Below are 72,089 nucleotides of genomic sequence, written 5' to 3' on the forward strand. Positions count from 1 at the left end.
GCCCTTCAGAGCAGGCAGCAGTTGGAGAATCGGAGGAGGACAATTACATGCATCTCTCCAAAAATGAGGTGAGCCTTGACGATGAATAATTTATCATGCCCGAGGATCCCGTCGAGCAGAAGCGCTTCAAGCGCCGGCTTATGGCCACAGCAAATAGCCTGAAGAAAAAGCAACAACAGCTTCAAGCTGATCAAGACTTGCTAGCGGACAGATGGACCAAAGTCCTTGCGGCCAAGGAATACGAACTCGAGCGCCCCTCCAAGAGTTACCCAAAGCGCAGGTTGCTACCTCACCTCGAGGAGGAAGCATTGAATCCTCCATCACAGTGTACGATGCGGCTGACCGGCCACCGCGTGGCCGAGCCAGAGAGGCGTTTCAGCCTGAAGTTCAGCCTGCACCCCGCCGCCACTCAATCAAAAATACCAAGGACCGTGGCAACACAAGGGACCTGCGAGACGTATTGGAAAACAAGGCAAAACATGCAAGATCGATCTACGGATCACGGGGGCGCGCACCAATACGCAACGATGATCGTCACGCCAGATGCACTAAAAGCAAATCCGGCCAAGCCGGACACGGCAGGCAAGACTAGTATGAACCGCGTCGCGATATAGCCCGGCATAGAGGCGCCGCACACCCCTTATGCTTCACTGATGAAGTAATGGATCATGAATTCCCAGAAGGGTTTAAAACCGTAAACATCGAATCATACGATGGTACTACAGACCCCGTGGTATGGATAGAAGACTTCTTCCTCCACATTCACATGTCCCGCAAGGATGACCTACATGCCACCAAGTATCTCCCGCTCAAACTCAAAGGGCCGGCTCAGCATTGGCTCAATAGCTTGCCGGCAAACTCCATCGGAAGTTGGGAGAACCTGGCAGAGGCATTTCTGGACAATTTCCAGGGCACTTATGTGCGACTGCCGGACGCTGACAATTTAAGTCATAACTCAGCAGCCAGGGGAATCGGCCAGGAAATTCTGGACCTGGTTCCTAACCAAGAAGAACCAAATTGTCGACTGTCCGGATGCAGAGGCCTTAGCGGCATTTAAGCATAATATCCGTGACGAGTGGCTCACCCGGCACCTCGGCCAAGAGAAGCCAAAATCCATGGCAGCCCTCACGACACTTATGACCCACTTTTGTGCGGGCGAAGATAGCTGGTTGGCTAGCAGTACCAATACAGCAAGCAAACTTGGCATATGGGAAGCCAGGGATAGCAACGACAAACCACGACGCAACAAACACAAGCGCCGCAAATATGGTGAAAACGCCAAAAATACGACAGGTAATGCCGGGTTCAGGGGCTCAAAGTCCGGTCAGCAGAAAGGGCCACCTAAAAATACAAATCCAGGTCCATCCAGTCTGGACCGCATACTCGCTCGCCGACACCAAATTCATGGCACCCCAGAAACGCCAGCCACCCATACCAACAGAGAATGCTGGGTCTTCAAACAAGCCGGCAAGGCAGGCGCCAAAAACGAAGAGGGGTCTAAAAGCGACGATAGCGATGAAGAGCCCAGATCGCCGAACACAGGAGGGTAAAAGAAACTTCCTCCCCATATTCAATCGGTGAATGTGGTAAATACCACCCAAATTGCCAACTTGGACCAAATATGCACCCCTAGGGATGGCGGCTCAACGAAACCAGCCGTCCCACAATATAAGCTAGGGCCGGTCACCTTCAACCGCACGGATCGTCCGGTTAACGCCAATCAGGGCAATCCAGCCGCACTAATCCTCGACCCAATAGTAGACGGGTTCCACCTCACTCGAGTCCTTATGGACGGAGGTAGCAGTTTAAATCTGCTTTACCAGGACACAGTGCGCAAGATGGGCATCGATCACTCAGCGATAAAGCCCACTAAAGCCACTTTTAGAGGAATCATACCAGGTATGGAGGTTAGCTGTACAGGCTCCATTGCCCTTAAGGTAATCTTCAGATCACCAGAAAATTACCGTATCGAAGATTTAATCTTCGAAATCGCCCCTTTCCGCAGTGACTATCAAGCACTACTCGGGCGAACCGCGTTCGCTCGATTCAATGCGGTGCCACATTATGCCTACCGTAAGCTCAAAATGCCCGGTCCACACGGCGTCATCACGGTTCATGGCAAGGCCGAACCTTCCTTAGGCACCAACAAATACATCACTGCCTTAGCAGCAGGAACAACGAGCAGCACCATGCAGCCGAACCTCGAGTCGATGCCCAGGCTCCCGGACACCGTCAAGGGGCTCCGAACCACTTCGCAGAAGGATACCTCGGCTCGTCCAGAGATCAACTAAACACTCCGGCGAAGGCCATGACAGGCCGAACTCAACGGTTCAACCGCCCTCCGGCACACAAACATTTCTTATATTTCCTTCGCAGGTTCACCTTTGCACCAACTAGGACGGACTCCACAGAGGCAGCTCGAATGCATCAGGGGATCCTTAGACATTCCCCGCATCGAACGTTCGGCTACAATATGGATCCGCACTCAACCTCTTCCCCCTGGTCACAGCAGGTTCTGCTATCACAACTCCTTTTTTTTATCACATTACCTGTACCCATACGCATAGATGTATTATTCAAATACAACATGTGGATTTATATGACGTTTACCTGCTGATTATTTCTTATCGAAATTATTTCGTCAAATGGCATCCGTACATAGAGATATGCCTTAAATATGCCAGGGGCTTCATTTTCCCCGTAACACGACAATAAAAGTCCGAACACCTTCATGGAAGTTCGGCACCCCGAACTTATAGTTGATCTCTGGGTCAATAGTTGGGTTTGCCCGGCTCCCATGTTTTGGTACCTTACGTTCCGCTATATCGGCTAAGGTAGCACTGGGAGAACTACTGCGATTGTGTCCCGGTTCTTCGGGATGAGCACCTCAGTAGAGAAAGCTGAAAACTGACTGTCATGATACAACGAGAGCTGGTCAGCTGTTCGAGCGGTCACAAAATCTTTAAGGATTTATCCCGCATAATGCCATAACCAATGCAGCGTGCGATGGATCGGCTTTTTCTCCGATCAGGCGCTTATAGAGCCCCTAGTACGGTCTTCCGAACACAAGGGGCTGCGCTGACCATACTAAAGCTCCTATGGCTAAGTGAGAGTGATAAAGCCCTATAGTCCGATTGCCTGGTTCGTTGTGCTGAGCACCTCCTTTGGAGGACCCAAAACTGGGATAAAGAGTGCTCAGGTTTATCCCGAACACCCCCGTACTTCTTACGTGGGGGCAGAAGCCGACGACTGGCCAACTCTCAGCCTTAACATACAAACGGCCGCACAGGAGGGTAAACTTTTATATAACAGGCGACATATAAAAGACCTTGTTCAAACATTACAAAGGACAACATGATCGGCATTCATGGAAATATAATGTCCTTGGTACATAGCTCCGTTGCAAGGTAGGATCCTTTTAGGACACTCTTATAATACAATTCGGGCTTGCGGTGCTCCTTCCCCTCTGGCGGTCCCTCGGTGACTAGCTTTTCGGCATCCATCTTCCCCCAGTGCACCTTTGCGAGGGAGAAGGCCATTTGCGCTCCTTCTGTACAAACTGACCGCTTGATGACGTCAAGTCGAGGGCAAGAGCTTACAAGCCGCCTCACGAGCCCGAAGTAGCTGCTTGGAATCGGCTCGGCATGCCATAGCCAGATAACCATATCTTTCATGGCTAGTTCCGCCGCCTTATGCAGTTCAATCAGCTGTTTCAGTTGATCGGCAAAAGGCACCGGATAATTCGGTGCCAAATACTGCGACCAAAAGAGCTTATCGACAGTGTTCCTTCCTTCGGCTCGGTAGAAGTGAGCGGCATCTGATATACTGTGAGGTAGCTCGGCAAATACACCTAAGAAGTCCGGATTCACAATCAGAAACATAGTTTTCCCTTCAAATACTTGCTTTACATGGGAAAAGCCTTACCCGCCATGATCTTCCTCGCCTCTTGGATCCCCTGCAGGGCGCTTTGGGTTCCCCCCCGGGCGTCGCTCGTGGCTTGACGCGCCTTGGTGAGTTCGGACTCTTTCTCCGTTAAACTCTGCTCCAAGGCCTCGCATTTACTTACGGCCTCTTGCAGCTCCTGCTCAGCTTTAATAACTCTGGCTTCGTGTTTCTCACGAAGAGTCCTCTCCGTGGCCGCCTTTTTCTCGGCCTCGGTAACGACCCTTTTGAGGGCCTCGACTTGGGTCGTAACCCCTAGCACAAATTATGCGGCTTATTTCATACTGAACATTTATTTCACAATAAATGCGCGCAATGCTTGTGCATACCTTGTGTATCCCTCAACTGCATTTTTAATTGGCCAATTTCTTCTATGGCTCGCTCCAGACTTTGATTCAGTCCGGAGATCTCCGCAGTACGAGAGGCAGCAGCCGCTACAGGTATCTGCTTGGAACAGAAGAGAAATCAATATCACTCAATGAGTCCTCCTGTGATCATCAATGCGATCCCCTGTCCGGTTCCTTCTTTCACCGAACAGGGTATCAGGGGCTACTATCTATACTATGACACTCTTCGGCAACTTATAAAACATACCTCAAAGCCTCTTATAAGGCTGATACAGGCTTCGTTCATTCCACTCTCGGTTGACTGAATCTTCTCAATCACCGCACCCATAAGGGCACGGTGTTCGTCAACAATGGAGGCATGTCGTAATGCCACCAACAAAGCATCCGACACCTCTGGACGGACAGAGGTCGCCGGCGGAACAGGCACGCCCCCTCCAGCCGCCTTCTAGATTCTGGAGCTGTGTAAACCTCTGGAATCGCATCCGATGAGGAGCCGAACTTAGGGTTGCCCCCGCCGTCACACCCTATGGGAACCTTTTCCCCCACGTGTCCGGCCCCTGCGGGTTGAGCTCCAGGCGCCGCCTTCACAGTTTCTTCCTTTCCTCCTTGGCCGGGGTCCTTCTGGGACGAAGCCTCGGTGTTATGCACCTGTTTGGAGGAAGGGGCCTTTTGGGGCGTCCCACTCTCCATAGCATTCGAGCTTAGCAGGTCCTCTGGTGAGGATTGTTTGGTACGGGACCTCACCGGACTACCAAAAAATATGGCTTAAGGTTAAAATACTAAGCCACGATGAGTCCGGACGCTTAAACGTACTCGGATTTTATATACTTACGAGTTGACCAGGGGCTGGGCCCTGGGATCCCATGCCAGGCCGCTGTCGGCAGCGGCAGTGGACTCCTCCGGAAGAGAAGCCCTTCCTCTTTTGGGCAGTTCGGCCTCCAAGGGTGCGGAGCCTGTCCTCTTCCTCCTTCCCCCCGCAGGGGATTCATCTTCCTCCTCCTTTTTATCCTCTTCGGAGGTGAAATGGGCATCAGAGCCTTCGGGTATTGTGTCTGAAGTGCCGCGACGACGAAGGCCGCCCCGAGTCTTTTTGGCCTCCTTTTCGACCGCCTTCTTCGGCACCTTGTAGGGCACCGGGACTAGCATCTTCGTCCGAAGTGGGATGGCCGGGTCTTCAGGCAACGGGGCCGGACAATGGATCCGCTCTGCCTTCTTCGTCCAGCTCTGGGGGAGTTGAATAAACATGCGTTAAGCGCTTCCTTTGGGTCATGCGAATAGAAAAGTTTGACAAACTCACCGAACTTGCGGGGCGGGATAGTTGGTACCTGCGGTCTTTGGTGGAGTCCGGCCATGATTTGTTTGACTTGAAAAGCACCTTCCAAATGTCCTCGTGCGAGGAGCCGAAGAACCTTCGCAAAGTTTGGTGCCTGGCCGGATCGAAATCCCATAGATTGCAAGTCCGGTGTTGACAAGGCAGTATCCGGCGGACTAACATCACCTGGACTACGTTGACAAGTTCAATGTTCTTATCTCCCATATATTTAACGCGCGTCTGAAGCACCAATAGTTCATCGGACGAGGACCAGTCTAGGCCTTTCTTGACCCAGGATGTAAGCCGCAGAGGGGCGCCAGGTCGAAACTCAGGAAAGGCGGCCCATTCCTTGCCGCACGGCTTAGTGATGTAAAACCACTGTTGTTTCCACTCCTTGACAGAATCATTAAAGGTTCCCGTTGGCCATACGACATTGGGCATCTTGCTCACCATAGCGCCTCCACACTCGGCGTGCTCGTCGCCCACCACCTTGGGCTTCACATTTAAAACCTTCAGCCATAAACCGAAGTGCGGCGGAATACGGAGAAAAGCCTTGCACACGACAATGAATATCGATATGTTGAGGAAGGAGTTAGGGGACATATTGTGAAGATCGATCCCATAATAATACATGATGCCACAGACGAACAGGTGGAGGGGAAACCCTAGCCCGCGGATAAAGTGAGGGAGGAATACAACCCTCTCGTGGGGTTCCGGAGTAGGGACGATCTGTCCAGCCGTCGGGAGACGGTGTCTGATTTTCTTGACCAGATACCCGGCCTCCCGAAGCTTTTTGATATCCTTCTCTCGGACGGTAGAGGACATCCATTTGCCTCCTGCTCTGGATCCGGACATCTTTGTTAGACCTTTTTTGGTAGAAAAGGTGAACGCTTGGGCGCTGGAGCCTGAGCAGAATGGAATGAATCGGGAAGAAGGCGTGGGTGAAAAGAGTGAATCCTAATCCCTTTATAAGGGCAGAAGAGGCGATGCGCCTCCCCACTCGCCTGATAAAATCTCTTATTCCCCAAGCGCCATAATTGATGGCACGGTTGGGTTACCCGCATTCGTATTGATGAGAATCTCGTGATAAGGGGACACGATCTCTGCTTCGACAAGACATGCCAAGGAAACCACCTCGCAATGTGTGCAGTGGCGGGTTGAGAAAAACGGTTCGAATAATGACCGGGCCATGACATGATGTCATGCTATCAAAACGTGTCAGCCGATTAGATTTGTGGAAATATTATTGTCTCTACGGTGGTATGTGGAAACTTATTTTGCAGAGCCGGACACTATCCTTGTGTTCAAAATCTTCCATGGAGTATTCAGAGGAGGAACCCGCCTTGCAATGCCGAAGACGAAACTGCATGCCGGACTCATCGTCATTGAAGCTTGGTTCAGGGGCTACTGAGGGAGTCCTGGATTAGGGGGTCTCTGGATAGCCGGACTATATCCTTTGGCCGGACTGTTGGACTATGAAGATACAAGATTAAAGACTTCGTCCCGTGTCCGGATGGGAGTTTCCTTGGCGTGGAAGGCAAGCTTGGCAATACGGATATGTAGATCTCCTCCCTTGTAACCGACTCTGTGTAACCCTAGCCCCCTCCGGTGTCTATATAAACCGGAGGGTTTAGTCCGTAGAACAACAATCATACCATAGGCTAGCTTCTAGGGTTTAGCCTCTATGATCTCGTGGTACATCAACTCTTGTAATACTCATATCATCAAAGAACAATCAAGCAGGACATAGGGTATTACCTCCATCAAGAGGGCCCAAACCCGGGTAAACATCGTGTCCCCTGCCTCCTGTTATCATCCGCCTTAGACGCACAGTTCGGGACCCCCTACCCGAGATCCGCCGGTTTTGACACCGAAACCCATCATGATGTGGATTTTGAAGTAAATCTGCACAATTCTCAGAGCGTAACCCATTTTGGTTGGCAAAATTGGGAAGCACTTTGCAAGAAGTATGGTTTTTATGAGGATATGATTGTCACCATGGATCTTGGTGATCCTGACATCGAGCAAAACAATATGGACATTTGGGTCCTTGTTGACACGCTTTCAATTCTACCGGTATGTGAGTTTCTCAAACATAGTTATTAACTAATTTATATTATTTATTTCAAAATAGTTGACAACTTATTTCCATTGACAACTTATTTTGATTCTTCAAACAATGTGCGGAACATGGTAGACAAAACCCACTGCACCGATGGCTCCGAATTAACTTATAAGGAGAAAAATCATCTGATCGCATTTTGTACTGAACTCGAGAATTACAATGTTTATTATGGAACTCCTCCACATTATGGTCAATACGTGCCACTAGTGCACGTGTTGAACCACGGTAACATCCATGGATATGCCATGGTAAGATGTTTTACTATTACGACATCTGTGCATCTTTTGCATACTTCTAAACTGAACTACATTGCTAACTACAAAGTTATTACTATGTTTTTCAACAGAAAATCCCGAAGGATTGTGTGCCTCATCTGATGTATCAGAATGGTCGCCTTGATGTTTTGAATATACGGCCAGGTCATCCTATGAATCTCACCTGTCTATATCAGATATCTAAACCAGTGAAGACATGAAAATCAAAGAATGGAAAAAATGTATGGACAGTCGTAAGGAGGTACTTGGAAGCAACATTGTGCGAATGGCACAAATTGGAGACATGATAATCTCCATTCTCCATAATGGAGAGTCAGGGGCTATCTTGTTTTATGCTATTTTACCTAAGAGAACATAGTAGGTCTTAAGAGAATGTAGTAGGTCCTATGAGGTATAATGTTTATTATGTGGTACAATGTGTTAGAGTTGATGATGAGGAGTAGTTGTGATTATGACTAGTGACCAACTTGCTATGTGATGTCTCATTGATGAAAACGATGATCATGAGGAGGTGTTATATGAAAATGATGTATTATGATGATAACTTGTTAATGATATGATGATGATATTTATTATATCATTGGGTGAAAGAACCACGGATTAGTTTCAAGTGGATGTCCATCCACTTGAAACTAGACTACGGTTCTTTCACCCCGTGATGTAATGACTCATTATGATGTAAAAACAACCTCTAAGTTGCTTCTGTATGAAAACTTGTATAAAGGTGTATGAATACAACATGAAATAAAAAAGAAATAAAATACAGAATAATAGTAGTAGCGTGGGCTGGTAGAAGCGCTACTATTAATTACCAGTAGCGCTGCTTGGGGAAAGCGCTACTACTAAGTCGATATAGCAGTAGTGTGGGTTGACCCACACTACTGCTAACCTTTAGCTGTAGCGCCGTACTAGTAGCGCTTCCCACCTGCGCTACTGATAGGCCTAAAACCTGCGCTGCTGCTAGGCTTTTCCCTAGTAGTGTATCCTTAAGTTATTTCCGTTCTCATTAAAGGGTGATGCTAAAACATGGTTTAATTCTCTTGCTCCTAGTTGTGTGCATAGTCCCCAGGATATGATTTGTTACTTCTCTGCTAAATATTTCCCCGCTCATAGGAAACAAGCTGCCTTAAGGGAAATATATAATTTTGTGCAAATTGAAGAAGAGAGTCTCCCACAAGCTTGGGGGAGGCTTCTCCAATTACTTAATGCTTTGCCTGATCATCCTCTCAAGAAAAATGAAATACTTGATATCTTTTATAATGGACTAACCGATGCTTCCAAAGACCACCTGGATAGCTGTGCTGGTTGTATTTTCAGGGAAAGAACTGTTGAGAAAGCTGAATTGCTATTGAATAATATATTGAGTAATGATAATGATTGGACACTTCCTGAACCAACTCCTAAGCCAACTCCGAAGAAAAGGGGTATTCTATTTCTCAATCCTGAAGATATGCAAGAAGCAAAGAAATCTATGAAAGAAAAGGGTATTAAAGCTGAAGATGTTAAGAATTTACCACCTATTGAAGAAACACATGGTATTAATAACCCAACACAGGTAGTAAAGGTAAATTCTCTCTATAGATTTGATGAAGGTAATATTCCTCGTAATAAGTCTGCTAGCCAATGCTTGGATGAGTTTGATAATTTTATTGTTAAACAAGAAAACTTCAATGCTTATGTTGGTAGACAATTGAAATGTAATGCTTATATGATTGAACACTTGAGTGATTATATGTCTAGAGTTAAAGGTGACCTTAAACTTATTAGTAAACATGCTTCTATGGTTACCACTCAAGTAGAACAAGTGCTTAAGGCACAAGATGATTTTCTCAATGAATTAAATAATAAGAAAAATGATAATGCTGTTAGAGTTGTGACTAGAGGGGGTAAAATGACCCAGGAACCTTTGTATCTCGAGGGCCACCTTAAGAGGGTTGAGCAAGATTCTCAGAGAACTAATGCTGATGCACCTAGTCCTTTTATGAAGAAGAAAAATAAAAATGATAGGACTTTGCATGCTTCTAGTGAACCTGTTGTTGACACACCTGAGAATCCCAATGATATTTCTATTTCTGATGCTCAAATATAATCTGGTAATGAACATGAACCTAGTGATAATGTTAATGATGATGTTCATGTTGACGCTCAACCTAGCAATAACAATGATGTAGAGATTGAACCTGCTGTTGATCTTGATAACCCACAGTCAAAGAATCAACTTTATGATAAGAGAGACTTTGTTGCTAGGAAGCACGGTAAAGAAAGAGAACCATGGGTTCAGAAACCCATGCCTTTTCCTCCTAAACCATCCAAGAAAAAGGATGATGAGGATTTTGAGCGCTTTGCTGAAATGATTAGACCTATCTTTTTGCATATGCGTTTGACTGATATGCTTAAAATGAATCCTTATGCTAAGTATATGAAAGATATTGTCAAAAATAAAATAAAGATACTGGAAGCTGAAATTTCCGCCATGCTTGCCAATTATACTTTTAAAGGTGGAATACCTAAGAAACTATGATATCTTGGAGTACCAACTATACCATGGTACATTAAAAGAAACTATGTTAAAACTGCTTTATGTTATCTTGCAGCCGGTGTTAGTGTTACGCCTCTCTCTTTATATCGTAGACTTGATTTGAATAAGTTGACACCTACTGAAATATCTTTGCAAATGGCCGATAAATAAACTGCTATACCTGTCAGTATTTGTGAGGATGTGCCTGTTGTGGTTGCAAACGTTACTATTTTACGTACTTTATTATTCTTGATATTCCTGAGGACGATAGTATGTCTATTATCCTTGGTAGACCATTTTTGAATACTGCAGGGGCTGTTATTGATTTCAACAAAGGCAATGTCACTTTTCATGTTAATGGTAATGAGCATAAGGTACACTTTCTGAGGAAACAACCTCAAGTCCATAGTATTAATTCTATTGGAAAAATTTCAACGATTACTATTGGAGGGTTTGAATTCCCTCTTCCTACTGTCAAGAAGAAATATGATATTATTATTGTTGGGGACATGCATATCCCCGTTGAGGTAACCTAGTGTTATTTGAAAATTCTCTCGTTTAATGTTATTCGGAAAGAGTTTGTTAACAAGACTTGATCAACCTTGTTAGTGGATTCCTTTTGATCAGCATGAGATGGATGAAGTTAGAAAGCACAACTCTCTGTACCCTCCTTTTACTTTCTATTATCTAGATTAAATAAAGCAAAAATAGTATTTTCTGTTTGTTCTCTGAATTATCCTTGCAATAAAAATACCCCGAAAATAGAAGTTCTCCAAATGTCCTGAAAATGAAATATGATTTTTTGTAGAATATTTAAGAATTTCTGGCACTGAGAACACACCAGGGGGACCCACCATTTGGCCACGAGGGTGCAGGGCACGCCCACCCCCCTGGGGCGCGCCCCCATGCCTCGTGGACCCCATGTGGACCCCTCTACTTATTCCAGCACCCACACACTTCGTCTTCCTCCAGGAAAAATCATCCCGTAGCTCAAACCCATGTTCTAGCTCTTCTTGCTGCCATTTTCGATCTCCTTGCTCAAAGCTCCATTCACAAAACTGCTTTGGGGGATTGTTCTTTGGTATGTGACTCCTCCAATGGTCCAATTAGTTTTTGTTCTAGTTCTTTATTTATTGCAAATTTTTGCTGCTAAGGTAACCCTGTTCTTGAGCTTGCATGTCAAATTTATATGGTCAAAAGTAGTTTTAATGCATGATATAGCCTCTAGGCACTTGTGGGAGTAGTTGCTATCAATCTTGTTGAGTTTGGTTCACTTTTATTTTGAGTCACTAAAAAATTTCAGAATTTTTTCAGAGAAAGAAAAATGCATAGGTAAATGTACCAAGGTGGTTTCTCAAGGTAGCAAGGACCAAGGCTCACGATACGTCAGCCGGACGATGAACCACCGAGGGAAGCTCAAGTGCGGCCTTGTGAATGGCCGTCAGAGGAGTTTATGGTCCAGGCAGGCATCAAGGACAAATTTGGTGTGTATATGCGTAATGCTGATCTTGAGGACTTCGTGTCAGATAAGTGCCTACAGTACCACTACCTAACTGATTCCTTTGTGAGGAGGTTTAAATTTACATCCTCGCGCAATTCTCACATTGTTTTATTTGTTCTTCATGATAAATCATATACCATGGACTTAGAAGATTTTAATACTGCTTGTAAACTCCCGCAGTGGGGCAATGTTAGTGAACCTCGCAAATCTGAATATAAAGACTTTCTTGCTAGTATCACTATGGGGGAATCTAGGGAAATCACTGAAGCTACCATAGGGAGCATTCATTTCCCTTCCATACATTATTTTGCTCTCTTTATTGGTAGATGCATTAACGGTAAAGATGAGGCTTGCCACATGTGCATTCCAGATCTTAGTGTCCTCAAGAGTGCGGTATGAGGTGATAAACAGTATAACTTGGGGGCAATTGTGGCACGAAGGTTGCATCTTAACGGTATAAGTGGAGATTTGTTCAGTGGAATTTATGCAACTCGTGTAGCTAATTATCTTAATGTACCCATACATGGAAATGATATAGAGCTACCTCCTGCTTATCTAGATTATAGTGCTATGGTTCGCCATCAGTTGCTTGAGAGGAATGAACAGTTCCTCTAGTACCTACTAATCTTTGACTGACATCGCACTGTCCATGTTGCCCTCCCTGCTCTTACTTTCTTTAATTTCAGGCAAAAAGGAGAGATGTTATAACCAGGGAGGAGGCGAACAAGTATGAAAGGAGGACGGAGGCAGCTCGCCACCAAGCTGCAGCTCCTCACGCAGTAGCTGCTGCATCTCAGTATGAACCCAGCTACGACTTCGGATATCCGCCAGGCTAGCAGTGGCCATAGACCAACTTAGGCCAAAAGCCTAAGCTTGGGGAGTATATATTTCTCACTGACATTACATTCATGTTCACACACTCATTCTAGTTGTCGGTGCTCATACTTTTTCATTGTACTATCCATGCTAGTTTATTTTCTTTTCTAAGCCTTCTTCTTGTGTGTTTGAAAAACCTTAGAAAAAACAAAAAATAAATAAATTAGTTGTAGCTTTTAGCTAGTTTACTTTCCATGCCTGATGTAGTAGTAACTAAAAGAAAACCCAAAAAGATTTCTCGTTCTTCTTTTGCTTGTTGGGAGCTTTCCCGTGTAAATAGTTTTATTTCTTTTCTTATTCTTTTGGGGTCGAAAGGAGAATACCATGATGAAAATGTTGAGTGGCTCTTATATGCATTATTTTTGATTTAACCAAGAGCCCATATTACCTTGTCTTCTCCCTTGTATTAAATGCTTGAAGATTCCATCTTAGTCCAATGCACATGCACTATTATTATTATCGACACCGTTCGGTCGTGCGAGTGAAAGGCAATAATGACGATATATGATGGACTGATTGAGACGAGAGAAGCTGGTATGAACTCGACCTATCTTGTTTTTGTAAATATGATTAGTTCATCGTTCCTGATTCAGCCTATTATGAATGAAACATGTTTGCAATGAGAATTAGAGATTATAGTTGCCCATGCCATGCTTAATTTGCTAGGAGTTTATAATGGTTTACCTTGCGTGCCAACATGCTATTAAAATGGTTGTGATGTGGTATGATAGGGTGGTATCCTCCTTTGAACGATTCGAGTGGCTTGACTTGGCACATGTTCACGCATGTAGTTGAAACAAAATCAACATAGCCTCCATGATATTTATGTTCATGGTGATTTATATCCTACTCATGCTTGCACTCATTGTTGATTAATCTTAATGCATGTACATGACTGTTGTCGCTCTCTAATTGGTTGCTTCCCAGTCTCTTTCTAGCCTTCACTTGTACTAAGCGGGAATACTGCTTGTGCATCCACTTCCATAAACCCCAAAGTTATTCCATATGAATCCACCATACCTTCCTATATGCAGTATTTACCTGCCGTTCCAAGTAAATTTGTATGTGCCAAACTCTAAACCTTCAAATGAAATTCCATTTTGTATGCTTGAATAGCTCATGTATCAACTAGGGCTATCTATATCTTCCATGCTAGGTGGGTTATTCTCACGATGAGTGGACTCCGCTCATCACTCACGAGAAAATGGCCGGTAACCGGGATGCCCAGTCCCATGCTCAAATCGAAATAATTGCAAACAAAACTCCCCCGGGATTGTTGTTAGTTGGAGGCACCCGTTGTTTTGGACAAGCCATGGATTGATGTTTGTTGGTGGTGGGGGAGTATAAACTTTACCATTCTGTTTGGGAACCGCCTATAATGTGTGTAGCATGGAAGATATCGAGATATCTTGGTTGTTATGTTGACAATGAAAGTATGCTACTCAAAATATTATTTATCTCTGTTTCAAAATTCGAGCTCTGGCACCTCTGCAAATCCCTGCTTCCCTCTGTGAAGGGCCTATCTATTTACTTTTATGTTGAGTCATCATCCTCTTATTAAAACGCAGCAGTTGGAGAGCACCGCTGTCATTCGCATGCATTACTATTATTTTACATTGAGTATGACCGTGACTGGATCTCTTTTACCATGAATTACAATGTCCAGTTAGTCCTTGATCTTCAGGGGTGCTCTGCATTTATGTTTTGCGGTCTTAGAAAGGGCTAGCGAGATACCATCTTGTTATATCATATTATGATTGTTTTGAGAAAGTGTTGTCATCCAAGATTTATTGTAATTTCTCGCTAGTTGATTATGCCATTGATATGAGACCTAAATGTTATTGTGAATATGGTTAGTTCTAATCTTTGCTGAAAACTTGAATGCTGGCTTTACATATTTGCAACAATAAGATCAAATAGAGTTTGTAATTTTTTTCTTTATCACTTTCAGTTTGTCAACTGAATTTCTTGAGGACAAGCAAAGGTTTAAGCTTGGGGGAGTTGATACGTCTCCAACGTATCTACTTTTCCAAACACTTTTGCCCTTGTTTTGGACTCTAACTTGCATGATTTGAATGGAACTAACCCGGAGTGACGCTGTTTTTAGCAGAATTGCCATGGTGTTATTTATGTGCACAAATAAAAGTTCTCGGAATGACCTGAAAATCCACCGAGACACATTTTGGAATTAATAAAAAATACTGGCGAAATAATCAGCATCAGGGGGCCCACACCCTGTCCACGAGGGTGCAGGGCGCCCCCCCTTGGGCACGCCCCCGGCCTCGTGGGCCCCCTGAGACTCCACCGACCTCAAATTCAACTCTATATATTCATGTTCGGGGAGAAAAATATCAAAGAGAAGGGTTCATCATGTTTTACGATACGGAGCCGCCGCCAAGCCCTAATCTTCATCGGGAGGGCTGATCTGGAGTCCGTTCGGGGCTCCGAAGAGGGGAATCCATCGCCATCATATCATCAACCTTCCTCCATCACCAATTTCATGATGCTCACCACCGTGCGTGAGTAATTCCATCGTAGGCTTGATGGGCGGTGATGGGTTGGATGAGATTTACCATGTAATCGAGTTAGTTTTGTTATGGTTTGATCCCTAGTATCCATTATGTTCTAAGATTGATGTTGCTATGACTTTACTATGCTTAATGCTTGTCACTAGGGCCCGAGTGCCATGATTTCAGATCTGAACCTATTATGTTTTCATGAATATATGTGAGTTCTTAATCCTATTTTGCAAGTCAATAGTCACCTACTATGTGTTATGATCCGGCAACCCCGAAGTGACAATAATCGGGACCACTCCCGGTGATGACCGTAGTTTGAGGAGTACATGTATTAACTAAGTATTAATGCTTTGGTCCGGTACTCTATTAAAAGGAGGCCTTAATATCCCTTAGTTTCCAATAGGACCCCACTACCTAGGACAAAAGATGTCATGCAAGTTCTTTCCATAAGCACGTATGACTATATTTGGAATACATGCCTACATTACATTGATGAACTAGAGCTGGTTTTGTGTCACCCTATGTTATAACTGTTGCATGAGGAATCGCACCCGACATAATTATCCATCATTGGTCCATTTCCTACGAGCTTTTCACATATTGATATTTGCTTAGTTACTTTTCCATTGCCACTGTTATGATTGCTATAGAAACTGCCACTGTTACTTTTGCCACCGTTACCGTTACTTCCATACTACTTTGCTACTAAATACTTTGCTGCAGATATTAAGTCTTTCAGGTGTGGTTGAATTGACAACTCAACTGCTAATACTTGAGAATATTCTTTGGCTCCCCTTGTGTCGAATCAATAAATTCAGGTTGAATACTCTACCCTCGAAAACTATTGTGATCCCCTATACTTGTGGGTTATCAGGGGGCATCATGGAATTGGCAATGGAGAAGGGTTGGTGACGACGAAGAACGAAGATACCCCTCTCCAGATGTAACACCCCGGATGTAACTTTCCATATTTGTAACTCCGACTCTTGCCATTTTCGGCTTTGTGATATGATATTCCCTCCGTGGTTGGCTTTTGTTTTTGTTTTGCATTTTGTTCATGTCATGCATTTCATATCATGTCATCATGTGCATCTCATTTTCATTCATGTTCGTCTCACGCATACGAGCATTTTCCCTGTTGTCCGTTTCGCAATCCAACACTCCCACATGTACTCGCTGCACCCCTCTAATCTTGTTTCGTGAGCGGGAGAAAAACATTCTCGGAATGGGTCGAGATTTGTCGAGTGGCCTTGGTACATCACTGGTAGGCCGCCTATCAAATTTTGTTCCATTTGGAGGTTGTTTGATGCCCCAACGGTTAACCGGGTAACCGTAAAAGCCCATCTCTTGTTGCAGCCCAACACCCCTCCAAAATAGCCCACTAACCCATCTAAACCCCCTCCATGCTCTCCATCATTGGATCTCGATCGTGTAGGCGAAAACTGCACCTCATTTGGACACTCCTAGCTCCATCTACCTATATAAACACCTCTCCTCCCAAAATCCGCGGATGAAACCCTAGTCTACCACCTCCTCCGCGCCGCCGGACACATCCGCGCCGCGCCGGACATGTCCGTTGCTCCCCTCCACGTCGCGCGGACCGATGGCAGGCTGCCACGTCAGTTGGCCGCCGCCCTCGTCCAACCGGGCGCCGCCACGCGTCCCGGCGCCCCGCTCCCACGCCGCCTAGCCCGCTCGGGACCATCGCCGGCCCGCCCGCCCCGGTATGCATCGCCGCGTGCCCGCAACCGCGCTGCCCTAGCGCCTCCGCCCCGCCGCCTCGTCACCGGGCTTTGCTGCCCCGCCGCCTACGAGCCACGCCCCCCGCGCCCGCTCACCTCCGCCGCCGCCGCTCTAGCCCCGCACCTCCGCCGCTGCTCCATGTCGCGCCTCCCGCCGGAGTTCCCACCGTGCCGCCGCCGCGGAGCTCCAAGCTTGTCGCCCCGCCGTCTCTTCCTCGCCTCCGGCTAGTAACGACCCACCGCCGTTCGGATCCGACGGATCCCGCCATCCACCAGACCACCCCGACCTCCCCGCTCGTTGCCGGAGTCTTCAGCCACCGCCTCAGCTTCCGCGCCCTCGCCAGAGTCGCCGGAACGCTCACAGGAGCCGGATCCACCACTGGGTGGATGAGATCCACCAGCACCTCAATCCAAACGCTGCTCCTCCGTCCCGGATCCCTCCGTCCCGGGTCGTCCCTGTCCATTTTCCTGCGAGGTCTAAATTCTACTAAGTCCTGAAATCCTAACATCTTATGCACTTGTTCATCATGCTATATCTCCGTGCTCGGTGCTCCGAATCATGCATACGATATGTCAAAATGTTCGCCTCGTGATGCTCTTTAAGTTAGTGTCATTTGCATGCATGTTACAGTCCATATTGATGCCATTAGCATCGTTGCAAAAGTGCTATGTGATGTTGTCTGCTGGATCTTAGCAGAACATGGTGTTTTGTCATTTTCGTTGCATTTTGTGTGTGCATCCTATGAGCAAGATGTCTACATGTTTTATGAGATCCATCATGCCATATTTACAGAGGTGCAAGTATTCTATTTTTGAGATCTATGTCGTGACTAGCACAAGGATACAAAGTAGTCTTCATAATGTTGCTCATTTCAGACACTTTGTGATTTTGCTTTTGCAAAGTCCTTTTCCTATTACATTTTGATGCCATGTAAACTTGTTGCTACCATGAGATCCATGCACATTTTGAGATAGTTCAGTAAGCATGTTTTGTAGATGTGGTTTTTCTCTATCCATTCATGCCTCTGGTTGCAATTATGGAGCTATATAGCATGTCATTTCCTTGCTCTACTTTTGCTGAATAATATTCCTGGCATATTGTTAACATGATAATCAAGATTGCCATGGGTGTTGCTAGTGATGCATGTACCCTATGAACCTGATCTTGCCATGCTTAGCTTCTTGAATAGGTCTACTTGCTGTTGGGAACCTTGTGATGCCATGAAATGCTTTGTGGTGAGTGGCATGAGCTTGAAAATTTGCTATCATGAATCTGTTTCTGCCACGTCATGTTTTTCTTCTGTCTGAAACTGTTCATATAACTTGCCATGTTTGCATGTGTGCTACCATATTTTCCATGCATCTTTGGGTAAAGTTTAGTAAGGGAGTTTTGTTCTATGCCTTTAGCACTAGCATGCCATGCCTTTGTTTTCCATTATAAGATCCTGTAGCATGTTGTTTGCTTGCTCAAAACATTGCTTCCTGATGCTGTTTTGACATGATTAGTATTTTCTCCCAAGTCTGTGAAACTGATATCATTTGCATTTTTGCCATGCTATTTTGAGCTTGTTCTAGTGAGAACTAGCATACACTTAGTGTTCATGATTTGTAGAGCTTCACCTGTACTTTATGGTCATGTGCTTTGTTGCTATGTTGGTGTGCTGTAGTATAGTTTCTTGTTGCATTCTAAGTGCTGTTATGCTGTTAATCACAGTTTTGCATCATTCTTATTTTGCTTGTCATTTGCAAACCGTGCATCCATTTCCGGTGATCCTTATATTGATTTCGACCGAAATCACTAATACGTCTCCATCGTATCTATAATTTTTGATTGTTCCATTCCAATATTATTCAACTTTCATATACTTTTTGGCAACTTTTTATATTATTTTTGGGACTAACATATTGATCCAGTGCCCAGTGCCAGTTCCTGTCTATTGCATGTTTTTGGTTTCGCAGAATATCCATATCAAACGGAGTCCAAACGGGATAAAAATAGATGGAGCTTATTTTTGGAAAATATGGAAAATTCAGAAGGAAAATCAACGCGAACCAGTGCCCAAGGTGGTCACGAGGCAGGGGGCGCGCCCCTACCCTCGTGAGCCCACCGTAAGGCGGTTGACGCTCTTCTTTTGCCACAAGAAAGCTAATATTCGGAAAAAAATCACGGCGAAGGTTTCAGGCCAATCGGAGTTACGAATCTCCATATATATACGAAACGGTGAAACAGAGCTAGAACAGAACGCAGAAACAGAGAGACAGATCCAATCTCTGAGGGGCTCTCGCCCCTCCCGTGCCATAGAGGCCATGGACCAGAGGGGAAACCCTTCTCCCATCTAAGGAAGAGGTCAAGGAAGAAGAAGGAGGGGGGCTTTCTCCCCATCGCTTCCGGTGGCACCGGAGTGCCACCGGGGGCCATCATCATCACCGCGATCTACACCAACACCTCTGCCATCTTCACCAACATCTCCATCACCTTTCCCCCTCTATCTACAGCGGTCCACTCTCCCGCAACCCACTGTACCTTCTACTTGAACATGGTGCTTTATGCTTCATATTATTATCCAATGATGTGTTGCCATCCTATGATGTCTGAGTAGATTTTCATTGTCCTATCGGTGGTTGATGAATTGCTATGATTGATTTAATTTTCTTGTGGTTATGTTGCTGTCTGTTGGTGCCCATCATATGATTGCGCGCATGGATCACACCATAGGGTTAGTTGTATGTTGATAGGACTATGTATTGGAGGGCAAGAGTGACAGAAGCTTCAACCTAGCATAGAAATTGATGCATACGGGATTGAACGGGGACCAATATATCTTAATGCTATGGTTGGGTTTTACCTTAATGAACATTAGTAGTTGCGGATGCTTGCTAATAGTTCCAATCATAAGTGCATAGAATTCCAAGTTAGGGATGACATGCTAGCAGTGGCCTCTCCCACATAATACTTGCTATCGGTCTAGTAAAGTAGTCAATTGCTTAGGGACAATTTCGCAACTCCTACCACCACTTATCCACACTCGCTATATTTACTTTATCGTTTCTTTACCTTAACAGCCCCTAGTTTTATTTTTGTGCTCTTTACTTTCTTGCAAGCCTTTCCGGAAACACCTACAAAGTACTTCTAGTTTCATACTTGTTCTAGGTAAAGCGAACGTCAAGCGTGCGTAGAGTTGTATGGGTGGTCGATAGAACTTGAGGGAATATTTGTTCTACCTTTAGCTCCTCGTTGGGTTCGACACTCTTACTTATCGAAAAGTATTGCGATCCCCTATACTTGTGGGTTATTAAGGCCTTTTTCTGGCACCGTTGTCGGGGAGCAATAGCGTGGGGTGAATATTCTCATGTGTGCTTGTTTGCTTTATCACTAAGTAATTTTTATTTGCTGTTCTTAGTTGTTTTCTATCTTTAGTTATGGGTAGGAAACGCAAAATACCAAAAAAATTAGTTGTACCTACTGAACCAATGGTTGAATAACCAATCAAAATCTATCACACTACTGAAGCTTATTACTTGGATCATCTTCGATCCCTATGTGCTCGTGCTGAAACCCCAACTAGCTTAGTTGAGGTCAAATCTTTAGATGAGCATGCTTGTTATGTGCGACACCGTATATCTGAAAAAGAGAAATTATTATGGAGTCAAATTCAACGTTTGCAATGCTATGCTTGGAATTTATGTGAAATATATGATTTTACTTGTTGTTCTGAAAACCCTAAGAAACACCTTCCCTATCAATGTGAGTTTAGTAATAATGGAATCGTATCTTCATATGCTAAGGGTGTTTATAATTACTATGATGTTCAACAAATTGAAGAATTTGTTGCTTTTAAGGGTGCTTCTGAAATTGCTTCTTTGGTTGAAAAATATGATGATACTCTTCACAAATCTATTTTTTTCCATACTTGAATATTGTTATGAGAATTATGCTTCTAATGCTTATGTTAAACTATATATTGAGGACTACTCCACAGTCCAAGAAGAGACTAATAGTTTGCAGGAGTCTATGGAAGAAGAAATTGATGAAACTGTGAGCTCATTGGATGAAAAATATGAGGAGGACAGCGAAGAACAAAAGGAGGAAGAGCGGATTGATCACCCGTGCCCACCTTCTAATGAGAGTAACTCTTCAACTCATACATTGTTTAATTCCCCTTCGTGCTTACTGAAGGATGATTGCTATGATGACTGTTATGATCCCATTGATTCTTTTGAAATATCCCTTTTTGATGATGCTTGCTATGCTTATGGCCAAGATGCCAATATGAATTATGCTTATGGAGATGAACTTTCTATAGTTCCTTATGTTAAACATGGAATTGTTGCTATTGCACCCACGCATGATAGTCCTATTATGTTTTTGAATTCTCCCGACTACACTATATCGGAGAAGTTTGCACTTATTAAGGATTATATTGATGGGTTGCCTTTTACCGTTGCACATGATGATTTTGATAAATATAATATGCATGTGCTTGCTGCTCCTACTTGCAATTATTATGAGAGAGGAACTATATCTCCACCTCTCTATGTTTCCAACATGATAAAATTGCAAGAAACTGTTTATACTATGCATTGGCCTTTACTAGGTGTGCATGAATTGTTCTTTTATGACATGACGATGCATAGAGAGTTAGACTTCGCCATTTCTTGATATATGTTGCTTTGTTCTCACTACTAAATTACAAATCATTATTAATTAAAATTGGCTATGATATACCTTGGGATCCGGGTGGATTCACTACTTGAGCACTATATGCCTAGCTTAATGGCTTTAAAGAAAGCGCTGCCAGGGAGACAACCCGGAAGTTTTAGAGAGTCATTTATTTCCATTGAGTGCTTTCATATAGTTTAAAAACAACAAAAATAAAGAGGGGAACCCAAAACTTTTCAAAAAGAAAAGCGAAAGTGAGAAAGACAAGCATTGTTGAAGTGGGAGAGCTCCTTGAACTTTGTTCATGCTCACGACAACTTTGTGAATCTTGATTACAGAAACTTTTCAATAAAAATAATTATCCCCTTGTACAATTCCATTGTATTATAAAAATAATGTGCCAAGGTTTGCCTTTAGGATGTTTACATTTGCTTGATCGTTTGTACGGTGCAGGACAGAAACTTCGGCTTTAGTGCGCGATTTTAAATTTTTAGTTGGAACTTCAAATGGTTCTGATTCTTTTTGCACTGTCTTCCTATACAAATTGTTTATTTTTCCTAATTTTTGTAGAATTTTTCAAGTACCAGAAGTATGGTGAATGTTCAGATTATTACAGACTGTTCTGTTTTAGACAGATTCTGTTTTTGATGCATAGTTTGCTTGTTTTGATGAAACTATCAATTTATATTAGTGGATTAAGCCACGAAAAAGTTATATTACAGTAGAAACAATGCAAAAACAAAATATGAATTGGTTTGCAACAGTACTTAGAGTAGTGATTTGCTTCATTATACTAATGGATCTTACCGAGTTTTCTGTTGAAGTTTTGTGTGGATGAAGTGTCGATGATTGAGAAGGTTTCGATGCGAGAAGAAGGAAGAGAGGAAAGAGCTAAAGCTTGAGGATGCCCGAGGCACCCCAAGTAAATATTCAAGGAGACTCAAGCGTCTAAGCTTGGGGATGCTGGGGAGGCATCCCCTCTTTCTTCAACAAGTATCGGTATGTTTTCGGATTCATTTCATTCATGCGATATGTGCAAGTCTTGGAGCGTCTTTTGCATTTAGGTTTTTATTTTTCTTTTATGCACCATGCTGGCATGAGATAGTCCTTGGTTGATTTATAGAATGCTCTTTGCACTTCACTTATATCTTTTGAGTATGGCTTTATAGAATGCTTCCTGTGCTTCACTTATATCATTTGAAGTTTGGATGCATGTTTCTCTTTACATAGACATCCGCCATTTGTAGAATGCTCTTTGCTTCACTTATATTTGTTAGAGCACGGGCATATCTTTTGTAGAAAGAATTAAACTCTCTTGCTTCACTTATATCTATTTAGAGAGATGACAGGAACTGGTCATTCACATGGCTAGTCATAAAATCCTACATAAAACTTGTAGATCATTGAATATGATATGTTTGATTCCTTGCAATAGTTTTGCGATATAAAGATGGTGATATTAGAGTCATGCTAGTGGGTAGTTGTGGATTGTAGAAATACTTGTGTTGAGGTTTGTGATTCTCGTAGCATGCACGTATGGTGAACCGTTATGTAACGAAGTCGGAGCATGATTTATTGATTGATTGTCTTCCTTATGAGTGGCGGTCGGGGACGAGCGATGGTCTTCTCCTACCAATCTATCCCCCTAGGAGCATGCGCGTAGTACTTTGTTTCGATGACTAATAGATTTTTGCAATAAGTATGTGAGTTCTTTATGACTAATTGTAGGATCGAAAGTATGTCTAGAGGGGGGGGGTGATTAGACTACTTGACCAAATAAAAACTTTACCTTTTCCCAATTTTAGTTCTTGGTAGATTTTAGCTATTGTAGGACAAGTCAAGCAATCATCACACCATTCAAGCAAGCATGCAAAGAGTATATTGGTAGCGGAAAGTAAAGCATGCAACTTGCAAGAATGTAAAGGGAAGGGTTTGGAGAATTCAAACGCAATTGGAGACACGGATGTTTTTCCTGTGGTTCGGATAGGTGGTGCTATCCTACATCCACGTTGATGGAGACTTCAACCCACGAAGGGTAACGGTTGCGCGAGTCCATGGAGGGCTCCACCCACAAAGGGTCCACGAAGAAGCAACCACCCACAAAGGGTCCACGAAGAAGCAACCTTGTCTATCCCACCATGGCCATCGCCCACGAAGGACTTGCCTCACTAGCGGTAGATCTTCACGAAGTAGGCGATCTCCTTGCCCTTACAAACTCCTTGGTTCAACTCCACAATCTTGTCGGAGGCTCCCAAGTGACACCTAGCCAATCTAGGAGACACCACTCTCCAAGAAGTAACAAATGGTGTGTAGGTAATGAAATCCTTGCTCTTGTGCTTCAAATGATAGTCTCCCCAACACTCAACTCTCTCTCATAGGATTTGGATCTGGTGGAAAGAAGATTTGAGTGGAAAGCAACTTGGGGAAGGCTAGAGATCAAGATTCATATGGTAGGAATGGAATATCTTGGTCTCAACACATGAGTAGGTGGTTCTCTCTCAGAACATATGAGTTGGAATTGTGTATGTGTTCTGATGGCTCTCTCCACGAATGAAGAGGAGGTGGAGGGGTATATATAGCCTCCACACAAAATCCAACCGTTACACACAGTTTTCAAATCTCGGTGGGACCGACTCAACAAACTCGGTCGGACCGAAAAGGTAAACCTAGTGACCGTTAGAGATTTTCGGTGGGACTGACATGCAACTCGGTAGGACCGATATGGTTAGGGTTTGGGCATAACGTAATCTCAATGAGACCGATTACACAAACTCAGTGAGACCGATTTTGGTAATTAGCTAACGAGAGAGTTGGTCAGGCAAACTCGGTGGGACCGATTTGCTCTTTCGGTGAGACCGAAAAGTTACAAAAAGGAAACACTGAATTTACATTGCAATCTCGGTGGGACCGATCCGCTCTTTCGGTGAGACCGAAAAGTTACGAAAGGGAAAGAGAGAGTTTGCAATCCCATCTCGGTGAGACCGAGATCCCTATCGGTAGAACCGATTTGCTAGGGTTTGGCAATGGCTATGACAAGTGAAACTCGGTGACGCCGGGTTGAAAGAATCGGTAGGGCCGAGTTTGGCTTAGGGTTTAGGTCAAATGTGGATATGGGAAAGTAGTTGAGTGTTTTGGAGCATATCACTAAGCACATGAAGCAAGAGGCTCATTAAGCAACACCTCATCCCTCATTGATAGTATTGGCTTTTCCTAAAGACTCAATGTGATCTTGGATCACTAAAATATAAAATGAAGAGTCTTGAGCTTTTGAGCTTGAGCCAATCCTTTGTCCTTAGTATTTTGAGGGTTCCAATTTCACATCCATGCCATGCCAATCATTGAGCTTTCCTGAAATAGTCATCTGGGAATAGCATTAGCTCAATGAGCTATATGTTGTTATGAATTACCAAAACCACCTAGGGATAGTTGCACTTTCAATCTCCCCCTTTTTGGTAATTGATGACAACATATAGATCAAAGCTTCGACAAATGATAATAAGCATGAAATCTATCGTCGCTTTGAGAAGTATGTGACAATTAAGAGCTCCCCCTAAATTTGTGCATATTTAAAATTTGCTTTGGACTGCAAATTCACAAGGAGTTAGAGTCATGGGTTACTCTTCCATGTCACATACATCTTGGTGGAGCGCTTAAAATGATAAGAATGAAATACATGCACTCATCACCAAGAATAGTGAATGATCACATAAGATAGATAAGATGATAATTATTAAGCAAACATTAAGTGTAGCTTATGATCAAACACATGATCATCAATGTCTCACGAGCAATGCCATAGTATCTCAAGCACTCAAAAGCAAACAAAGGTCGAAAAACCACCAAATAAATCAAGAGAAAAAAAGCAACACTCTCTCTCGAAGCCTATGATCTATACATTTTCTCCCCCTTTGGCAACAAGTTACCAAAAAGTTCCTAGAAAATGCATAGTGCTAGATCGACTCTCAGGCTTGATCTTCAGGTGGTGGTGGAGTCTGGATCACTCCAAGGACGAAGGCTTCTTTAGACGCTGAAGTAGACGCTGGAGTTGGAGCTGAAGTAGACGCTAGAGCAGGTTGGGCTGGTGCTACGGCTGGAGCTGAGGCAGTTGCTCTTGTGTCAGGAACTGGCACTGCAGACGACCTCGGACCTCGTGGCACTCTGGCAAAGGCATCAGTGGTTGTCTTCCCTTTCCTCTCCTGCATATCATCTTTGAGCTGCTCCACTGCAGTCTGAATCTCTGTCACCTTGACATCCAAGTCACAGAACTTTTGTTCCATGATCCTCTCTAAGCTTGCCTGGTTTTGAGTTAGGGTGGCTAGTCCTTGCTCAATCCGCAGGGTGGATGCAATCAGGTAACCAAGCTGCTCTTGTCTGGTTTTCAGGAAATATTCAGATGCCTCCTCTTGAGTTGGCATCTTGGCAGCTTTCTCCTTCCTTGCCTTCTCCTTCTTTGCTTGTGCTTGTGCAGATGATGGTTCATTCTCAGTCATAACAACTTGATTATCTTCAAAATCTGGACGGATGGGCAGGTGTTCCTTGTCCAATAAGTATATGCCCGTGCGCATCTTGGAGTTGATGAGCTCCTGAATCTGTGGGGCATATCCACAGCTCCTCTTCTAGTCTGCTGCTGTCCTCTTGATTGTCTCTACTATGAGGCTCATGACCTTGAATTTCTGAGGTACATCAAATACATGAAGCAAATTGATTGCATGGCCTCTGATCATCTTGTGATCACCTGACTTGGGCAACAGAGTGTGCCCAAGGATCCAGTTAATGGTTGGCAGCCCTGACAGAAGATAATGCACTAAGCCAAATTTGAAAGTTTCAAGAGCTTCATTTGGAATTTCCTTGTACATGTTGGACATAGAGTTGTGGTCCATCTTCTTCTTGGCATAGATATCCAAGTCATCTTCATTTTCCTCTAGGGCATTGATCAACTTTGCCCATTCCTCAACAGTTAATTGGTACCTTGTACCTTCAGACATCCAAACAATCCTCCCATCTGGATAAAAATGTGCTGTGGAGTAGAACTGCATGATAAGCTCCTCATTCCACTTTGTGAGCTTCTGCCCAACAAAGTCTGCAACTCCACAAGCACTAAAGCTATCAATCACACCAGGATAGTGTTCCTCATTTTCCTTCATGTAGGTCCAGTCGACCCATCTCATGTCACAAACAATGGGCTTCTTATCAAGCAAAACTGTCTCATAGAAATCTTGCTGTTCCTTGGTGTGAAACCTGTAATCCACAGCAGTCCTTCTCCTTGAAGCATACAGATCTGCTTCTCTGCACTTCCTGAGCCCTGAGTCTCTCCTGAGCTTCATGTCCTTAGCCACAGGATGAGCATTGTTGTGGTTTGGGATCTTGGGCTTGAGCTTTCTCAGAACATGCTCTTCATCATCTTCTTCTTCAACAACAATCTCAGGCACTGGGGCCTTGTTCTTCTCAGTTGCAGGTATGCTCCTTGTATTTCTCTTTGGTGCAGACTTGGGCTTGGAGGCAGCTTTGGGTGCTTCTTTGGGCTTAGATGTGGCAGCCCCTGATCTTATAGCATCACCCATAAGCTTAGGTGCCTTAGGTGCTGGTGCAGCAACCTCTTCTTCTTCCTCTTCTTCCATGATGGAAGCCTTTCCAAGCACTCTGGCTACGGTCTTCTTGACTCTTTCCTTCCTTTTCTTTCCTTCAGCAGCAACTGGCTCTTTGGGTGCAGGCTTTTCAGGAATCTGAGTTGAAGCTCTGGCCTTTGGCATAGGCTGCCTACCTGCTGGCCTTTTGACTTTCAAGCCTGGCTTTGTGCCCTATGCTGGCTCAACTCTCTTTGATGTGGCTTCCTCTTCCTCTGCCACATAATCTTCATCCTCAGAATCTGAAGTTCTCTTCTTCCTCTGTCTGGTGGAAGCTTTTGGCAAATTGCTAGGGGTGCTCCTGCTGCCTTCATCAGAAGAACTGGAGGGACTAGTGCCCTCACTCATGTGCACTTGCTGTTCTGACACATTCTGGCTGTCACTCTGATCTGACATGATGAACAAGCTGTCTCCTGACCCTGTGAATAGTTTATAGATGAGGTAGAATAGATGAGCATCACAAAACGCAGAGATTTTTGCAAAAGAATGATCCAAAAACTTAGTTTTAGTTTCCCACTGAAATCATCTCGGATCTACCGATTTTTAAACTCGGTGATACTGAAGCAGTTTTGGAACCTAAACTAGTGGACTCGGTTGGACCGAGTCACAGTTCGGTGGCACTGAGACTGCTAGGGTTTCACAAAGTTCCAAAATCGGTCACACCGATAAGTAATTCTCGGTCAGACCGAGTCTCACTTGTGCAATGGCATGAGCCAAATCAGTGGGACCGAGTTTTTCAACTCGGTGGGTCCGAGATGGTTTCAGCGGAAACCTAACCCTAAAATCTTCGAATCAAACCTAATCTACGAGCGCATTGACTGGATAGGAGTGTTTCAATCATGGCAAGAATCATTAAGAACACAATGTGCTAGGAATCGGACGGGGAATAGCACTGTGATCGAGTCCATACCCTAATTCGGCGGAGACTCGCAACGGCGGCAACGGCGGGGTAGAATTCCGTTGACGGCGATGGAGACCAGCGACTGGAGGCGGCTGGCGGCGAGGAGATGATCCGGAGACCACGTTGGCAGAGCAGGCTATCGCGCGGGCGAAGGGGTTCGGAGAAATTTCCAAATTTTTGCCCGTGACTATATATAGCCCGACCCTGTCGGTGTGACCGAGTGGAACGACTCGGTGGCACCGAGATGCAAAACTGTATACAGTTGTTGCAACTCGGTGTGACCGAATGGTTCAAATCGGTTGCACCGAGATTGAAAACCTAGATCAACTTAATGATGTCGGTAGGACCGAAAGTGGGGTATCGGTCAGACCAAGAATCATAAAGAGGTTTTGGAAGTTTAAGTCTATGACGAATCGGGGACTCCGAGCGCTCCTCACACAGAGTGGTTCAAATCTGACTTGATCAAATTTTGTGATGTAGCATGAATAGAGTTTGAGGAGAGAAAAACATAGATAGCTAGAGGAGGTTCTTAGGCATTCTTGTCCATCCACTTGGCAAAAGGAAATAAAACCAAACAATCAAAACAACAAGTGGATGTCCTCGAATGAGTAAAATATGCAACCAGCATGCTCACACAATAAGATGGCAAATGAAATATGTGACAAGGCATGCACAACCAATTCTAGCATCTATCAAGCAATTTGCGATGACAAGGTCATCTATATATGAGTATATTGACTTAGGAGTCAAGTGAGAACACTTGATCATAGGTCATACTCATCGTTTAAGCTCAAGTGGGGTTACCACTTTTACATAAAGCATTGTTGTGTTCACATCTTTAGAGTTGCTTTAGCTCAAGTCTTAGAGTAAAGCTCCTCCTAGATGTGATATCCCCCCTTAGAGGGATGAACTAACCTCGGGTTTTGTCGATGATGACTTCATGTAGATGTTGAAGATGTGGATGCTCAATGTTGATGTAGATCACTTGGAGCTATCCATTTGAGTGAATTGCACTTTCAATACCTACATGTGTTAGTCCCACAAGGAACAAACAAGGATATCCATAGACATAGAGTGATGCACACACAAGATGATGTCCATGAAAACTTTTAGGTTACCTTGTCCCTTGTCTTACCAACAAGAGGGTTTGTGACTCCTTGAACTAGTGCAAGATGTGGAAGTTGATTGCACTTGTTCTTGCCAAAATGATAAGAGTGAAGTATGTTGGCGGAGTCACCCTCAAGAACTCTCTAGTTCTTCTTCTTTTGGATCCACACCATCTTGATGGGAATCCTTGGAGTTGTAGTCGTACTTGATGAAGTGGAACTTGAAGTAGTCTTGGGAATCCACTTGACTAAGGTTTTAGGAGCTTCTTCAAATGCATCAATTTCCTCTTGAAGCTTGTCCTTGCCTTTTTGCTTGTAGTCTTGTGGTGGAAGATCATCTTGAGCTTGTGTCCCCTTGAAAGAAGTATCATACTTCTCTTGTTGAGGAACAAACTTTGTCTTGGGGTATTGATCTTCTTCCCACTCAACTCCATCGGCATTGAACTTTCGTTCAAAACCAACACCCTGATTCTTCCGGTGCATTCCTTGCTTGCGCACAATTTCCTCGAATTGCTTACTCCCGGCAAGGCTTTTGTACACTCCTTTCTCTATAATTCCCTTCAATAAGCTATTTTCTTGCTCAAGTGTAACTTGGCTAAGAGAATCATTAGTGGAATCAAGAGAACTACTAGAAGCAACAGCATTGGATTTAGCATGATCATTGTTACTGCTAGAGGAAGAATCTTTCTTGTTGTTGTTACTAGACTTGACTTGAGGCATGTAAGTGGATAAGAGTAAACGCTTGGCAATGTAAGAATAACTTTTCTTGCGGAGATCATCATTGTTTGCTTTTAAGAACTCATGCTCTTGCTCAAGATTGAGCTTTTCAAAGCGTAATTTCTCATGAGCTCTTAAAAGTTCTCGATGATCTTCGAAGATAGTTTCATGAGCTAACTTAAGAGTGTTTAGTTCTTTAGTTAGAGCCTCAATCTTCTCCTTATCATTGTCATTCGTTTTATCTTGATTAGCATGATTAATTGACGTTTCATCATAGTATTCATCACTAGAGTTGTCAACAAGCAAATCATCACCTAACAAGTCATCTTCATCACTATTGAAATCAACATACTCGGGGTGTCTTACCTTAGGACCTTTGGCCATGAAGCATCTTCCAATTCCTTCATTTGGTGAGTCAAATATGTTGTAGGAGTTGGTTGACACAAGTGCTAGATCGGCAACGCCTTCATCTTGAGTATCTTCGGAGTCGGAGTGATAACTTCTCTCGGAGTGGCTGTCGGAGTCGGAGCCGGATACCCATTCACCAACATGAGCTTGATGTCTTCGTTTTGTGTAGCTCCTTGATGATTTTTCCTTCCTTTCCGAATCCTTGCTTCTCCGTGAGTATCTTCGTTCATAACGATCATCTCTACTCCTTCTCTCTCTTGGTGGTGATTCTTTGCTTCTTCTTTTTGGAGAATCTTCTCTTCTCTTGTAGGGAGCCGTACACTCATTGGAATAGTGTCCGGGTCTTCCACAACTGTAGCAGTTTCGCTCTCGACTAGAAGATCTTTTGTCATTGTAGGACCTTGACTTGAAGCTTCTATCTTTGCTTCTACTCTTGTAGAACTTGTTGAAGTTCTTCACCATTAAGCTCAATTCTTCATTTAAGTCTTGTTTCTCACTTGATGATGTAGGGGCTTCACATGAGGCTTTGTAGGCACCACTTGATTTGTTGTGAAGTTCCTCTTTATCCTTAAGTGACATCTCATGAGCAACAATTCTTCCAGTCACCTCCGTTGGCTTGAGATCTTTGTAATTGGGCATCATTTGGATCAATGTGCACACGGTATCATATTTTCCATCCAAGGCTCTTAGAATCTTCTTGATGATGAATCTATCGGTCATCTCTTCGCTTCCTAAGCCGGCAATCTCATTTGTGATGAGAGCAAGCCTAGAGTACATTTCAGCGACACCTTCACCATCCTTCATTTTGAACTTGTCAAGTTGACTTTGAAGCACATCCAACTTGGATTCCTTGACGGAGTCGGTACCTTCGTGCATATCAATCAAAGTGTCCCAAATTTCCTTTGCATTCTCAAGACGGCTAATTTTGTTGAATTCTTCGGGGCACAATCCGTTGAAGAGAATATCACAAGCTTGAGCATTGTATTGCAACATCTTCAGCTCATCCGCGGTAGCTTCACGGTTTGGTTCTTTCCCATCAAAGAAGTCACCTTGCAAACCAACACACACAATAGCCCAAACGGCAGGGTTATGTCCAAGAATATGCATTTTCATTTTATGCTTCCAACTAGCAAAATTAGTACCATCAAAGTAAGGACCTCTACGGTGATAATTTCCCTTGCTAGATGCCATACTCTCCTAGGTTGTGAAACCAAGGCTATGACCACCAAAAGCTATGGAGATCAAAGCAAATGGAGACCAAAGCTCTGATACCACTTGTAGGATCGAAAGTATGTCTAGAGGGGGGGTGATTAGACTACTTGACCAAATAAAAACTTAACCTTTTCCCAATTTTAGTTCTTGGCAGATTTTAGCTATTGTAGGACAAGTCAAGCAATCATCACACCATTCAAGCAAGCATGCAAAGAGTATATTGGCAGCGGAAAGTAAAGCATGCAACTTGCAAGAATGTAAAGGGAAGGGTTTGGAGAATTCAAACGCAATTGGAGACACGGATGTTTTTCCCGTGGTTCGGATAGGTGGTGCTATCCTACATCCACGTTGATGGAGACTTCAACCCACGAAGGGTAACGGTTGCGCGAGTCCACGGAGGGCTCCACCCATGAAGGGTAACGGTTGCGCGTGTCCACGGAGGGCTCCACCCACAAAGGGTCCACAAAGAAGCAACCACCCACAAAGGGTCCATGAAGAAGCAACCTTGTCTATCCCACCATGGCCATCGCCCACGAAGGACTTGCCTCACTAGAGGTAGATCTTCACGAAGTAGGCGATCTCCTTGCCCTTACAAACTCCTTGGTTTAACTCCACAATCTTGTCGAAGGCTCCCAAGTGACACCTAGCCAATCTAGGAGACACCACTCTCCAAGAAGTAACAAATGGTGTGTAGGTAATGAACTCCTTGCTCTTGTGCTTCAAATGATAGTCTCCCCAACACTCAACTCTCTCTCATAGGATTTGGATCTGGTGGAAAGAAGATTTGAGTGGAAAGAAACTTGGGGAAGGCTAGAGATCAAGATTCATATGGTAGGAATGGAATATCTTGGTCTCAACACATGAGTAGGTGGTTCTCTCTCAGAACATATGAGTTGGAATTGTGTATGTGTTCTGATGGCTCTCTCCACGAATGAAGAGGAGGTGGAGGGGTATATATAGCCTCCACACAAAATCCAACCGTTACACACAGTTTTCAAATCTCGGTGGGACCGACTCAACAAACTCGGTCGGACCGAAAAGGTAAACCTAGTGACCGCTAGAGATTTTCGGTGGGACTGACATGCAACTCGGTAGGACCGATATGGTTAGGGTTTGGGCATAACGTAATCTCGGTGAGACCAATTACACAAACTTGGTGAGACCGATTTTGGTAATTAGCTAACGAGAGAGTTGGTCAGGCAAACTCGGTGGGACCAATTAGCTCTTTCGGTGAGACCGAAAAGTTACAAAAAGGAAACACTAAATTTACATTGCAATCTCGGTGGGACCGATCCGCTCTTTCGGTGAGACCAAAAAGTTACGAAAGGGAAACATAGAGTTTGCAATCCCATCTCGGTGAGACCGAGATCCCTATCGGTAGAACCGAATTGCTAGGGTTTGGCAGTGGCTTATGACAAGTGAAACTCGGTGGCGCCGGATAGAAAGAATCGGTAGGACCGAGTTTGGCTTAGGGTTTAGGTCATATGTGGATATGGGAAAGTAGTTGAGGGTTTTGGAGCATATCACTAAGCACATGAAGCAAGAGGCTCATTAAGCAACACCTCATCCCTCCTTGATAGTATTGGCTTTTCCGAAGGACTCAATGTGATCTTGGATCACTAAAATATAAAATGAAGAGTCTTGAGCTTTTGAGCTTGAGCCAATCCTTTGTCCTTAGTATTTTGAGGGTTCCACTTTCACATCCATGCCATGCCAATCATTGAGCTTTCCTGAAATAGTCAAGTTGGAATAGCATTAGCTCAATGAGCTATATGTTGTTATGAATTACCAAAACCACCTAGGGATAGTTGCACTTTCACTAATGTTGAGTCCATGGATTATACGCACTCTCACCCTTCCACCATTGCTAGCCTCTCTAGTACCGCGCAACTTCCGCCGGTACCATAAACCCACCATATACCTTCCTCAAAACAGCCACCATACCTACCTATCATGGCATTTCCATAGCCATTCTGAGATATATTGCCATGCAACTTCCATCATCATCATATTCATGACTTGAGCATTCATTGTCATATTGCTTTGCATGATCGTAAGATGGCTAGCATGATGTTTTCATGGCTTATCCGTTTTTCGATGTCATTGCTATGCTAGATCATTGCACATCCCGGTACACTGCCGGAGGCATTCATATAGAGTCATATCTTTGTTCTAGTATCGAGTTGTAATATTGAGTTGTAAGTAAATAAAAGTGTGATCATCATCATTATTAGAGCATTGCCAAAAAAGGGGGCCAAAGAAGCCCACAAAGAAAGGGGGGAATGTTACTATCCTTTTACCACACTTGCGCTTCAAAGTAGCACCATGTTCTTCATATAGAGAGTCTCTTGAGTTATCACTTTCATATACTAGTGGGAATTTTCATTATAGAACTTGGCTTGTATATTCCAATGATGGGCTTCCTCAAATGCTCGAGGTCTTCATGAGCAAGCAAGTTGGATGCACACCCACTTAGTTTCAGTTTGAGATTTCATATACTTATAGCTCTAGTGCATCCGTTGCATGGCAATCCCTACTCACTCACATTGATATCTATTAATGGGCATCTCCATAGCCCGTTGATATGCCCAGTTGATGTGAGACTATCTTCTCCTTTTTTGTCTCCTCCACCATCATATTCTATCCCACCTATAGTGCTATGTCCATGGCTCACGCTCATGTATTGCGTGAAAGTTGAGAAGGTTTGAGAACGTCAAAAGTATGAAACAATTGCTTGGCTTGTCATCGGGGTTGTGCATGATTTGAATATTTTGTGTGGTGAAGATGGAGCATAGCCAGACTATATGATTTTGTAGGGATAACTTTCTTTGGCCATGTTATTTTGAAAATACATGATTGCTTTATTAGTATGCTTGAAGTATTATTGTTTTTATGTCAAATGATAGATTATTGCTTTGAATCACTCGTGTCTTAATATTCATGCCATGATTAGACATATGATCAAGATTATGCTAGGTAGCATTCCACATCAAAAATTATCTTTTTTATCATTTACCTACTCGAGGACGAGCAGGAATTAAGCTTGGGGATGCTGATACGTCTCCGTCGTATCTATAATCTTTGATTGTTCCATGCCAATATTATTGAACTTTCATATACTTTTTGGAAACTTTTTATATTATTTTTGGGACTAACATATTGATCCAGTGCCCAGTGCCAGTTGCTGTCTGTTGCATGTTTTTGGTTTCGCAGAATATCCATATCAAACGGAGTCCAAACGGGATAAAAACGGACGAAGCTTATTTTTGGAAAATATGGAAAATTCGGAAGGAAAATCAACGCGAACCAGTGCCCGAGGTGGTCACGAGGCAGGGGGCGCGCCCCCCTAGGGCGCGCCCCTACCCTCGCGAGCCCACCGTAAGGCGGTTGACGCTCTTCTTTTGCCGCAAGAAAGCTAATATTCGGAAAAAAAATCACGGTGAAGGTTTCAGGCCAATCGGAGTTACGGATCTCCATATATATACGAAACGGTGAAACAGAGCCAGAACAGAACGCAGAAACAGAGAGAGACAGAGAGATAGATCCAATCTCGGAGGGACTCTCGCCCCTCCCGTGCCATGGAGGCCATGGACCATAGGGGAAACCCTTCTCCCATCTAGGGAGGAGGTCAAGGAAGAGGAAAAAGGAGGGGGGATCTCACCCCATCGCTTCCGGTGGCACCGGAGTGCCACCGGGGGCCATCATCATCACCACAATCTACACCAACACCTCCGCCATTTCACCAACATCTCTATCACCTCCCCCCTCTATCTACAGCGGTCCACTCTCCTGCAACCCGCTGTACCTTCTACTTGAACATGGTGCTTTATGCTTCATATTATTATCCAATGATGTGTTGCCATCCTATGATGTCTGAGTAGATTTTCGTTGTCCTATCGGTGGTTGATGAATTGCTATGATTGATTTAATTTGCTTGTGGTTATGTTGCTGTCCTTTGGTGCCCATCATATGATTGCGTGCATGGATCACACCATAGGGTTAGTTGTATGTTGATAGGACTATGTATTGGAGGGCAAGAGTGACAGAAGCTTCAACCTAGCATAGAAATTGATGCATACGGGATTGAAGGGGGACCAATATATCTTAATGCTATGGTTGGGTTTTACCTTAATGAACATTAGTAGTTGCGGATGCTTGCTAATAGTTCCAATCATAAGTGCATAGAATTCCAAGTCAGGGGTGACATGCTAGCAGTGGCATCCCCCACATAATACTTGCTATCGGTCTAGTAAAGTAGTCAATTGCTTAGGGACAATTTCGCAACTCCTACCACCACTTTTCCACACTCACTATATTTACTTTATTGTTTCTTTACCTTAACAGCCCCTATTTTTATTTTCGTGCTCTTAACTTTCTTGCAAGCCTTTCCGAAAACACCTACAAAGTGCTTCTAGTTTCATACTTGTTCTAGGTAAAGCGAACGTCAAGCGTGCGTAGAGTTGTATCGGTGGTCGATAGAACTTGAGGGAATATTTGTTCTACCTTTAGCTCCTCGTTGGGTTCGACACTCTTACTTATCGAAAACTGTTGCGATCCCCTATACTTGTGGGTTATCAATCACCTCATCATTCCAGCGGCATACTTGTTTTGATAAGTTGTTGCCTTGATCATTCTTTCCCTTCCTGTGTACCCTTATGCATTGCACATCATATCTTGCATATCATGCCATGTTTTGCATCATGTTGCTTGTGCGTTGCACCGTGATTGATTGTTGTTCCATTGCTTGTGTTCTTGCTTTGGGTACAGCCGGGAGATGAGTACATGATCGAGGAACCTATTGAGTATGCTAATGAGGAGCAAGCTTTTGACAACTCTGAGTACTTTGCAGGCAAGATGACCATTACCCTCGATATCACTTCTATCTTTGTTTGCTAGTTGTTCGTTCTATCGCTATGTCACGCTACCTACCACTTGTTTATCATGCCTCCCATATTACCATGTCAGCCTCTAACCCACCTTCCTTGCAAACTGTTATTTGGCTAAGTTACCGCTTTTGCTCAGCCCCTCTTATAGTGTTGCTAGTTGCAGGTGCCTTGCAGGTTGTTCCATGTTGGAACATGGAGATGTTGGGATATCACTTTATCTCTTATTTTAATTCATGCATCTATATACTTGGTAAAGGGTGGAAGGCTCGACCTTATGCCTGGTGTTTTGTTCCACTCTTGCCGCCTTAGTTTCCGTCGTACCGGTGTTATGTTCCTTGATTTTGCGTTCCTTACGCGGTTGGGGTTATGGGACCCCCTTGACAGTTCGCTTTGAATAAAACTCCTCCAGCAAGGCCCAACCTTGGTTTTACATTTGCCAACCTAAGCATTTTCCCGTGGGTTCTGTAGACCCGAGGGTCATCTTTATTTTAACCCCCCGGGCCAGTGCTCCTCCGAGTGTTGGTCCAACCTAGAGCCACTTGCGGTGCCACCCCTTCACCCGGGGTCTTCGGTTGCCATACGTAGTGTTCATCCGGTGTGCCCTGAGAACGAGATATGTGCAGCTCCTATCGGGATTTGTCGGCACAGTCGGGCGGTCTTGTTGGTCTTGTTTTACCATTATCGAAATGTCTTGTAACCAGGATTCCGAGACAGATCAGGTCTTTCAGAGAGAAGGAATATCCTTCATTGATCGTGAGAGCTTGTAATGGGCTAAGTTGGGACACCCCTGCAGGGTATAAACTTTCGAGAGCCATGCCCACGGTTATGTGCCAGATGGGAATTTTTTAATATCCGGTTGTAGAGAACTTGACACTTGACTTAATTAAAATGAATCAACCGCGTGTGTAGCCATGATGGTCTCTTTTCGGCGGAGTCCGGGAAGTGAACACGGTTTGTGAATGTTTGAACATAAGTAGTTTCAGGATCACTTCTTGATCACTTCTAGCTTTACGACCGTTGCGTAGCTTCTCATCTTACTCTTATTTGCGTATGTTAGCCACCATATTTGCTTAGCGCTTGCTATAACACCACCTCATTACCTTATCCTACCCAAAGCTTAAATAGTCTTGATCTCGCGGGTGTGAGATTGATGAGTCCTCGTGACTCACGGATACTTCCAAAACAGTTGCAGGTGCCGATGATACTAGTGCAGGTGATGCTACCGAACTCAAGTGGGAGTTCGACGAGGAACTTGGTCGTTATTATGTGTCGTTTCCTGATGATCAGTAGTGGAGCCTAGTTGGGGCGATCGGGGATCTAGCATTTGGGGTTTATCTTCTTTTCATTTGGATTTGTCCGTAGACGGACTATGTGTGTATATTGGATGATGTATGAATTATTTAAGTATTGTGTGACGTGGCGATTGTAAGCCAACTCTATTTATCCCTGTTTTGTTCATTACATGGGATGTTTGTGAAGATGACCCTTTTTGCGACAAAACCACTATGCGGTTATGCCTCTAAGTCGTGCCTCGACACGTGGGAGATATAGCCGCATCATGGGTGTTACACCAGAGCCCCAAACGGACTCCAGATCTGGCCTCCCAATGAAGAACAGGAGGTGACGGCGGCTCCGTCTCGTGGATCGTGATAATTTTTCTCCCTGGTTTTTCTGGAAAAATAGGATTTTATAGGGTCGGTTTCAGGGTCTGCTGGGCCACCAGGTGGGGACAATCCACCTGGGGTGTGCTAGGAGAGGGGGGCGCGCCCTAGTGGGTTGTGCCCACCTAGGTGCCCCTCTCCGGTGGATCTTGGCTCCAGAAATTCTTATTTATTGCATAAAAAGTCCTCGCAAAATTTCGCTCCATTCCGAGAACTTTTATTTCTGCACAAAAACAACACCATGGTAGTTCTGCTAAAAACAGCGTCAGTCCGGGGTTAGTTTCATTCAAATCATGCAAAATAGAGTCCAAAACAAGAGGACAAGCATTAGGAAAAGTAGATACGTTGGAGACGTATCAACTCCCCCAACCTTAAACCTTTGCTTGTCCTCAAGCACTTCAGTTGATAAACTGAAAGTGAAAAAGAAAAACTTTTACGAACTCTTTTGCTCTTGTTTGCATAAATAAGCTTAAACAACACCCAGGTTTTCAGCCAACATTATAACTAACCATGCCAACAATAGCTCTTAAAGATTATATTAACTCATATCAATGACATAATCAGCTAGCGAGCAATAATAATACATCTCAAACGGCAACACGTTGTCAAAACAACCATGATATAATATGACAATAGTGGTATCTCGCTAGCCCTTTATGAGACCGCAAAACATAAATGCAGAGCACCTCCAAAGTCCAAGCAGCGACTAAACATTGTAATTCATGGTTGAAAAGATCCAGTCATGATGCACCCAACATTAGCTACACACAATGCATAAGTCATGACAGCTATGCTCTCAGGTTCTGGCGCTTGTTTTAGAAGGTGATGACACAACACAGAAGTAAATAGATGGTCCCTTCGCAGAGGGAAGTAGTGATTTGCAGAGGTGCCTGATACGTCTCCAACGTATCTACTTTTCCTAACGCTTCTCCTCTTGTTTTGGACTCTAATTTGCAAGATTTGGATGAAACTAACCCCAGACTGACGCTATTATCAGCAGAACTACCATGGTGTTTTTTGTGCAGAAATAAAAGTTCTCGGATTGGAACAAAACTTTGCAAGGAATTTGTATATAATATATAAGAATTTCTGGAGCCAAGACCTACCAGAGAGGGGCCCCTGGGTGGGCACAACCCACCAGGGCGCGCCCCCTCTCCTGGCGCGCCCAGGTGGGTTGTCCCCACCTTGTGGCCCCGCAGACCCTAAAACCAACGCTATAAATTCCTATTTTCAGAGAAAAAATCAAGGAGAAATAATTATCGTGATCCACGAGACGGAGCCACCGCCAAGCCCTGTTCTTCCTCGGGAGGGCAGATCTGGAGTCTGTTTGGGGCTACGAAGAGGGGGTGGGGGGTCTTCGTTCTTCGTCATCACCAACCCTTCTGCATTGCCAATTCCATGGTGCTCCCCACCGGGAGTGAGTAATTCCTCCATAGGCTCGCTGGTCGGTGAGGAGTTGGATGAGATTCATCATGTAATCGATTTAGTTTTGTTAGGGCTTGATTCCTAGTATCCACTATGTTCTTAGATTGATGTTCCTATGACTTTGCCATGCTTAATGCTTGTCACTTTGGGCCCGGGTGCCATGATTTCAGATCTGAACCGTTTATGTTATCATCATTATATCCATATTCTAGATCTGATCTTGCAAGTTATAGTCACCTACTACGTGTTATGATCCGGTAACCCTGGAGTGACAATAACCGGGACTTCTTCTGGTGATTACCGTAGTTTGAGGAGTTCATGTATTCACTATGTGTTAATGCTTTGTTCCGGTTCTCTATTAAAAGGAGGCCTTAATATCGCTTAGTTTCCAATATGGACCCCGCTGCCACGGGAGGGTAGGACAAAAGATTTCATGCAAGGTCTTTTAATAAAGCACGTATGACTATTTACGGAATACATGCCTATATTATATCGATGAACTGGAGCTAGTGCCAAATAGCCCTAGGTTATAACTGACACATGATGAATATCATCCAACAAGTAACCGATCCAATGCCTACGAACTTTTCCATATTGTTTCTGGTGAGTTACTACTGCTATCATCACTGTTACGCTTGCTACAAAAATACTGCTATAACTGTTACTGTTACTATTGCTGCTGGCACTCCTATAAAAACTAACATATTACTTTGTGATACGTCTCTATCGTATCTATAATTTTTGATTGTTCCATGCCAATATTCTACAAATCTTATATACTTTTGGCAACTTTTTATATTATTTTTGGGACTAACATATTGATCTAGTGCCTAGTTCCAGTTCCTGTTTGTTGCATGTTTTTTGTTTCACAGAAAATCCATATCAAACGGAGTCCAAATGGGATAAATACTGACGGAGATTTTTTTGGAATATATGTGATTTTTTGGGAAGAAGAATCAACGCGAGACGATGCCCAAGGGGGCCACGAGGCAGGGGGCACCCTCCAGGGGGCCAGGCGCGCCCTGGGACCTCGTGGCCACCCCGTAAGGCGGTTGGTGCCCTTATTTCGCTGCAAGAAAGCCAATATCCGGATAGAAATCGTGTTAAAATTTCAGCCCAATCGGAGTTACACATCTCTGGGAATATAAGAAACGGTGAAAGGCGAGAATCTGGATCGCAAAAACAGAGAGAGACAGAGAGACAGATCCAATCTCGGAGGGGATCTCGCCCCTCCCATGCCATGGAAGCCAAGGACCAGAGGGGAAACCCTTCGCCCATCTAGGGAGAAGGTCAAGGAAGAATAAGAAGAAGGGGGGCTCTCCCCCCTCTCTCCCGGTGGCGCCGGAACGCCGTCGGGGCCATCATCGTCACCGCGATCTACACCAACACCTCCTTCATCTTCACCAACCTATTGATCACCTTCCCCCATCTATCTATAGTGGTACACTCTCCCGCAACCTGATAAACCCTCTACTTGAACATGGTGCTTTATGCTTCATATTATTATCCAATGATGTGTTGCCAGCCTATGATGTCTGAGTAGATTTTCGTTGTCCTATCAGTAATTGGTGAATTGCTATGATTGGTTTAAATTGCTTGTGGTTATGTTGCTGTCCTTTGGTGCCCATCATATGAGCACGCGTGGATCACACCAGAGGCTTAGTTGTATGTTGATAGGGCTATGTATTGGAGGGCAAGAGTGACAGAAGCTTCAACCTAGCATAGAAATTGATGCATACGGGATTGAAGGGGGACCAATATATCTTAATGCTATGATTGTGTTTTACCTTAATGAACGTTAGTAGTTGCGGATGCTTGCTAATAGTTCCAATCATAAGTGCATAGAATTCCAAGTCAGGGATGACATGCTAGCAGTGGCCTCTCCCACATAAAACTTGCTATCGGTCTAGTAACGAAGTCAATTCCTTAGGAACAATTTCGCAACTCCTACCACCACTTTTCCACACTCGCTATACTAACTTTATTGCTTCTTTACTTAAAACAGACCCTAGTTTTTATTTACATGCTCTTTATATTCTTGCAAACCTATCCCCTTACACCTACAAAGTACTTCTAGTTTTATACTTGTTCTAGGTAAAGAGAACGTCAAGCGTGCATAGAGTTGTATCGATGGTCGATAAAATTTGATGGAATATTTGTTCTACCTTTAGCTCCTCGTTGGTTTCGACACTCTTACTTATCGAAAGAGGCTACAATTTATCCCCGATACTTGTGGGTTATCAAGACCTTTTTCTGGCGCCGTTGTCGGGAAGTTATAGCGTGGGGTGAATATTCTCGTGTGTGCTTGTTTTCTTTATCACTAAGTAGTTTTTTTTTGATGTTCTAAGTTGTTCTCTATCTTTAGTTATGAATATGGAACACGAAATACCAAAAAAAATAGGTTTACTTGCTACTCATGGAGATGGGGCACCTCCTAAAACCCTCGATGCTCAATATGTGAAAGATATTATGTACTACTTTGATAATCCTGAGAAAACCCCATTCAACTTTATGATGGGAGTAACTTTGGATCAACGTGAATACTTTAGGGATTATCGCTTGTCTCAAAAAGGAAAACTATTATGGGATCAAATTCATATGTTGCATTGGTATGCTCGGCAACTATGCTTGAGATATGATTATACTTGTTTCTCTAGGATGAAGGCTCCACACATTCCCTTTTCATGCAAATTTAATGATGATAAAACCTTGTCTTCTTATGCTAATGGTATATATGATTACTATGCTGTGGAACAAATAGAAGAATTCGTTGCTTTTATGGGTGCTTATGAAATTGAATCTTTGTTTAAAGAGTGTGAAAATCTTGATGATGCTGTTTACAGACCTGAAAATTTTGATATACTTAAATATTTCTATGAGAATTATGAATTCAATTCTGATATTGATGATTTTATTGAGAGAGTCTCCGCTGTCCAAGAAGAGATTAATATTTTGCAGGAGTCTATGGAAGAAGAAATTGATGAAACTATGAGCTCACTGGATGAAAAAGATGAAAGGAGGAAGAGCAGATTAGCTACCTGTGCCCACCTTCTAATGAGAGTAACTCTCCAAGTCATACATTATTTAATGTCCCTTCGTTCTTACTAAAGGATGAATGCTATGATGATTGTTATGATCCCGTTGATTCTTTTGAAATATCCCTTTTTGATGATGCTTGCTATGCTTGTGGCCAAGATGCCAATATGAATTATGCATATGGAGATGAACTTGCTATAGTTCCTTATGTTAGACATGAAATTGTTGCTATTGCACTCACGCATGATAGTCCTATTATCTTTTTGAATTCTCCCGACTACACTATATCGGAGAAGTTTGCCCTTATTAAGGATTATATTGATGGGTTGCATTTTACCATTGCACATGATAATTTTGATGAATATAATATGCATGTGCTTGCTGCTCCTACTTGCAATTACTATGATAGAGGAACCACATCTCCGCCTCTCCATGTTTCCAATATGATAAAATTGCAAGAAACTGTTTATACTATGCATTGGCCTTTACTATGTGTGCATGAATTGTTCTTTTATGACATGCCTATGCATAGGAAGAGAGTAAGACTTCGTTGTTGCATGATATATTTTACTTTGTTCTCACTACTAAATCACAAATCATTGTTAATTAAAATTGACTTTGATATACCTTGGGATCCGAGTGGATCCATTACTTGAGCACTATATGCCTAGCTTAATGGCTTTAAAGAAAGCGCTGCCAGGGAGACAACCCGGAATTTTTAGAGAGTCATTTATTTCTGTTGTGTGCTTTTATAAAGTTTAAAAACAAGAATAATGTGCCAAGATTTGCCTTTAGGATGTTTACATTGCTTGTTCGTTTGTGCGGTGCAAGACAGAAACTTTGGCCGTAGTGCGCGATTTTACATTTTTTACTGGAATGTCAAACGTTCTGAAACTCTTTGAACTGTCTTTATATACAAATTGTTTATTTTTCCTAATGTTTTGAAATTTTTTGGAGTACCAGAGGTATGGTGAATGTTCAGATTACTACAGACTGTCCTGTTTAAGACAGATTCTGTTTTTGATGCATCGTTTGCTTGTTTTGATGAAACTATCGATTTCTATCAGTGGATTAAGCCAAGGAAAAGTTATATTACAGTAGATACAATGCAAAAACAAAATATTAATTGGTTTTAAATAGTAGTTAGAGTAGTGATTTGCTTTATTATACTAACGGATCTTACCGAGCTTTCTGTTGAGTTTTGTGTGGATGAAGTGTTCGAAGATCGAGGAGGTCTCAATGTGAGGAGAAGGAGGAGAGGCAAGAGCTCAAGATTGGGGATGCCCAAGGAACCCCAAGTAAATATTCAAGGAGACTCAAGCGTCTAAGCTTGGGGATGCCCCGGAAGGCATCCCATCTTTCTTCAACAAGTATCAGTATGTTTTCGGATTCGTTTCGTTCATGCGATTTTTGCAAATCTTGGAGCGTCTTTTGCATTTAGTTTTCACTTTTATTTGATGCACCATGCTGGTATGAGATAGTCCATGGTTGATTTATAGAATTCTTAATTTTTTCGCTTCACTTATATCTTTTGAGTATGGCTTTATAGAATGCTTCATGTGCTTCACTTATATCATTTGAAGTTTGGATTGCGTGTTTCTCTTCACATAGAAAACCGCCATTTGTAGAATGCTTTTTTGTTTCACTTATATTTGTTAGAGTGTGGGCATATCTTTTGTAGAAAGAATTAAAACTCTCTTGATTCACTTATATCTATTTAGAGAGATGACAGGAATTGGTCATTCACATGGTTAGTCATTAAATCCTACCTAAAACTTGTAGATCACTGAATATGATATGTTTGATTCCTTGCAATAGTTTTGCGATATAAAGGTGGTGATATTAGAGTCATGCTAGTGGGTAGTTGTGGATTGTAGAAATACTTGTGTTGAAGTTTGTGATTCCCGCAACATGCACGTATGGTGAACCGTTATGTAACGAAGTTGGAGCATGAGGTATTTATTGATTGTCTTCCTTATGAGTGGCGGTCGGGGACGAGCGATGGTCTTTTCCTACAAATCTATCCCCCTAGGAGCATGCGAATAGTACTTTGTTTCGATGACTAATAGATTTCTGCAATAAGTATGTGAGTTTTTTATGACTAATGTTGAGTCCATGGATTATACGCACTCTCACCCTTGCATCATTGGTACCGTGCATTGCCCTTTCTCACCTTGAGAGTCAGTGCAAACTTCGCCGTTGCATCCAAACCCCCTGATATGATATGCTCTATCACACATAAGCCTCCTTATATCTTCCTCAAAACAGCCACCATACCTACCTATTATGGCATTTACATAGCCATTCCGAGATATATTGCCATGCAACTTCCATCATCTTCATATACATGACTTGAGCATTCATTGTCATATTGATTTGCATGATCGTAATATAGCTAGCATGGTGTTTTCATGGCTTGTCCTTTTTTGATGTCATTGCTACGCTAGATCATTGCCCATCCCGGTACACCGCCGAAGGCATTCATATAGAGTCATACTTTGTTCTAGCATCGAGTTGTAATATTGAGTTGTAAGTAAATAAAAGTGTGATGATCATCACTATTAGAACATTGTCCCATGTGAGGTTATCAAAATAAAAGTGGCCAAAGAAGCCCCCCCCAAAAAAAAGAGAGGCCAAAGAAGCCTACAAAAAAAGAGAAAAAGGAAAAAAATTTAAAAAAAATGAGATAAAAGAGAGAAGGGAAAATGTTACTATCCTTTTACCACACTTGTGCTTCAGACTAGCACCATGTTCTTCATATAGAGAGTCTCTTGAGTTATCACTTTCATACACTAGTGGTAAATTTCATTATAGAACTTGGGTTGTATATTCCAACGATGGGCTTCCTCAAATGCCCTAGGTCTTCATGAGCAAGCAAGTTGGATGCACACCCACTTAGTTTCAGTTTGAGCTTTCATACACTTATAGCTCTAGTGCATCCGTTGCATGGCAATCCCTACACCTCACATTGTGTAGGATCGTAAGTATGTCTAGAGGGGGGTGATGAGACTACTTGACCAAATAAAAATCTATCCTTTTCCCAATTTTAAGTATTGGCAGATTTTAGCAACTTAGCACAAATCAAGTAATCAACCTACACATGCAATTCTAAGAGCATAGCAGAGGAATGTAAAACAATTGCATATGAAGGTAAAGGGAGGAGTTTTGAGGGAGCAAACGCAATGTAGACACGGAGATTTTTGGCGTGGTTCCGATAGGTGGTGCTATCATACATCCACATTGATGGAGACTTCAACCCATGAAGAGTAACGGTTGCGCGAGTCCATGTAGGGCTCCACCCAAGAAGGGTCCACGAAGAAGCAACCTTGTCTATCCCACCATGGCCATCGCCCACGAAGGACTTGCCTCACTAGGGTAGATCTTCACGAAGTAGGTGATCTCCTTGCCCATACAAACTCCTTGGTTCAATTCCACAATCTTGACGGAGGCTCCCAAGTGACACCTAACCAATCTAGGAGACATCACTCTCCAAAAGGTAATAGATGGTGTGATGATAATGAACTCCTTGCTCTTGTGCTTCAAATGATAGTCTCCCCAACACTCAACTCTCTCTCATAGGATTGGATTTGGTAGAAAGATGATTTGAGTGGAAAGCAACTTGGGGAAGGTTAGAGATCAAGATTTATGTGGTTGGAATGGAATATCTTGACCTCAACACAAGTGTTGGTGGTTCTCTCTCAGAAAATGTATGTTGGAAGTGTAGGCATGTTCTGATGGCTCTCTCCATGAATGAAGATTGGGTGGAGGGGTATATATAGCCTCCACACAAAATCTTACCGTTACACACAAATCACCAAACTCGGTGGGACCGAATTAGAAAACTCAGTTAGACCGATTTAGTTCAAAATGTGAATGTTAGGATCTTCGATGGGACCGACATGTCAACTCGGTGGGACCGATTCAATTAGGGTTAGGGCATAACGTAATCTCGGTGAGGCCGAATACAAAAACTCAGTGAGACTGATTTTGGTAATAGGCAAATAGAGAGTTGGTCAGGCAAAGTCGGTCGGACCGATTCGCTCATCTCGATTAGACCAAAATGTTACGAAGGGGAAATAGAGAGTTTGCATTGCAATCTCGGTGGGACCGATCGCTCATCTCGGTTGGACCGAACATTACGAAGGAAAATAGAAAGGTTGGAATCCCATCTCGGTGAGACCAAGATCCCTATCGGTGAGACCGAAGTGACTAGGGTTTGTGGCAGTGGCTATGTCAAGAGAACTCGGTGGCGCCAGATAGAAAGTTTTGGTGGGGCCGAGTTTGACTTTTGGTTTGGGACATATGTTGATATGAGAAAGTAGTTGAGGGCTTTTGGAGCATATCACTAAGCATTTTGAGCAAGTAACTCATTAAGCAACACCTCACCCCCTTTTAATAGTATTGGCTTTTCCTATGGACTCAATGTGATCTTGGATCACTAAAAGTAAAATGTAGAGTCTTGTGCTTTGAGCTTGAGCCAACCTTATGTCCTTAGCATTTTGAGGGGTCCACTTTCTAATCCATGCCATGCCAATCATTGAGCTTTCCTGAAATATTTATCTTGAAATAGCATTAGCTCAATGAGCTATATGTTGTTAGGAATTACCAAACCCACCCAGGGATAGTTGCACTTTCAATCTCCCTCCTTTTGGTAATTGATGACAACTTATAGATCAAAGCTTCGACAAATGATAATAAGATTGAAATACATCATCGCTTTGAGAGGTATGTGATAAGCAAGAGCTCCCCCTAAATTTGTGCATTATTTAAAATTTGCTTTTGAATGCAAATGCACAATCGATTAGGATTATAGGTTATTCTTCGATGTCACATACATCTTGGAGGAGCGCTAAAAATGATAGAAATTAAAAGCATGCACTCATCACCAAGCAAGTGAATGATCATATAAGAGATATAAAAGATAGTATCATCCAAACAAGCATCAAGGTAGCATATGATCAAACACATGATCAAATGGGCATCTCACATAGATAAAAAGTATCTCACACAAGCACACAATAAAAGTTCAACCAAAGAACAAAAGAGATAAAAAGCAACACACTCTCTCGAAGCCTATGATCTATACATATTTCTCCCCCTTTGGCAACAAGTTACCAAAAAGTTTGAAAATGCATAGTGCTATGCGTCTCTCAGGCTTGGTCTTCGAGAGGTGGTGTAGAGAGAACTCCAAGGACGAAGGCATCTTTCGATGTAGTTGGAGCTGGTGTAGTGGGTGCTGGAGGTGGCACTGAAGCTGTAGCTGCTGGTGCTGATGTTGTAGCTCTAGAATCTGAAACTGGCACTGCAGCAGACCTCGGACCTCGTGGCACACGTGATACATCTCCAACATATATATAATTTTTGATTGCTCCATGCTATATTATCTACTGTTTTGGACTATATTGGGATTTATTTTCCACTTTTATATTATTTTTGGGACTAACCTATTAACCGGAGGCCCAGCCCAGAATTGCTATTTTTTCCCTATTTCAGTGTTTCGGAGAAACAGAATATTAAACAGAGTCCAAACGGAATGAAACCTTCGGAAACATGATTTTCTCATCAGATAAGATCCAGGAGACTTGGACCCTCCGTCAAGAAAGCCACGAGGGTGGAGGGCGCGCCCCCTGCCTCGTGGGCCCTCGAAGCTCCACTGACGTACTTCTTCCTCCTATATATACCTACGTACCCCCAAACGATCGGGGACGGAGCCAAAAACCTAATTCCACCGCCGCAACTTTCTGTATCCACGAGATCCCATCTTGGGGCCTATTCTGGAGCTCCGCCGGAGGGGGCATCGATCACGGAGGGCTTCTACATCATCATCCAAGCCCCTCCAATGAAGTGTGAGTAGTTTACTTCAGACCTACGGGTCCATAGTTAGTAGCTAGATGGCTTCTTCTCTCTTTTTGGATCTCAATACAATGTTCTCCCCCTCTCTTGTGGAGATCTATTCGATGTAATCTTCTTTTCGCGGTGTGTTTGTTGAGACCGATGAATTGTGGGTTTATGATCAAGTCTATCTATGAATAATATTTGAATCTTCTCTGAATTATTTTATGTATGATTGGTTATCTTTGCAAGTCTCTTCGAATTATCAGTGTGGTTTGGCCTACTAGATTGGTTGTTCTTTCCATGGGAGAAGTGCTTAGCTTTGGGTTCGATCTTGCGGTGTCCTTTCCCAGTGACAGAAGGGGTGCAAGGCACGTATTGTATCGTTGCCATCGAGGATAACAAGATGTTTTTTTTATCATATTGCATGAAACTATCCCTCTACATCATGTCATCTTGCTTAAGGCATTACTCTGTTTTTAACTTAATACTCTAGATGCATGCTGGATAGCGGTCGATGAGTGGAGTAATAGTAGTAGATGCAGGCAGGAGTCGGTCTACTTGTCTCGTACGTGATTCCTATATACATGATCATACCTAGATATTCTCATAAATATGCTCAATTCTGTCAATTGCTCAACAGTAATTTGTTCACCCACCGTAGAATACTTATGCTGTTGAGAGAAGCCACTAGTGAAATCTATGGCCCCCCGGTCTCTTTCTCATCATATTAATCTCTATCACTTTATTATTGCTTTCCTTTTACTTTGCTTTTACTTTTTACTTTGCCACTCTATACCAAAAATATTATTTATCATCTCTATCAGATCTCACTTTCGAAAGTGACCGTGAAGGGATTGACAACCCCTAAGCGCGTTGGTTGCGTTGAGCTATTGTTTTTGTGTAGGTACGAGGGACTCGCGTGTAGCCTCCTACTAGATTGATACCTTGGTTCTCAAAAACTGAGGGAAATACTTATGCTACTTTGCTGCATCATCCTCTCCTCTTCGGGGAAATCCAACGCAGTGCTCAAGAGGTAGCAAGAAGAATTTCTGGCGCCGTTGCCGGGGAGGTCTACGCAAAAGTCAACATACCAAGTACCCATCACAATCCCTATCTCCCGCATTACATTATTTGCCATTTGCCTCTCGTTTTCCTCTCCCCCACTTCACCCTTGCTGTTTTATTCGCCCTCTCTCTCTATCCCCACTCTCTATTTGCCTCTTTTGCCCGGTTGCTTTTTGTTTGCTCGTGTGTTGGATTGCTTGTTTGTCGCGATGGCTCAAGATAATACTAAATTGTGTGACTTCACCAAAACCAACAATAATGATTTCCTTAGCACTCCGATTGCTCCTCTTACCGATGCTGAATCTTGTGAAATTAATGCTGCTTTGCTGAATCTTGTCATGAAAGATCCGTTTTCCGGCCTTCCTAGTGAAAATGCCACTACCCATCTTAATAGCTTCATTGATTTGTGTGACATGCAAAAGAAGAAATATGTTGATAATGATATTGTTAAATTGAAGCTATTTCCTTTTTCTCTTAGAGATCGTGCTAAAGCTTGGTTTTCATCTTTGCCTAAAAATAGTATTGATTCATGGAACAAGTGCAACGATGCTTTTATCTCTAAGTATTTTCCTCCCGCTAAGATCATCTCTCTTAGAAATGATATTATGAATTTTAAGCAACTTGATCATGAACATGTTGCATAAGCTTGGGAGAGAATGAAATTAATGATACGTAATTGCCCTACTCATGGTTTGAATTTGTGGATGATTATACAAATTTTTTATGCCGGATTGAATTTTGCTTCTAGAAATCTTTTAGATTCGGCCGCGGGAGGCACTTTTATGGAAATCACTTTAGGATATGCTACTAAACTCCTAGATAATATTATGGTTAATTATTCTCAATGGCACACTGAAAGATCTACTAATAAAAAGGTGCATGCGATAGAAGAAATTAATGTTTTGAGTGGAAAGATGGACGAACTTATGAAATTATTTGCTACTGAGAGTGTTTCTTCTGATCCTAATGATATGCCCTTGTCTACTTTGATTGATAATAATAATGAATCTATGGATGTGAATTTTGTTGGTAGGAACAATTTTGGTAACAACGCATATAGAGGAAATTTTAATCCTAGGCCTTATCATAGTAATCCCTCTAATAATTATGGTAATTCCTACAACAATTCTTGTGGAAATTATAATAAGATGCCCTCTGATTTTGAATCTAATATTAAATAATTTATTACTTCGCAAAATAATTTTAATGCTATGATTGAAGAAAAATTGCTTAAGATTGATGATTTGGCTAGGAACGTTCATAGAATTGCTCTTGATGTTGATTCTTTAAAAATCAGATCTATTCCACCTAAGCATGATATCAATGAGTCTCTCAAAGCCATGAGAATTTCCATTGATGAGTGCAAGGAAAGAACCGCTAGGATGCGTGCTATGAAAGATGCCTTTATTAAAGCGTGTTCTTCTAGTTCCTATGAAAATAATGATGAAGATCTAAAAGTTATTGATGTGTACCCTATTAAATCTTTGTTTTGCAATATTAATCTTGATAATGATGGGACTTAATATGATCCACCTTTACCTAGAAGGCGTTCTAAAAATTTGGAGTGTTTAGATCTTGATGGTGAAATTGATAAAAGTGGGAATAAAAGAAATAAAACCCTAGATGATGCTAAACCCACTATATTGGATTTCAAGGAATTTAATTATGAAAATTGCTATTTAATTGATTGTATTTCCTTGTTGCAATCCTTGCTAAAATCTCATCATGCTTATAGTGAAAATAAAGCCTTTACGGAACATATCATTGATGCCTTGATGCAGTCTTATGAAGAAAAACTTGAGTTGAAAGTTTCTATCCCTAGAAAACTTTATGATGATTGGGAACCTACTATTAAAATGAAAATTAAAGATCATGAGTTTTATGCTTTGTGTGATTTGGGTGCTAGTGTCTCTACTATTCCCAAAACTTTGTGTGATTTGCTAGATTTCCGTGATTTTGATGATTGCTCTCTAAACTTGCATCTTGCGGATTCCACTATTAAGAAACCTATGGGAATAATTAATGATGTTCTTATTGTTACAAATAGGAATTATGTGCCCGTAGATTTTATCGTTCTTGATATAGATTGCAATCCCTCTTGCCCTATTATTCTCGGTAGACCTTTCCTTAGAACGGTTGGTGCAATTATTGATATGACAGAAGGGAATATTAGATTTCAATTTCCATTAAAAAGGGCAAGGAACACTTCCCTAGAAAGAAAATAAAATTACCATATGAATCTATCATGAGAGCCACTTATGGATTGCCTACCAAAGATGGCAATACCTAGATCTATTCTTGCTTATTTGCCTAGCTAGGGGCGTTAAATGATAGCGCTTGTTGGGATGCAACCCAATTTTATTTTTATTCCTTGCTTTTTGCTCCTGTTTAGTAATAAATAATTTATCTAGCCTCTGTTTTGGTTGTGTTTTTTGTTTTTAATTAGTGTTTGTGCCAAGTAGAACCATTGGGAAGACTTGGGGAAAGTCTTGTTGAACTTGCTGTAAAAAACAGAAACTTTAGCGCTCACGAGAACTGGTGTCATTTTTATTTGGAGAGTGCTATTTAGTTAATTATTTTTGAAGATGATTAATAGATAAATTCCTCACGTACAGAAATTTATTTTAGAATTTTTTGGGTTCCAGATCTTGCGCTAGCTACAGATTACTGCAGACTGTTCTGTTTTTGACAGATTCTGTTTTTCGTGTGTTGTTTGCTTATTTTGATGAATCTATGGCTAGTAAAATAGTTTATAATCCATAGAGAAGTTGGAATACAGTAGGTTTAACACCAATATAAATAAATAATTAGTTCATTACAGTACCTTGAAGTGGTCTTTTGTTTTCTTTCGCTAACGGAGCTCACGATATTTTCTACTTTAAGTTTTGTGTTGTGAAGTTTTCAAGTTTTGGGTAAAGATTTGATGGATTATGGAACAAGGAGTGGCAAGAGCCTAAGCTTGGGGATGCCCATGGCACCCCCAAGATAATCTAAGGACACCTAAAAGACAAAGCTTGGGGATGCCCCGGAAGGCATCCCCTCTTTCGTCTACTTCTATCGGTAACTTTACTTGGAGCTATATTTTTATTCACCACATGATATGTGTTTTGCTTGGAGCGTCTTTTACGATTTGAGTCTTTGATTCTTAGTTTACCACAAGAATCCTTTCTGTACACACCTTTTGAGAGAGCCATACATGATTTGGAATTTGATAGAATACTCTATGTGCTTCACTTATATCTTTTGAGCTTTATAGTTTTGCTCTAAGTGCTTCACTTATATCTTTTAGAGCATGGTGGTGGATTTGTTTTATAGAAACTATTGATCTCTCATGATTCACTTAGATTATTTTGAGAGTCTTAATAGCATGGTAATTTGCTTAAAATCCTAATATGCTTGGTATGTAAGATTAATAATAAAACTTTCTTATGAGTGTGTTGAATAGTATGAAAAGTTTGATGCTTGATGATCGTTTTGAGATATGGAGGTAATAATATCAAAGTCATGCTAGTTGAGTAGTTGTGAAATCGAGAAATACTTGTGTTGAGGTTTGCAAGTCCCGTAGCATGCACATATGGTAAACGTTATGCAACAAATTTGAAACATGAGGTGTTATTTGATTGTCTTCCTTATGAGTGGCGGTCGGGGACGAGCGATGGTCTTTTCCTACCAATCTATCCCCCTAGGAGCATGCGCGTAGTGCCGAGGTTTTTGATGACTTGTAGATTTTTGCAATAAGTATGTGATTTCTTTATGACTAATGTTGAGTCCATGGATTATACGCACTCTCACCCTTCCATCCTAGCTAGCCTCTTCGGTACCGTGCATTGCCCTTTCTCACATTGAGAGTTGGCGCAAACTTCGCCGGTGCATCCAAACCCCGTGATATGATACGCTCTTTCACACATAAACCTCCTTATATCTTCCTGAAAACAGCCACCATACCTACCTATTATGGCATTTCCATAGCCATTCCGAGATATATTGCCATGCAACTTTCCATCATTCCGTTCATCATGACACATTCATCATTGTCATATTGCTTAGAATGATCATGTAGTTGACATAATATTTGTGGCAAAGCCACCATTCATAATTCTTTCATACATGTCACTCTTGGTTCATTGCATATCTCGGTACACCGCCGGAGGCATTCATATAGAGTCATCTTTGTTCTAGTATCGAGTTGTAATCATTAAGTTGTAAATAAATAGAAGTGTGAGGATCATCATTATTAGATCATTGTCCCAAGTGAGGAATAAAAAAAAGGAAAGGCCATAAAAAAGAGAAGGCCCCAAAAAAGAGAATGGCCATAAAAAAAGGCCCAAAAAATGAGAGAAAAAGAGAGAAGGGACAATGTTACTATCCTTTACCACACTTGTGCTTCAAAGTAGAACCATGATCTTCATAGTAGAGAGTCTCTCATGTTATCACTTTCATATACTAGCGGGAATTTTTCATTATAGAACTTGGCTTGTATATTCCAACAATGGGCCTCCTCAAGTGCCCTAGGTCTTTGTGAGCAAGCAAGTTGGATGCACACCCACTAGTTTCTTTTATTGAGCTTTCATACATTTATAGCTGTAGTGCATCCGTTGCATGGCAATCCCTACTCCTTGCATTAACATCAATTGGTGGGCATCTCTATAGCCCATTGATTAACCTCGTTGATGTGAGACTTTCTCCTTTTTTGTCTTCTCCACATAACCCCCCTCATTATATTCTATTCCACCCATAGTGCTATGTCCATGGCTCGCGCTCATATATTGCGTGCAAGTTTATAGGTTTGAGATTACTAAAGTATGAAACAATTGCTTGGCTTGTCATCGGGGTTGTGCATGATGAGAGCATTCTTGTGTGATGAAAATGAAACATGACTAAACTATATGATTTTGTAGGGATGAACTTTCTTTGGCCATATTATTTTGAGAAGACATAATTGCTTAGTTAGTATGCTTGAAGTATTATCATTTTTATGTCAATATGAACTTTTATCTTGAATCTTTCGGATCTGAATATTCATACCACAATTAAGAAGAATTACATTAAAATCATGCCAAGTAGCACTCCGCAGCAAAAATTATCTTTTTATCATTTACGTACTCGAGGACGAGCAGGAATTAAGCTTGGGGATGCTTGATACGTCTCCAACGTATCTATAATTTTTGATTGCTCCATGCTATATTATCTACTCTTTTGGACTATATTGGGCTTTATTTTCCACTTTTATATTATTTTTGGGACTAACCTATTAACCGGAGGCCCATCCCAGAATTGCTGTTTTTTTGCCTATTTCAGTGTTTCGGAGAAACAGAATATCAAACGGAGTCCAAGCGGAATGAAACCTTTGGAAACGTGATTTTCTCATCAGATAAGATCCAGGGGACTTGGACCCTCTGTCAAGAAAGCCACGAGGCGGCCACGAGGGTGGAGGGCGCCTCCCTAGGGCGCGCGCCCTGCCTCATGGGCCCCTCGAAGCTCCACCGACATACTTCTTCCTCCTATATATACCTACGTACCCCCAAACGACCGGGGACGGAGCCAAAAAGCTGATTCCACCGCCGCAACTTTCTGTATCCAAGAGATCCCATCTTGGGTCCTGTTCCGGAGCTCCGCCGGAGGGAGTATCGATCACGGAGGGCTTCTACATCATCATCCAAGCCCCTCCGATGAAGTGTGAGTAGTTTACTTCAGACCTACGGGTCCATAGTTAGTAGCTAGATGGCTTCTTCTCTCTTTTTGGATCTCAATACAATGTTCTCCCCCTCTCTTGTGGAGATCTATTCGATGTAATCTTCTTTTTGCAGTGTGTTTGTTGAGACGATGAATTGTGGGTTTATGAACAAGTCTATCTATGAATAATATTTGAATCTTCTCTGAATTCTTTTATGTATGATTGGTTATCTTTGCAAGTCTCTTCGAATTATCAGTTTGGTTTGGCCTACTAGATTGGTTTTTCTTGCCATGGGAGAAGTGCTTAGCTTTGGGTTCGATCTTGCGGTGTCCTTTCCCAGTGAAAGAAGGGGCAGCAAGGCACGTATTGTATCGTTGCCATCGAGGATAACAAGAGGGGTTTTTTAATCATATTGCATGAAACTATCCCTCTACATCATGTCATCTTGCTTAAGGCGTTACTCTGTTTTTAACTTAATACTCTAGATGCATGCTGGATAGCGGTCGATGAGTGGAGTAATAGTAGTAGATGCAGGCAGGAGTCGGTCTACTTGTCTCGGACGTGATGCCTATATACATGATCATACCTAGATATTCTCATAACTATGCTCAATTCTGTGAATTGCTCAACAGTAATTTGTTCAGCCACCGTAGTATACTTATGCTCTTGAGAGAAGCCACTAGTGAAATCTATGGCCCCCGGGTCTCTTTCTCATCATATTAATCTCCATCATTTTATTATTGCTTTGCTTTTACTTTGCTTTTACCTTTTACTTTGCATCTCTATACCAAAAATACCAAAAATATGATTTATCATCTCTATCAGATCTCCCTTTCGTAAGTGACCGTGAAGGGATTGACAACCCCTAAGCGCGTTGGTTGCGTTGAGCTATTGTTTTTGTGTAGGTACGAGGACTCGCGCGTAGCCTCCTACTGGATTGATACCTTGGTTCTAAAAAACTGAGGGAAATACTTACGCTACTTTGCTGCATCATCCTCTCGTCTTCGTGGAAATCCAACGCAGTGCTCAAGAGGTAGCAACACGCTGAAAAGCATCAGTAGTTGCCTTCTGAGGGAGTCCTGGATTAGGGGGTGTTCGGGTAGCCGGACTATACCTTCAGCCGGACTCCTGGACTATGAAGATACAAGATTGAAGACATCATCCCGTGTCCGGATGGGACTTTCCTTGGCGTGGAAGGCAAGCTTGGCGATGTGATATTTAAGATCTCCTACCATTGTAACCGACTCTGTGTAACCCTAACCCTATTCGGTGTCTATATAAATGGGAGGGTTGTAGTCCATAGGGGGGAATCAACTCCATACACAACAGTCATACCATAGGCTAGCATCTAGGGTTTAGCCTCCTTGATCTCGTGGTAGATCCACTCTTGTACTACCCATATCATCAATATTAATCAAGCAGGAGTAGGGTATTACCTCCATCGAGAGGGCCCGAACCTAGGTAAAACAAAGTGTTCCCTGTCTCCTGTTACCATCTGGCCTAGATGCACAGTTCGGGACCCCCTACCCGAGATCCCCCGGTTTTGACACCGACATTGGTGCTTTCATTGAGAGTTCCTCTGTGTCGTCGCCTTTAGGCCCGATGGCTCCCTTGATCATCAACAACGATGCAGTCCAGGTCGAGACGCTTCTCCCCGGACAGATCTTCGTCTTCGGCGGCTTCGCACTGCGGGCCAATTCGCTTGGCCACCTTGAGCAGATCGAAAGCTACGCCCCTGGCCATCAGGTCAGGTTTGGAAGCCTAAACTACACGGCTGACATCCACGGGGACTTGATCTTCGACGGATTCGAGCCACAGCCAAGCGCGCCGCACTATCTCGATGGGCATGATATAGCTCTACCGCCGAATAGCGCTTTGGAGGCCGCACACGCACCGGTTCCGACCATTGATTCGGAGCCTACTGCGCCAATCGAGGATGAGCAGTTGGACGTCACCTCAGGGGCTGCGATCCCAAAAGCGATCGAGCCGAACGCTAGCCCCGCACTCTGCACAACCCGTGACTCCAAGGGTCCGGACTCCACCACAGACTCCGAACCCCCCGTGCCCCTGCCAATCGAATCCGATTGGGCGCCGATGATGGAGTTCACCGCCGCAGACATCTTTCAGCACCCTCCCTTCGGCGACATCCTGAACTCTCTAAGTCTCTCTCGTTGTCAGGAGAGCCCTGGCCGGACTACGGTCAGCAAGGTTGGGATGCGGACGATAAAGAAATCCAAAACCCACCCACCACCCACTTTATAGCCACTGTCGACGATCTAACCGACATGCCTGACTTCGGCTCCAAAGACATCGACAGCATGGATGACGATGGAGGAGATACCGACAAACCAACGCCCATAGGGCATTGGACAGCCACATCATCTCACGGTGTGTACATGGTGGACACCCCTAAGGGAAGCGACAACGAGGAAAAAGGGGATGGGACGAGAGGTCGACCCCCCGAAAAGCAATCAAGGCGTCGGCGTAAACGCCGACCCAAGCCCCGCCTCGACAAAAACCCAGCCATAGAGCAGGACGAGCCGGTAGACGACGAGCAGGCCTTAGAGCAACCGTCCGAACAGGGCAACACAGATAGAGAAACCGAACATCCCTCCCCCGGTGAAAACGGCATTCCGGACGACCTCACGCCAAATTAACCTATGGAGCAGAAGAATCTCCATGAGAGGCTCGTTGCAACTGCGGCAGCCTAAAAAGGCAGAAGCGGAAGCTAAAAACAGCGGAAGATGCACTCCGGATCAGATGGATCAAGGTAATCAATGCCACAGATAAGTACGGCGACAGTCGCCGCACTAAAAGCTATCCGAAAAGAAAGCTACTGCCTGAATTCGACGAAGAGGCCTTAGAGCCCTCGCATTGAAAAAATGAAAAGGCCACACGGTCGGATAGACGACCCCATAAAGCGACAAGCGGCGCCGCACCTAAATCGGCATGCGACCCTCTTAAGGATTCGCATCATGGCCCAGTCAGGTCCCTTTATGGGCCAAGAAAGCAAGCTCTTGTAAGCAATGCTATGAAGCCATCATCAGAATCCAGCACACCCAAATACAGGGGCGCCGCACACCCCCTATGTTTCACCGATGAGGTCTTGGACTATGAATTCCCAAAGGGATTCAAACCCGTAAACATAGAGGCATATGATGGAACAACAGACCCTAGAGTCTGGATCGAGGATTATATCCTCCACATACACATGGCTAGAGGAGATGACTTAAAAGCCTTCCAGAAAACACAATTGGAAGCTGGGAAGAGCTCGAGGATGCTTTCCGAGCAAACTTTCAAGGGACCTATGTCCGTCCTCCGGATGCAGACGATCTTAGTCACATAACTCAACAACCCGGAGAATCAGCTCGGCAGTTCTGGAATAGATTCCTCACTAAAAAGAATCAGATAGTCGACTGTCCGGACGCCGAAGCCTTAGCAGCTTTCAGGCATAACGTCCAAGACGAATGGCTTGCCAGACACCTCGGCCAAGAAAAACCAAGAACAATGGCCGCACTAACAAGCCTCATGACCCGCTTTTGTGCAGGGGAGGACAACTGGTTGGCAAGGCGCAGCACCAGCAACCCAAGTACATCCGAAACTAGGGATGGAAACGGAAAAACATGACGCAACAAGGACTGTCGCTAGACTAAGGACAAAAGTCCGAAGAGCACGGCAATCAACACCGGATTCAAAGGCTCACGACAAAATTAGGAAAAATCGCCCCCCCAGGATAACTGGGACGATCCATCCAACCTAACTAAAATCCTGGATAGGATATGTCAGATACACAGTACTCCCGAGAAGCCTGCTAACCATACCCACAGGGACTTTTGGGTCTTCAAACAATCCGGCAGACTCAATGCCGAACACAAGGGGCTCGACACACCAAGCGAAGACGAGGAAGAACCCCAACAGCAGAGCACCAGGAAACAAAAGAACTTCCCACAAGAAGTAAAAATAGTCAACTCACTTCACATAACAAAACGTGCGGTGCCCATAAAGGTACGCACCACACGGCCCATCCCCAAAGGATCCTGCCACTGGTTGTCAAAACCGATCACCTTCGATCAGCTAGATTATTCTAGGAATATCAAGAATGTAGGATGGACTGCCTTGATACTCGATCCAATAATTGGTGGACTCAAGTTTTCAAATGTCCTTATGGACGGCGGTAGCGGACTAAACCTGATATATCAGGATACAATACAGCACATGGGGATAAACCCAACAAGAATCCGCCGCAGCAAAACCTCCTTTCAAGGGGTAATACCTGGTCCGGAAACCCATTGTACGGGTTTTCTCCGGCTCACAGTCACATTCGGCTCTGCCGATAACATCCGCCGCGAAAAACTGACCTTCCACATCGTCCTGTTCTCAAGTCGCTATCAAGCACTACTCGGACGTGAAGCTTTCGCCCGATTTAACGCAATACCGCATTATGCATCTCTTACGCTTAAGATGCCCGGTCCACGAGGCATCATCTCTTTGAAGGGAAAGCACTAAAGTGCGCCTCCCCAAGCGGAGGACAGTGCGGCCGCTTTAATAGCCCCACAGCAAAATGGCCTCACCGGCCAAAAAACTTCAAAATAGGTCATTTAAAGACCACGAACGCGAATAGACGAGTTCGGTGCAAAATCATCATTTATGCAGGCCTAGAAGCCATATACCCCCGGACAAGGGGCTCCACGCATATACAATAAGAGACAATAAAGCTCAAACTTACATATCTTACTTTATACTTTGCTTATTTTAAACTTTTTCGGCACGACCCGTTTTCAACTCAGTTCCTCTCTTTTACAAATGAATGTCGTGCAGCGCCCGTCCAGGATACGGCACAACGGAGACACAGGCGCAGACATGCAGTAGGGACCCGTCCTAAAGGATTCTTTTTAGATTAAGACCCTGCGTAAACCTTTTTTACTGTCTCTTGTTGCTACACATCCCCTGGTTTTTCTTTCTAATATAACCAAGGAGGAGGCTGGCGTCTTCGCATGTGGCCACGTCAGAATTTTTGCACGTACCTGGACACTAGGGGCTTTTTTTAATAAAGAGTGTTGTTTGGCCCGCACTCATAAAGACCGAACACCTTAGGGAGTGTTCGGCGTCGCGAGTTTTGGCATTATATGCATCAGCTCCGAATCATGTCTTTGGTCAAATGTTGGGTTGCCCGGCTCCTGAGTTCGGCTACCTTACGTTCTGCTCTATCGGCTAGGGTAGCACCAGGAGAACTACTGCGATTGTGCCCCCGGTTCGGCCAGGGCGAGCACCTCAGTAGAGAAAGCCGAAAACTGACTGTCATGATGTAGCGTGAGACTGGTCAGCCATTCGATGACCGATCGGAATCTATCGGATTCCTCCACTTTAACGAAGGGCCGCTTCCCGGTCAGGCACATACGCGCCCCGAATTTGGACGAGCGCAGTTGCCACCAAGGAGCTACCTAAAGAGTCTCATTTTCAAACTCCTATGGCTAAGTGAAAGTGTTAAAGCATTATAGTCCGGTTGCCTGGCCCGCTGCGCTATCACCTCCTTTGTAGGACCAAGACGTTGGGTTAAGTGTGAAAATGCATCTTCTGGGAGCACCCGCACACTATGTGCGTGGGGGCTGAAGCCAACGACTGCCATCTTTCAGATTCTATATATATATATATCTTAAAACGGCCGCATAGAAGGTGTTTACAATACTTGGAGGCACAAGTATAAAATAGGCCACTACAGTTTATCAAAATACTACTTTATGATTACATATGCTATCGTAATATAGCATCTTTCGGGCACTGCGTCTCTATTACACGAGCGCCTTCAAGAACTTCCTGAAAATAGTGCTCGGAGGGTACTCGGCTTTGGTCTGAATCTCGGGACGCAACAACGGTGGTCTCCATCTCTGCCCAGTATGTCTTAACACAGGCTAGAGCCATCCTAGCGCCCTCTATGCATGCTGACCTCTTAATTGCATTTATACGCGGCACCGCGTCAAGGAATTGCTGCACCAAGCTGAAATAACTCTTTGGCTCCGAACTCCCCGGCCACAGGTGACCCACGACGTACTTCATGGCGAGTCCAGACAACCTATTCAGTTCGGCCCATTGAGCCAAACAATCATCCACTGCTAGTGGACGCTCTGGATTGTGAAACTACGACCAGAAAAGCCTTTCCACTTCGCGATCTTTCTGATCTCAAAAGTGTTCGGTCGCATCAGCAGCACTCGCTGCCAAATCCAGATAGGTGTCCTCCACACTCCACATCCGATCCAACGGAGCAAACTTCGGATCACAAACCTTCCTCCGCAGCATAAAGGGCTTTCCAGCTGCAATCTGTTCGGCCTGACGCAGCTCCTCCTTCGCAGCTCTCATCGTAGAGCGCGCGTCCTTGGCATCGGCAACGGCCTTCTCTAAGTCCGTCTCTTCCTTGCTTCGGCAATGAGCAGCCTGTTCGGCTCTCAGCTCTTCAAGGGCTTTCCTGGTGGCCGCATCACTCTCGCTGGCTTGTTCCTTAGCTCGGGCAAGTTCTTCCCTAAGACTCTCCACGGCGGCCGCTCCATCTGCGTCAAGCACATACATCGTAAGATACAGGCATAAAACTGTTCTTACCTGACGCCGCCCGAGGAATTACATACCTTGAGCCTCATCAAGACGCTTATTAACAAGCATGATGTCAGCATCTGCCACGTCCAGTTGCCGCTTTAGTTCGGCAAAATCATCAGTTCGACTCGATTCCGAACACCTCGCCACCTAAATTCAAAGGCGACATCTTAGACCTGGGATTATGATCCTCCGCATGCCGTCATTTCTTGACAATGCGCAGAGTCTCAGGGGCTACTATCTACACGGGGCGCATCTTACTTATGCGCAACTGACAAAAGTGTACATTATCTAACGTACCTCAAAACCCGTCAGCAAACTTTTGACGGCCTCATGCAATCCGTTTTCTACGGATGAAATCCTTTCAATCACCGTACCCATCAATGCACGGTGCTCCTCTGAGATAGAAGCTCGCCCCGGCAGAATCTTTAGCTCCTCCGGCCGAGCACCAGACGGTGCCGGACTTGTCCTATGGCCTCTTTCGAAGGCCGGACGCGGAGAACTTCGGGGGGCCGCACTGCCACCTTCCGCCTCTGCCGGATTCGGAGAAACCCTCCGCGACGACACCTCAGGGTCGCCCGCCTCGCTAGGCGGCACGGCAGGGGGCGGCGTCCCACTCTCCATCATCTCCGGAAGAAGATCCCCCGAAGACGAGCTCTGCTGAGAAGGGCTGAGGTCCGAGCTACAAGGTAAAATTTTGGTTAATCTTCTCAGATATAAATCAAAGATTTCTCTCACCCCTCAAAAGGAAAACCTCTCTCTACTTACGGCTTGCTGGAGGGCTGATCCCCTTGAGGGCATAGTCCGGCCGAGGAACTCCCTGGCGCCGGACCCTCTGATGAGGATTTTCTCCCCCGTTTCGAGACCATGGTTTCCGGGTCGTCAGAGGCGGCTCTCTTCTTCCCCTCGGGAGAGGAATTGTCGGTTCCTCCTTCTGAACAGCCTCCTTCGAGGAGGCCATAGCTTCCTTGTCCTCCCCCTCCAAAGGCATTATCTCTAGCATCCTGACCAGCACGGGATCCGGCCTGGTTTCAGGAAGGGGAGCCGGGCACCTGATCAGCTTTGCTTTCGCTATCCACTCCTGTTTAAAAGGACGGCTCTTTTAGGGGCAAGTTTATGACAATTATATGGATAGAAGGTCTGGGCACAAGGTTGCTTACTTGAGTATCCGGGCGATTGCGGCTTAGACCTGCGTCCTCGGTTAAATCCGGACACATCTCTTGTGATCCGAAGAACAGTCTATACATCTCCGCGGGCGTTGCGCCCATGAAGTTCTGGAGAGCTCGCGGTCCCTCTGGATTAAACTCCCACAGGTGAAGGGGGCGAAGTTTGCCGGGCAATATTTGGCGAATCAGCATGACCTGCGTCACCTTGACTAGGTTGAGGTCTCCTTCTAAGAGATCCCTAATGCGGCCCTGCAACAGGGGCACGTCTTTGGATAACCCCCAATCTAATCCTTTGTTGACCCATGACGCTAGCCTTGGTGGGGGACCCGAGCGAAAGGCAGGAGGCGCCACCCACTTGGCGCTCTTGGAGCGGTGATATAGAACCACTCTCGTTGCCATAAGCCGAGCTCCTCTTGAAAGGAGCCCTCGGGCCATGGAGCATCGGCATTCTTACTTATGATAGCACCTCCGTACTCTGCGTGCCGTCCCTCGATCATCTTCGGCTCCACTCCAAAAGTCCTGAGCCACAATCCAAAGTGAGGAGTAACATGGAGGAATGCTTCGCACACGACGATGAACGAGGAAATGTGGAGGATGGACTCCGGGGCTAAGTCATGAAATTCCAGCCCGTAATAAAACAGCAGCCCCCTCACGAAGGGATCCATCGGGAAGCCTAACCCCCGAAGGAGGTGAGACATGAATATTACGCTCTCACCGGGCTTGGGATTGGGAATAGCCTGCCCTTGAGCAGGCAACCTATGCGGAATTTCGGCGGTCAAGAACTTAGCCTCTCTCAACTTTAGCATGTCCTCCTCCGTGACAGAGGAGGGCATCCATTAGCCTTGAAGGTCGGAACCGGACATTGTCGAAGGTCCGAAGCGCCTGGAATCTGAAGCCTAGGGTGTTGGAACTCGAGGCGACGGGTGAACTCGTTTGAGATTGGAAAAAGGAGTAAGGCCTTGGTCTCTTTATAAGAGCTTGAATACCAGGAGCCCTCCCCGTAACCGTTTGGGACTCACCTTTAACCGAGAAAACGTGCTAACGGGCACTGAGGGAGTCCTGGATTAGGGGGTGTTCGGGTAGCCGGACTATACCTTCAGCCGGACTCCTGGACTATGAAGATTCAAGATTGAAGACTTCGTCCCGTGTCCGGATGGGACTTTCCTTGGCGTGGAAGGCAAGCTTGGCGATGCGGATATTCAAGATCTCCTACCATTGTAACCGACTCTGTGTAACCCTAATCCTATCCGATTTCTATATAAACTGGAGGGTTGTAGTCCGTAGGACAGAATCAACTCCATACACAACAATCATACCATAGGCTAGCTTCTAGGGTTTAGCCTCCTTGATCTCGTGGTAGATCTACTCTTGTACTACCCATATCATCAATATTAATCATGTAGGAGTAGGGTATTACCTCCATCGAAAGGGCCCGAACCTGGGTAAAACAAAGTGTTCCCTGTCTCCTGTTATCATCCGGCCTAGACGCACAGTTCGGGACCCCCTACCCGAGATCCGTCGGTTTTGACACCGACATTGGTGCTTTCATTGAGAGTTCCGCTATGCGATCGACAAAAGGATCGATGGCTCGCCTGCAGATCAATTGCGACTTCGGCGTCTTCGTCACCAGTTCGACTGGTCACCTTGGTTCGACCAAGAATTGCGCCCCGTGTTCGGATCACCATGTTCGGACGAGGTCCTTCATCAACATCATCTCCGATCTCTATCAAGATCATGGAGGAATCATCCATGGAGCTCGGGGGCTCAACGTCAACATTGCCCTCAAGCGACCGTGCTGTTTTTCTGGACAACAAACTTGTATTTGCTGCCACCACCTCCTCGAGTGTCTCTTTGACGATTGCTTTGGTGGAATTGTGCGGAATTGAGCCTACAACAACCCTGGAAAATTTTGTCGAGTTCTAATGGAGGAATCTCTGGCAATCTGTGATATACCGGAGCCCTGTCAAATCTGGATGGGAATTTGGATGTGTCTAGGGCGTGGTGTCCAGCTTCTAGCTCGGACGTCCTTTGGAAGATCCAACCGTTGATCGGCTGCGGAATTCCTGTATCTACCACCTCTCAAAATTTTAGCTCGATCTGACCGTCCAAACTTCAGGAACCTTCCGATTAGTGCATCACTTTTCGGATCTGTTTTTGTCGCGAAAACGAATCCGACCCGAGTTCATCTTTTCTATGAACGGGATTTCGGACATCCCTTTTGAAGGAAGTTTTGTATGGGATATTGTGTTCTGTTCCCGAACACATCCCACTAACTTTAAGATCTTATGAACATGATCTTCAACATCATGCTGGTGTCAAACCAGTCCGGCAATATTACTCCACGGCTGCCGACCTGCGCTAGACGCAGCGTCACTTTGTTGAGCCGAGCTCAACTTCTTCGGATCATCATCTCGGCAAGCCGAACAAGAGTCCGGCATCGCGAAGGATAAATCATCACCAACATCGCCGCCCCACGGATTACACGGAGCGGGCATACCGGCATCGCCGCACGGTCACTTCATCAAGACGGCATCGACAACGTCACGACCTGCATCGGCAGGGCCGCACTATTTCTTATTCAAGCTGGTGTCCGTCACGCCGACCTACTTCGACTCATCGGCTGACATCGAGGCTTCGAAATCTCGGCTGGACCGGGGGCTTCGCCATCTCTTCATCAACCTACTCCGAACACTTTGGTGTCACTAGCCGACCAGCTCCGTCACGTTAGCTGGGCCGAGGGCTTTGCCTCGGCGAGCCAACCTTTATCAGCATTGCCATGCCGTCGTTTTATCGCCCATTAGGCAATGGGTGTGCAGATCGACTCCCAATTTTGGGAATCACCTTTCTTCGGATTGCTACAACAAATAAACCAGGTCTATCAAATGGTGACCGCATTAACGACAGTCGCGTGGTGGTTTGATCAGTTTCCGTACATAGTCCGGCGAACGCCGCATCCGGAGCTCGGACCGACCTGTGAATTCAGGCTTTGCCACGCCTTTACCGCATCACGCCGACGCCCTACATCGACATTGACTTCGGCGCCGGGCCATATTTCTTTTATTACTCACTTTGCATAAATTATTTACTATGCAACGTTTTTTTAATTATCATTATTACTATTATCTCCGGTTTGCACTATTTTTTGTGCACAGGAAAATGATCCGGGGACTTCGGCGTCACTCTGCCGGTCTGCATTGACCGTGCTATGTCACCACTTCAGCGTGTCGAGCTCTCCACTCCGCCACCTCGGGACCGGTTTGGGGGACGGAACCTTGCCCCGCATCAAGCTTGGACCGCGTCATCAATACCGAACACATTAATCAGCTAAGTCGCTTTGATGCTCAAAGCTTTAATTTCTAACTTGTGCTCGGTTCGACCAAGCATTATACCTTTTTGGAAAAAATTTGCTTGTAAAAAATTTCCTTGTCCAAACTTCGTTTGTGACACACAAATTCAAGGACCCAATTCACTTGGGGGCTTCATTTATGAAGCTTTTCCTCTTGCATATGATTATACTTGTACGGCTTCGTTCCTTGTTCGTGTATTATGCCACAATATGCACCATATTGACTTAAGCTTTTTGCAAGCTGGGTTGCCTCGCTCCTGTGTTTACCCCTACGTTCCCGACTGTTCGGCTAGGGAGTAAAGGGAGCACCTCTGCGATTGTCATGATCGGGTCGCCCGAGCCGGACCTCAGACTGGGTGAAGCCGAAAGCTAGCGCTCTTATAGTTATTCAATGACGGTCGGCACACAACGGAACTCATGAGTACAAAAAATCTATTGCACAAGTCTCATAATAACAATGAGCACTGAAGAAAGGTATCGGTGGGGGTACTATTTTCTTCGAAGATGCTTCTTACTCTTCACAGTAATATAGCATAAGTTCCCTAAGCGCGCTTTGTCTATTACAGCCTTATGGCCTGATTGCCCGGTTATTGGAAACACCGTCGATATTCTCGACCGATGGAGTACATAACACTTTTCGGTCCTTAACCGAAGAGGGAGAAGCCGACGGTCGGTTAAGACGCGTTTAAAGTTCGGTTGAACATAGATATGATATAAGTACTTCGGTACATGCAATCATTCTTCTACCCAATTCACTTGGGGGCTCTTAAGTTTATTTGAGCCGTTTTATAATAAGTGTTCTTCTTCTCAGTCGTTGCAAAGTTCTATTATTATTATTATTATTATTTATCACTCCTTTTTTCGACGCGAGTGTGCAGTCACTAGCCGGGGAGCCTAATTTCTCTCTCAAAGCCGCTAGAGTTTAGTTTGCTAAACTGTCCTGATGAGAAGTACTCCGCCCTCGCGATAGGAGGTTGAAGCCGTAGGCTGACCCGCTCGAAGTCTTGAGATAGGATGTATCATGTTAAAGCACGACAGAAGCACTTCTTTTTTCTAAGACCAATTTTCGGATTGGCACCGAACACTTGATATTGTTCGGACGTCATGCTTTTACTGACGTTTCTTGGTTTTCCAAGCTTTTTGGCACTTTTAAAACTATTTGTGCTTTTCCAGCATTAGTCTCGCAGTGCAACGCCAGACACCTTTAGGGATTCGGCAAAAACATTCTCAGATATTGCTATATATGCATCGGTTTCGAATTGTGTCTTCGGTCAATAGTTGGGTTGCCCGGCTCCTGCACTTGCTTCCTATGTTCCGTTTTGTTCGGCTAGGCGTGCAAAGGGGAGAACCACTGCGATTGTGCTTCCAGCTCACATGGTTAAGCACCTCAGTGGAGAAAGCCGAAAACTGACTGTCACGATAAGCGTAAACTGGTCAGGGATCCGATGACTATGTTAAATAACAGGCCGTTCATAACATTGGCCGAAGTGCTTATGGCTTGACCTCGACTGTCGCCGAACACTACCGTGGGCTATTAACTAGCCTCCCAAACTAAATCCTCAATATTTTGCTCTTACATTAGAGCTGAGGTTTAATGATCATGCTTAGCATGACAACCCAAAGAAAGGAACCGATAGCGGGACTATTTTCTTTGGAAGACATTTCTTCTGTTAAACAGTAATATAACATATCTCTCTGCGACCTTTGTTTATAAAGCCATGTGGCCAGATTGCCTTGTTTGTCGTAAATCTTTACCCTCATAAAGGCTTTATAAAGTAGGACAAACACTCCTCGGCTACTGGCCAAGGAGGTGGAAGCCGATGGTCGGTCAACAAAGTTTTGTACAATGCGGATCCGAGCATTAATGACATAAAGTACTTGGATACATAGAGTCATTACACATAATTTGTGATTTTACTATGGATATTGATCCTTAATTCGGCCACCCGTGCCCGCATTAAGGCTCGGGGGCTACTGGGCTTCGGGCTTATTATTTACAAATATTAAAGGGGCACATCGATCCCCTGATCTGGTGTTGCCACCCGACCAGTGTCTCGGGGGCTACTGCATTGCTTGTCCAATGCAGAAAATTTTATGTGCAAGATAGTTTCCGAGGAGATTTTGATCCTCAGGTTGGTCCGCCGCACCCAACCTGAGTCTCGAGGACTGAGCACGCCGCTTTTAGTGTCCCGAAGTATTCTGCCGAGCTTGGACTTGATCCTCAGGCCGATTTTGCAAATCAACCTGAGTCTCAGCGGCTACTAGGATCAGCGGTCTTACGTCATCCCTCAGGTGCATCTCGGGTTTTAGACCGATACACACCTTGAGGGCTACTGGCTATATATCTCGGCAGAGAATAAATTGCACCAACAAAAAATATTCACAAAAATCGGCCCACATTCGGGGTGGTGCACCACCTCGGAAGCAGCCCGGCATAAAGCTCGGGCGCTGGTGGCTGGCTCCATAGAGGGCATTTCCGGCATTAAGCTCGGCTAAACTCCTTCAAAACTTCTTTGAACCAAGGTGATTTACGACACCTCGGATACAGTCCGGCGTTGGAGCTCGGATACATAGTCCGGCGTTGGAGCTCGGATACATTCCGATGTTAGAGCTGGGAAGTGCGGACGCAACTACGTGTCCCCACCAGCCTGGTAAAACTCGCTTATCTCCAAGAGCCGTAATCAATGGCGCGGTTGGGTTACCCACGTCCGTATTGATGAGAATCCCGTAAAAAGGGTACACGATCTCTGCTTTGACAAGACGTGCCAAGGAAACCGCCTCGCATGACACGCTGAGGTGCGACAGTAAAACGATTCGAATGAAGGCTTGGCCGTGGTGATTGTCACGCTACGGAATACGTCAGCAGATTAGATTTGTGTAAATATTATTCTCTCTATGGAAATATGTGGAAACTTATTTTGCAGAGCCAGACACTACTCTTGGTGTTTACAATCTTCTATGAAGGACTTGGAGGAGGAACCCGCCTTGCAATGCCGAACAATCTGCGCACCGGACTCGTCGTCATTGAAGCCTGGTTCGGGGGCTACTGAGGGAGTCCTGGATTAGGGGGTGTTCGGGTAGCCGGACTATACCTTCAGCCGGACTCCTGGACTATGAAGATACAAGATTGAAGACTTCATCCCGTGTCCGGATGGGACTTTCCTTGGCGTGGAAGGCAAGCTTGGCGATGCGGATATTCAAGATCTCCTACCATTGTAACCGACTCTGTGTAACCCTAACCCTATCCGGTGTCTATATAAACCGGAGGGTTGTAGTCCGTAGGACAGAATCAACTCCATACACAATAATCATACCATAGGCTAGCTTCTAGGGTTTAGCCTCCTTGATCTCATGGTAGATCTACTCTTGTACTACCCATATCATCAGTATTAATCAAGCAGGAGTAGGGTATTACCTCCATCAAGAGGGCCCGAACCTGGGTAAAACAAAGTGTTCCCTGTCTCCTGTTACCATCCGGCCTAGACGCACAGTTCGGGACCCCCTACCCGTGATCCACCGGTTTTGACACCGACAGGCACGATTGGGTTACCCACGTCCGTATTGATGAGAATCCCGTAAAAAGGGTACACGATCTCTGCTTTGACAAGACGTGCCAAGGAAACCGCCTCGCAAAACATGCTGAGGTGGAAAAGTAAAAATGATTCGAGTAAAGGACTTGGCTGTAGTGTGATGGTGCACTGCAGAATACGTCAGCAGATTTGATTTGTGTTAATATTATTCTCTCTATGGCAATATATGGAAACTTATTTTTGCAGAGCTGGACACTACTCTTGGTGTTTACAATCTTCTATGAAGGACTTGGAGGGGGAACCCGCCTTGCAATGCCGAAGACAATTTGCGCGCCGGACTCGTCGTCATTGAAGCCTGGTTCAGGGGCTACTGAGGGAGTCCTGGATTAGGGGGTGTTCGGGTAGCCGGACTATACCTTCAGCCGGACTCCTGGACTATGAAGATACAAGATTGAAGACTTCGTCCCGTGTCCGGATGGGACTTTCCTTGGCGTGGAAGGCAAGCTTGGCGATGCGATATTCAAGATCTCCTACCATTGTAACCGACTCTGTGTAACCCTAACCCTATCCGGTGTCTATATAAACCGGAGGGTTGTAGTCCGTAGGGGGGAATCAACTCCATACACAATAGTCATACCATAGGCTAGCTTCTAGGGTTTAGCCTCCTTGATCTCGTGGTAGATCCACTCTTGTACTACCCATATCATCAATATTAATCAAGCAGGAGTAGGTTATTACCTCCATCGAGAGGGCCCGAACCTAGTTAAAACAAAGTGTTCCCTGTCTCCTGTTACCATCCGGCCTAAATGCACAGTTCGGGACCCCCTACCCGAGATCCGCCGGTTTTGACACTGACACCTTCCCTCTCCTCTCTTCTGCTTCCACCTGAAGCTGCTCAACTGCATTCTGAATCTCTGTTACCTTCAGATCAAGATCATAAATTTTTGTCTCAACAATCCTCTCCAGGCTCTCCTGATTCTGAGTCAGGGTGGCCAAGCCCTTCTCAATCCTCAGTGTAGCTTGAATCAGATAGCCAAATTGATCTTGCTTGCTCTTCAGGAAAACTTGAGATGCCCATTCGACACTTGGCATCTTGGCAGCTTTCTCTGCCTTAGCTTTGGCTCTCTTCTCTTGGACTTGAGCTGATGATGGTTCCTCCTCATTCATCACTATTGTGTTGTCTTCAAATTCAGGATGTAAGGGTATATGCTCCTTGTCCAGCAAATAAGTTCCTGTGCCCATCTTAGAAATGATGAGCTCCTCAGGGATGGCAATGGGTAGGGTATGGGTGGGTACAACCTCCTCTTGCCCAAACCCATACCCATAGAAACTTTCTATACCCACCCATTTCAATACCCATGGGCACAAATTGACACCCATGCCCATACCCGTCGGGTAACCTATACCCAATGGGTATCCAATGGGTACAACATATATAGCATTTAAATTTTAAAGTAGTACATACATGAGTGTAATATTCAAGTGATGATGGGAAATCAATCTAGTACCGACACGACGTCCTCTGTTGTGTGGCCAATTCCAGCCGGCAAGGGATTACGATAAGTGGTTGGTGGAAGCCGACATAGTGGAAGGCGACGACGGGAACTGGGGTTTGCTGGTTCGAGAGTTGGAAGAGATCGTGTTGGTGATGAGTCAAGATTTCATCATTTCGAGGAGTCACATAGGACATAGGAGGAGTGTGAGCTGGTTGTTGGGAGCCTATTAGCTATGGTTGGTTTAGGGAATAAGGAATTAAGAGTTGGGCAATAGGAGTTGGATGTAGACCCCACATATCATAGGAGTTGTTTTCATTTGTTAATATTTTCTGGGTACCCATTGGGTTACCCATGGGCGCAATCTCATACCCATGCCCTACCCATATATTTTGCGTGTATGAATACCCATTACCCATGGGTACAAAATCTTGCCAAGTATTGCACATGCCCATTATTTTCGGGTAGGGTACCCGCGGATACCCATACCCATGGGCGAAATTGCCATCCCTAGAGCTCCTGAATGTGTAGAGCATACCCACAGCTTCTCTTCTGATCAGCAGCTGTCCTCTTGATTGTTTCTACAATCAAACTCATAACCTTGAA

This window comes from Triticum urartu, chromosome 2 (assembly GCF_003073215.2).
Source record: "Triticum urartu cultivar G1812 chromosome 2, Tu2.1, whole genome shotgun sequence".
In the NCBI taxonomy this organism is placed as follows: domain Eukaryota; kingdom Viridiplantae; phylum Streptophyta; class Magnoliopsida; order Poales; family Poaceae; genus Triticum; species Triticum urartu.